The sequence below is a fragment of the Gouania willdenowi genome, unplaced genomic scaffold (genome assembly GCF_900634775.1).
Source record: "Gouania willdenowi unplaced genomic scaffold, fGouWil2.1 scaffold_418_arrow_ctg1, whole genome shotgun sequence".
NCBI classification, from domain to species: domain Eukaryota; kingdom Metazoa; phylum Chordata; class Actinopteri; order Blenniiformes; family Gobiesocidae; genus Gouania; species Gouania willdenowi.
Genome location: NW_021145178.1, coordinates 82390 through 154478, shown reverse-complemented (window position 1 = coordinate 154478; position 72089 = coordinate 82390). Strand labels below are relative to the sequence as shown.

At 38.5% G+C, this 72089-nt stretch overlaps 2 protein-coding genes and 1 long non-coding RNA gene across 3 annotated transcripts in view; 1 reads left to right on the top strand and 2 right to left on the bottom strand.

Annotated features, from left to right (window-relative positions):
* Positions 1-14123: 14123 nt before the first annotated feature.
* LOC114460182 (NACHT, LRR and PYD domains-containing protein 3-like) lies at positions 14124-32452 on the top strand (the record flags this gene model as incomplete). The annotated part of the gene is made up of 7 exons (XM_028442211.1): positions 14124-14394; positions 14594-16388; positions 16463-16636; positions 22790-22963; positions 26100-26252; positions 31649-31695; positions 31820-32452. Coding segments are annotated over 7 exons (3141 nt in total), but the record flags the coding sequence as incomplete, so codon positions are not given.
* Positions 32453-37461: 5009 nt separating this feature from the next.
* On the bottom strand, positions 37462-38634 carry LOC114460183 (uncharacterized). The gene is made up of 2 exons (XR_003673570.1): positions 38604-38634; positions 37462-37941 (listed from the first exon to the last, which is right to left on the bottom strand). It is a non-coding gene; the product is annotated as an uncharacterized LOC114460183 (long non-coding RNA).
* Positions 38635-71325: 32691 nt separating this feature from the next.
* The window catches only part of LOC114460186 (trace amine-associated receptor 3-like), an 11873-nt gene continuing 11109 nt past the window's right edge, over positions 71326-72089 (bottom strand). Inside the window, exon 3 of the mRNA XM_028442214.1 lies at positions 71326-71393. Coding sequence (XP_028298015.1) covers positions 71387-71393 — 7 coding nt within the window. The 3' untranslated portion in view covers positions 71326-71386. The remainder of the gene's footprint in view (positions 71394-72089) is intronic.

Genomic DNA, 72089 nt, shown 5'->3' with positions numbered 1-72089 from the left:
CAGTAGTGTTTTTCAATGTTGTTGCTCAGAGCTAAACACATGCAAATGGCTTTGTTGTTGGTTGTACAAATCAACATAAGTGCCTATTTTCTGTCCCAGCTACAGAAGAACAGACAACGTGCTAGCTACGGTTCGTGGTAGCTTGTACGTGTGTGCTAATCACTTTAAATCAGACTGCTTCAGTAACGAGGGTCAGTACAAAGCTGGCTTTGCCTCGACATTGAACCTCGTGAAAGGATCTGAACCAACTAAGCATGTGGAGATGAATCGATACTAATCAAAGATGCGCAATGCTAGTGTATCGATCCATTCAGTGTGCATCGGTACAATTGACAGGTGAAATTGAGATGCATCAGTCATTGCGTGCCTGCATCAGTAAAATCCATGGTTGCATCCATTTTTTCATCCATCCATTTTCTGACTCACTTGTTCCTGTTTTCAGGGTCACAGGGCATTTATTTATGTTGTATTTCAATCTATCCTGTTTTTCAAAGGCACATTGAATGCACCACAAGTAGTTGTAAAGACCAAAAAGTGAAAGATTATAATTATTATTCATATTATATATGTTAATGCTACTGCATTAGCCTAATACCTGCTGAACAGTTCACATTACTATCTGTGGCAGACAGAAATATGTACTATTATTATAAGTGTGACTTTAAGTCACTCATTGAGAATGTCACTGTTTACTGTTTAAGTTGTGATAGTGTGATAAACTGGTTCTAAACGTGAGGAACCAGTTCCTGTTCCTTATGTTGAATCTGGTTCTAAATCCAAACCCTACTGGTGAAAAGAACTGTTCATATATATGAATTCATGATGTTTTAAGCAATTTCTAACTTTTCAACTTTTTCAACCCATTATCCAATGCTAACGCTTGGATAATGTTTACACTATGTTTTTGCTAATGCTAAGCTAATGTTAGGTTAGTGCTAATGCTAGGCTATTGCTAATTCTAGCCTATTGCTAATGCTAGGCTAATAGTAATGCTAAGTTAACGCTAATGCTAAGCTAATGCAGTGCCAGCACCTGCATCCTCACTTGCATTTTCTTCAAGAAATGCAAATATTCTAGTTTTTATTTTTTAGTTGTGAATAGAGTTGCCACCCATCCCTTAAAATACAGAATCGTACCTTATTTGACCATTAAATGGTGCGTCCCGTACTGAGCCAAAACAGAATGCTGTTTGTTCCGTATTTGCATAAATCACCAGAACACTAAACATGTCCGTCAGACTGTTACACACAAAGTAAAACGCAGGAAATGCCAAGACCAGCCACATTGTGGTGGTGGGATCTACGTAGGACCCCTGCTCTCTGTGGTGTGTCCTGTGTACATGGATGTGTGTGTGTGGTGCTTTCAGGGACTGTTGGAGAGTAGAGAGATGACACACATCAGAGCTGCTCTAACCCTAAAAATGTCCAACTTTAAAGAGTTTTCAGTGTCCCACGGTCAAACAGCTTCAGGAAAACAACACTGTAGATATGAACAATCATCATCATCTCCTGAGGATGATACAGTAAACACATCATGGTTGGACTGATTTAATAAACTACTGGGATTTGATTTTATGTTTAGCATGTGGAGGTCAAAGGTCAAAATTGGAACGATTCCGTGTTTTAAGGGACAAGTGGCAACCCTAGTTAACATCACAGCGTGTAGCATCTAGCATTATCATCACAGCGTGTAGCATTTAGCGTTAGCATCACAGCATGTAGCATTTAGTGTTAGCATCACAGCATGTAGCATTTAGCATTAGCATCACAGCGTGTAGCATCTAGCATTGTCATCACAGCGTGTAGCATTTAGCGTTAGCATCACAGTGTGTAGCACTAACTCTCATCCAGTCAGTGTGCTGTTAAACTTCAGAGCTCCAGATATTTGTTGTGAAACTCAGAGCTTTGACATCTTTTATCTTCTCTAATGTGTGTTTACACTCTTTACCATGATACTCAGGTAGCGCTGTCTGTCTCACACTCATATTTTCAGCTCATCATCTCGTGACGTGGATAAATGGGTCAGTGCTTGGTGACGAAACAACATGAGATCCAGACTGAAGATCAGAGGTGAGACCACGTCAGAGCTCAGCACTCACACCTCTGTACATCAGTGTTACACTGTGTGTGTGTGTGTGTGTGTGTGTGTGTGTGTGTGTGTGTGTGTGTGTGTGTGTGTGTGTGTGTGTGTGTGTGTGTGTGTGTGTGTGTGTGTGTGTGTGTGTGTGTGTGTGTGTGTGTGTGTGTGTGTGTGTGTGTGTGTGTGTGTGTGTGTGTGTGTGTGTGTGTGTGTTCAAGGACCAGGGAGCAGCTCAGACCTGGACCCAGCTGTGTGTCCTTTAGAAGTGACCAGTCCATGGACACACCCATTGGATTCAAAGGAGGTCCATCTACTGACCCACAGTGAGTCCACATAAAGAAGGTTGCTGGTTGTCTTCCTGATGGTCCAGGGGCCTCATTTATTGATCCGTTCATAGAACTGGTTCTAAATACATTCAGACCAATGAAATGTAGAATGTGCACCAGTACAAAAAGAATCAGTATTTATGAAGCGTGTGGACAGAGGTCGTACACACAGCAGTGTTGATTAATCCCACCTGTTTTAAAGCTAGCACATGTTCAGGATCATTTACATTTATTGTTTTTTTTTTTCTCCATATTTCATGACTTTTCCTAATTTGGTATAATATATTAAACATAAGATGATCATGATGATATTTATTCATTGTGATGAACGCATATTACACACATTGGTGTAAAACGTGTGTGTGTGACTTTAGATCTCCACACCTACAGAGTTGATACATGACATTATAAAGTAAAACTGATATTTCATTATTTTTATTTTCAAACATGTGAAACCCCTCACACACAAAAAACAACCACAAAAACATAACAAAACCCATAAAGTAAAAAATAAATAAATAAAACTCTGTTAAAAGAGGAGTGAAACTTTATAGTGAATAACTCCATAGGAATGTGTATGAACTGTGTGTGAATGATGGTGGTGGTCAGAGGGGCCGTAGGCACCAAATGGTAGCCACACTTCTGTCAGTCTGCCCCAGGGCACCTGTGGCTACAATGTAGCTTACCACCACTAGTATGACTGGTGTGAATAAATATTGGTTTCTGTTCATGCTTTGACTCTATTATTATCATTATATAAAGAGATAAAAATAAGTAAATATATATGTCTATGAATGTTCACCAGATCCACTAACTGTAAAAGTGAAAGTTTGTCCTGATGGTGGCGCTAGAGAACAGGTTAATGTTTCATTATCAAGGTTTATTATTTATGGATTCAACAAATAAACAAAGTGTCTGACACTAAGGCCCTATGCTACTAATCTAGATTATTATATCCTGGATTAATCTGTTAGCTTCAACTAACCAAACATTCCCTGTCAGAGAGAAGCTGTCCTACGAAGGTCGATAACAACACGCTAATTATAGCCAAGTGTTTTCAGTCTGGGTACGTGCACATTCACATGAAAGGGGTGGAGCTTGCAGTGTCTGACCAATCACTACAATGGAGAAAACTGGCCGAGTGTCCTTCCAGGAGGAGGAGCTTATGATCTTATACTTACTGTATGAAAGGAGCTTCTTTTTATAAATAACATTTTATTGATTGATTAATAAATAAATATCATGAATTTATATCCATAATGACTGTGAATAGCAACAGTAGTGCAGCGCACCAGGAGGCGGAGCTTTTATACTCCCTCAGATCTGATCCACTTCATAATCTGGTCTGACCAGGTCAGGTGTTACTGAAGTTTAAAATGATGAATAATTAAAATCCATAATTCACACCAAAAACAACACAGTTGTTACAGAAAAGGTAGGAATGAAAGAACCCACACAGGAAGCTGTTGATACTGTTAATGTGTAAAAGTGTGAGATTATTTATGATATTAATCCATTAGATGGAATATCACATTTAATGGATTAATATCATAAATAATCTCATGCTTTTACACATTCACAGTCAGCTGATGAAGCCTGTGTCTAGATCTGTATGTGTGGACGAGTGAGGTCATAAATTAATTAATTCATTAAATTAATATATAGCTTCACCCGCCTGTGCATATGATCTGTCATACTGACTGTAGATCAGTCTATCTGATATAAATCTATATGTTTACTAAATGATGTCATCAGTAAATGAAAGGATTGCATCAATATTCTGACTTTATCACTCACTAAGATCTGAGACAGAGAAAAACCTGGTGCCGAGCAGGCAAGCCGTTCAGCATAAGTTACCATGGTGATTTAGCTCTGTAAGACGTTAGCTTTGTAGTTCAGGACACACTGATTAAATCCTGGAAATTAGCGTTAGATAAGAGGTAATCTAGATTAGTAACATACCCCATAAAACTCAATATCGTCCATCTGCAGCCAAAAATGGGCGTTTCCGTTTATCACGGGAACACCCTCTATCTGAAACAAGAATGCCCACCGCTTCTTCTTCGGCTGCTAGATGTGTAAAGAAAACAAGGTGGTGACACCTCCTGTCACTGTGGATGTTTTTAATTAGATATCAGAGGAAATAAACATATAAAGTTGATGTAAGAACAGTATGTGTCCATTTTAAAGAGACAATAACTTCCCACACAATTTTGAGAGTAATTTGAGTTATAAATGTACTAAATATAAAAGCATTTAAATGTACATAGATATACAGTATGCAGCTTGGAGTCAAAAAGTCATTTACCTACAGGGACACCACAGTGTATTGTGTAGTATCTTGAATGGTTTCCATGATAATAAGGCAGTTGATAATTGACTATAGTCTAAAGTGTGTGTCTGTGTGTCTGTGTGTCTGTGTCTGTGTCTGTGTCTGTGTTATTGTTCTTTAATCCTGACATTTCTTATTGTGTACATTGTGTTAAAGTTTTGGTAGAATTGTAGTTTGTTCATTTCTCTAGTGGTGTTTGCTTTGTCGCTTCTACTAGAGTTTCTAGTAGATAGTTTATTACATTTGCAGTTTTTATTGTTATTATTCCCTCTTGTTTTAACTACTCTTGCATTTTCAACAAGTTTGGTGTCAAACTGTTCAAATAATTTAATTTATGCTGTTTTAAATAATGTCTAACTTTTCAACTTTTTTTAAAAAACTATTTAACTTTTTAACTTCTCATTTTTCATCCACATTTTAAACTTTTAACAGTGAACTTCAGCTGTTCATCCATTCTTCAAACTGATTTCAACCTTTAACATGGTCATCTGTCTGTTCACTTTCAGATAAAACATTCAACACATTTCAGCTTTTATCAACTTTTTCAATGCAAGGCAATTGCTAACACTAGGCTAATGCTAATGCTAAGCTAATACAGTGCCAGCACCTGCATCCTCACTTATATTTTTTTCAGTAAATGTAAATATTCTAGTTTTCATTGTTTAGTAGTGAATGTGTTGTTTTCTTTTCCCTGGGATCCTCCGCATTACCTCCTCTTCTTCATGGTTAGCCTTAGCACTGATCATTTCATACTCATGTTCTTCCCTTTTTGTATGAATGCAGTTTTTAATGGTTTTTGTAGTAAAGTCACTTTTGAAAAGGGACCATGTTAACATACAGGCCTGAGTGCCTTGTGTTATATTTCGTTGGGTGAAAGTCCAAAGGTGGCGTTGTCCTCCATTTTTGTCCACATACTGGTGCCACACTGTATGCACCAATCTGCTTTTTTCACCTCCGATACCGATATCTGGTGTTTCCTATTGGCCGATACCGATCCGATACATATATGAATTACAGTCAGTGCATTTAACAATGTAAAATTAAATAACGAAGAATCTGAAATTGAGAGAAAAAAAAAGCTTAACTTGCTTGGTTGGTAAACATTAAAAATAATGTTTACCAACTGAACCAATTTAAAATGGTTTAGTAGAGCATTTAGCATCACAGTGTGTAGCATTTAGCGTTAGCATCACAGCGTGAAGCATTTAGCGTTAGCATCACAGTGTGTAGCATTTAGCGTTAGCATCACAGTGTGTAGCATTTAGCGTTAGCATCACAGCGTGAAGCATTTAGCGTTAGCATCACAGTGTGTAGCATTTAGCGTTAGCATCACAGTGTGTAGCATTTAGCGTTAGCATCACAGCTTGTAGCATTTAGCGTTAGCATCACAGTGTGTAGCACTATCTCTCATCCAGTCAGTGTGCTGTTAAACTTCAGAGCTCCAGATATCTGTTGTGAAACTCAGAGCTTTGACATCTTTTATCTTCTCTAATGTGTGTTTACACTCTTTACCATGATACTCAGGTAGCGCTGTCTGTCTCACACTCATATTTTCAGCTCATCATCTGATGACGTGGAGGTGGATCAGGACACGGTGAAGGAACAACATGAGATCCAGACTGAAGATCAGAGGTGAGACCACGTCAGAGCTCAGCACTCACACCTCTGTACATCAGTGTTACACTGTGTGTGTGTGTGTGTGTGTGTGTGTGTGTGTGTGTGTGTGTGTGTGTGTGTGTGTGTGTGTGTGTGTGTGTGTGTTATTGTTCTTTAATCCTGACATTTCTCATTGTGTACATTGTGTTAAAGTTTTGGTATATTTGTAGTTTGTTCATTTCTCTAGTGTTGTTTGCTTTGTCGCTTCTACTAGAGTTTCTAGTAGATAGTTTATTACATTTGCAGTTTTTATTGTTATTATTCCCTCTTGCTTTAACTACTCTTGCATTTTCAACAAGTTTGGTGTCAAACTGTTCAAATAATTTAATTTATGCTGTTTTAAATAATGTCTAACTTTTCAACTTTTTTTAAAAAACTATTTAACTTTTTAACTTCTCATTTTTCATCCACATTTTAAACTTTTAACAGTGAACTTCAGCTGTTCATCCATTCTTCAACTGATTTCAACCTTTAACATGGTCATCTGTCTGTTCACTTTCAGATAAAACATTCAACACATTTCAGCTTTTATCAACTTTTTCAATGCAAGGCAATTGCTAACACTAGGCTAATGCTAATGCTAATGCTAAGCTAATACAGTGCCAGCACCTGCATCCTCACTTATATTTTATTCAGTAAATGTAAATATTCTAGTTTTCATTGTTTAGTAGTGAATGTGTTGTTTTCTTTTCCCTGGGATCCTCAGCATTACCTCCTCTTCTTCATGGTTAGCCTTAGCACTGATCATTTTATACTCGGTTCATGTTCTTCCCTTTTTGTATGAATGCAGTTTTTAATGGTTTTTGTAGTAAAGTCACTTTTGAAAAGGGATCATGTTAACATACAGGCCTGAGTGCCTTGTGTTATATTTCGTTGAGTGAAAGTCCAAAGGTGGCGTTGTCCTTCATTTTTGTCCACATACTGGTGCCACACTGTATGCACCAATCTGCTTTTTTCACCTCCGATATCAATATCTGGTGTTTCCTATTGGCCGATACCGATCCGATACATATATGAATTACAGTCAGTGCATTTAACAATGTAAAAAAAAATAACGAAGAATCTGAAATTGAGAGAAAAAAAAAGCTTAACTTGCTTGGTTGGTAAACATTAAAAATAATGTTTACCAACTGAACCAATTTAAAATGGTTTAGTAGAGCATTTAGCATCACAGTGTGTAGCATTTAGCGTTAGCATCACAGTGTGTAGCATTTAGCGTTAGCATCACAGCGTGAAGCATTTAGCGTTAGCATCACAGTGTGTAGCATTTAGCGTTAGCATCACAGCATGTAGCATTTAGCGTTAGCATCACAGTGTGTAGCACTATCTCTCATCCAGTCAGTGTGCTGTTAAACTTCAGAGCTCCAGATATCTGTTGTGAAACTCAGAGCTTTGACATCTTTTATCTTCTCTAATGTGTGTTTACACTCTTTATCATGATACTCAGGTAGCGCTGTCTGTCTCACACTCATATTTTCAGCTCATCATCTGATGACGTGGAGATGGATCAGGACACGGTGAAGGAACAACATGAGATCCAGACTGAAGATCAGAAGTGAGATCACGTCAGAGCTCAGCACTCACACCTCTGTACATCAGTGTTACACTGTGTGTGTGTGTGTGTGTGTGTGTGTGTGTGTGTGTGTGTGTGTGTGTGTGTGTGTGTGTGTGTGTGTGTGTGTGTGTGTGTGTGTGTGTGTGTGTGTGTGTGTGTGTGTGTGTGTGTGTGTGTGTGTGTGTGTGTGTGTGTTCAAGGACCAGGGAGCAGCTCGGACCTGGACCCAGCTGTGTGTCCTTTAGAAGTGACCGGTCCATGGGCAGACTCATGTTCTTCAAAGGAGGTCCATCTACTGACCCACAGTGAGTCCACATAAAGAAGGTTGCTGGTTGTCTTCCTGATGGTCCAGGGGCCTCATTTATTGATCCGTTCATAGAACTGGTTCTAAATACATTCAGACCAATGAAATGTAGAATGTGCACCAGAACAAAAAGAATCAGTATTTATGAAGCGTGTGGACAGAGGTCGTACACACAGCAGTGTTGATTAATCCCACCTGTTCTAAAGCTAGCACATGTTCAGGATCATTTACATTTATTGTTTTTTTTTCTCCATATTTCATGACTTTTCCTAATTTGATATAATATATTAAACATAAGATGATCATGATGATATTTATTCATTGTGATGAACGCATATTACACACATTGGTGTGTGTGTGTGTGTGTGTGTGTGTGTGTGTGTGTGTGTGTGTGTGTGTGTGTGTGTGTGTGTGTGTGTGTGTGTGTGTGTGTGTGTGTGTGTGTGTGTGTGTGTGTGTGTGTGTGTGTGTGTGAGACTTTACATCTCCACACCTACAGAGTTGATACATGACATTATAAAGTAAAACTGATATTTCATTTTTTCATTTTCAAACATGTGAAACCCCTCACACACAAAAAACAACCACAAAAACATAACAAAACCCATAAAGTAAAAAATAAATAAATAAAACTCTGTTAAAAGAGGAGTGAAACTTAATAGTGAATAACTCCATAGGAATGTGTATGAACTGTGTGTGAATGATGGTGGTGGTCAGAGGGGCCGTAGGCACCAAATGGTAGCCACACTTCTGTCAGTCTGCCCCAGGGCACCTGTGGCTACAATGTAGCTTACCACCACTAGTATGACTGGTGTGAATAAATATTGGTTTCTGTTCATGCTTTGACTCTATTATTATCATTATATAAAGAGATAAAAATAAGTAAATATATATGTCTATGAATGTTCACCAGATCCACTAACTGTAAAAGTGAAAGTTTGTCCTGATGGTGGCGCTAGAGAACAGGTTAATGTTTCATTATCAAGGTTTATTATTTATGGATTCAACAAATAAACAAAGTGTCTGACACTAAGGCCCTATGCTACTAATCTAGATTATTATATCCTGGATTAATCTGTTAGCTTCAACTAACCAAACGTTCCCTGTCAGAGAGAAGCTGTCCTACGAAGGTCGATAACAACACGCTAATTATAGCCAAGTGTTTTCAGTCTGGGTACGTGCACATTCACATGAAAGGGGTGGAGCTTGCAGCATCTGACCAATCACTACAATGGAGAAAACTGGCAGAGTGTCTTTACAGGAGGAACATCTTATGATCTTATACTTGCTGTGTGAAAGGAGCTTCTTTTTATAAATAACATTTTATTGATTGATTGATTAAATAAATATCATGAATTTATATCCATTATGACTGTGAATAGCAACAGTAGTGCAGCGCACCAGGAGGCGGAGCTTTTATACTCCCTCAGATCTGATCCACTTCATAATCTGGTCTGACCAGGTCAGGTGTTACTGAAGTTTAAAATGATGAATAATTAAAATCCATAATTCAAACCCAAAACAACACAGTTGTTACAGAAAAGGTAGGAATGAAAGAACCCACACAGGAAGCTGTTGATACTGTTAATTTGTAAAAGTGTGAGATTATTTATGATATTAATCCATTAGATGGAATATCACATTTAATGGATTAATATCATAAATAATCTCATGCTTTTACACATTCACAGTCAGCTGATGAAGCCTGTGTCTAGATCTGTATGTGTGGACGAGTGAGGTCATAAATTAATTCATTCATTGAATTAATATATGACTTCACCCGTCTGTGCATATGATCTGTCATACTGACTGTAGATCAGTCTATCTGATATAAATCTATATCTTTACTAAATGATGTCATCAGTAAATGAAAGGATTGCATCAATATTCTGACTTTATCACTCACTAAGATCCGAGACAGAGAAAAACCTGTTGCTGAGCAGGCAAGCCGTTCAGCATAAGTTACCATGGTGATTTAGCTCTGTAAGACGTTAGCTTTGTAGTTCAGGACACACTGATTAAATCCTGGAAGTTAGCGTTAGATAAGAGGTAATCTAGATTAGTAACATACCCCATAAAACTCAATATCGTCCATCTGCGGCCAAAAATGGGCGTTTCCGTTTATCACGGGAACACCCTCTATCTGAAACAAGAATGCCCACCGCTTCTTCTTCGGCTGCTAGATGTGTAAAGAAAACAAGGTGGTGACACCTCCTGTCACTGTGGATGTTTTTTAATAATATATCAGAGGAAATAAACATATAAAGTTGATGTAAGAACAGTATGTGTCCATTTTAAAGAGACAATAACTTCCTACACAATTTTGAGAGTGATTTGAGTTATAAATGTACTAAATATAAAAGCATTTAAATGTACATAGATATACAGTATGCAGCTTGGAGTCAAAAAGTCATTTACCTACAGGGACACCACAGTGTATTGTGTAGTATCTTGAATGGTTTCCATGATAATAAGGCAGTTGATAATTCACTATTGTGTGTGTGTGTGTGTGTGTGTGTGTGTGCGTGTGTGCGCGTGCGCGCGTTCAAGGACCAGGGAGCAGCTCAGACCTGGACCCAGCTGTGTGTCCTTTAGAAGTGACCAGTCCATGGACACACCCATTGGATTCAAAGGAGGTCCATCTACTGACCCACAGTGAGTCCACATAAAGAAGGTTGCTGGTTGTCTTCCTGATGGTCCAGGGGCCTCATTTATTGATCCGTTCATAGAACTGGTTCTAAATACGTTCAGACCAATGAAATGTAGAATGTGCACCAGTACAAAAAGAATCAGTATTTATGAAGCGTGTGGACAGAGGTCGTACACACAGCAGTGTTGATTAATCCCACCTGTTCTAAAGCTAGCACACGTTCAGGCTCATTTACATTAAGACACGCCTCCAATTGACCATATATGGTAGCAGCAATCCCTTTAACCATCCTATTATTCTTGATGTCAGTTTGACCTCATTCAATGTTTATCACTCAAAAAATAATAGACTTTTTTTTTTTTGCTTTATATTTCATGACTTTTCTTAATTTGATACAATTGATTAAACATAAGATGATCATGATGATATTTATTCATTGTGATGAACACATATTACACACATTGGTGTAAAACGTGTGTGTGTGTGTGTGTGTGTGACTTTACATCTCCACACCTACAGAGTTGATATATGACATTGTAAAGTAAAACTGATAATACATTTTTTTCATTTTCATTGTGTGAGAGTTATAAATGTTCACCACACATTAGAAAAGATTTAGATTAAATATTTTCCAGATCCACTAACTGTAAAAGTGAAAGTTTGACCTGATGGTGGCGCTGCAGTAAAGTTCAAAGGTCATATCATCACCACAACCAATAGGTTCATACTCTAGTGCTCATTAATGTTGTCAGTAAATTTGAGAAGATTTATATGAAAACTATTCCAGATAAATTAATTATAATGTAAAAGTTTGTCCTGATGGTGGTGCTAGAGAACAGGTCAATGTTTATTATCAAGGCCTTATTTATGGATTCAACAAATAAACAAAGTGTCTGACACTAAGGCCCTATGCTACTAATCTAGATTATTATATCCTGGATTAATCTGTTAGCTTCAACTAACCAAACATTCCCTGTCAGAGATATGCTGTCCTACGAAGGTCGATAACAACATGCTAATTATAGCCAAGTGTTTTCAGCCTGGGTACGTGCACGTTCACATGAAAGGGGTGGAGCTAGCAGTGTCTGACCAATCACTACAATGGAGAAAACTGGCCGAGCTTTACAGGAGGAGGAGTTGATCATCTTACACTTGCTGTATGAAAGGAGCTTCTTTTTATAAATAAAATGTGATTGATTGATTGATTGATTGATTGATTGATTGATTAAATAAATATCATGAATTCATATCCATGATGACAGTGAAGAGCAACAATAGTGCAGCGCACCAGGAGGCAGAGCTTTTATACTCCCTCAGATCTGATCCACTTCATAATCTGGTCTGACCAGGTTAAAATGTTGTTTGTTCCTACATGTAACACTATTTTAGTAACAGTTGGTGGCAGCGTGGGTAACATTTGGTTAAGTTTGTCTCAGATAGTGTGAACTGTAGCACCTGGAATACAGTGTGTGATGTCATTAAATAATCCAATGTTCCTAGTTATTGAATCACCAAAATTGAGTGATGAAGAATGTGTGTGAACCTGGTACACTGACCAGGAGCGTCTGATGGTGAGAGGGTCACAGATGCCTGCTAGGGACCCTCCGTCGTTGGGGTCTTTCTGCGTAGAAGCAGCTCTGCAGCAGGTGGAGTAGAGCGGTGTTTGTTGATGGCTGTAGGGCTGTACGTGGAACCAGAGTGTCTCTGTACTGCTGCTCTGAGAAGTTTTAGACAGGCTACGGAGGATTTGGACTGATGGGAATTCAGTCCCAGCAGTGGTGGAGGAGTTTTCCTGGTGGTTGTTTCAGTCGCTCAATTGGACTGAGTTTGTCTTTATTTTAGTATGAGAGGGCTTCAAAACTATTATGGAGAGTAAGCAGAGGAGGGACAATATAAATAAATAATTTCACAGTATTTTCCACCTTTAATGTGACCTATAACCTGTACAATACAATTGAAAAACAAACTGAAACATTTCAGGGAGATGAAGTAAAAATAAATTTAAAAAAAACTGAGAGAATGAGGTTGCCGTGCACACCCTCTTATACAGACCCTTTATAAAAAATTTGGATATCATGGAAAAGTTGTTTAATTTCCATAATTTCATTCAAAAAGTTAAACTTTAATAGATTATAGAATCAGGGTTCACAGTTTAAACAATTTCAAGTATTTATTTGTTTATTTTTATTCCAATGAAGTGCTTAGAGCCCACACATGTCAGCCTAGAGCATCTTGCTTGGCTGCACAGTGACACACATGGTGGTTTGGCCATGTCCTTCACCTACCTCCTGACCATCTGACGAATGCTATTCTACAGTTTGACTCAAGGGCAGCAGGTTGGAGATGGCCAGGAGGAAAGCCCCACCCACAATGGGTCAACATCATAACAGGTGATCTCAGACAACACATACTTGTTGTGGAGGATGCAGATCTGCTGGTACGGGACCACCAGCTTTAGAAGAAATTGGTTCACCTGGACCGCCCTCACCACAGGAGCCTTAGTTAATTAGTTTTATATGTGTATGGTGTTTTCATAATTATTTATTATTTTTGTATATATATTGTGTTTTAAATGTTTGTCCTATTTAGTGTGGTGTGTTAAACAGCCAGAATGAAAATTGGCCCATTGAGAGTGGTAAGCACCCGCAATAAAAAAAATTAAAAAAATTTGATGGACTATGTTTGTTATTTGAAGTGGTGTTGATGTAAATCTCAGCAAACAGTGGAAGGTGAAAGAGAAAAGGCTTTATAGGAATGGTCTCCAGTGTGTAGGTGAGTCTTAGACAGTGTGTGATCTTCAGATTTGTGAAGGATTGAAGACAAATAAAGCATCAGTCCAACAGACTTGTTCTCCTGTTCAGTGGAAACATGCTGAGATGTTCCACACGTGAGCTGAGCTCCAAAGGCTGCTCCACACTCACTACACTGTGGCTCTGCAGGACATCACCCACTGTTACTGATGTTCACATGATGTTAGCAGAGCTTCCTGTGCTTTCCTCCAGCTGCTCCTCAGCATGTCTGAGTGTCAGTGTCTTCTCCACAGCAGCTTGGAGGGTGTGGATGGTTCCTCTGGAGCTGAGCCTGACTCCATCTTTACGGTGTGTACGTCTACAAAGACACTAAACCTGTGTCAGCCTGTGATCACTGTACACACACACACACACACACACACACACACACACACACACACACACACACACACACACACACACACACACACACACACACACACAGATGATTGGAGCAGACCTTCACTCATCACCTTTAATGTGTTTGTGTTCCAGCTGCTGGAGGACAACATCATCAGCTTTGTTAAGGCTGAACTCAAACACATGCAGAAGATTGTGGATGGAGATGATCCAGAGTGCTCAGAGAGTCAGATGGAGGGTGAAGATGAGGAGCAGAGGAGGAGCAGGGAGGCCTTTCTGAACGTCACACTGTATTTCCTGAAGAGGATGAAGCAGGAGGAGCTGGCTGAGCGTCTGCAGAGCAGTAAGAGCATGTGAACATCTTCACTGTGAGGAACATCACATGAAGGACACAAAGCTGGCTTTTCTTTTTGAAAACACAATTCAATCAGTCACATTTAATCTGAGGAACCATCCAGACTGAGAACATCACACACTTTGATCTCCAATATTCAAACCTGCTCTGACTTCTCCACTCTAACATTAAGTTTGTCTTCATTCAGGAACAAAAGCTCCTCGATACAAACGTGAGCTGAAGTCCAAGCTGAAGAAGAAGTTCCAGTGTGTGTCTGAGGGCGTGGCTAAAGCAGGAAGTCCAACCCTCCTGAAGGAGATCTACACAGAGCTCTTCATCACAGAGGGAGGGGGTGGAGAGGTCAACCAGGAACACGAGGTCATACAAATAGAAACAGCATCCAGGAGATCAGACACAGCAGAAAGAGCCATCACACTAGAAGAGCTCTTTAAAGCCCCTCCTGGAAGACCTCGACCAATCAGGACAGTGATGACAAAGGGCGTGGCTGGCATTGGGAAAACACTCTTAACACACAAGTTCACTGTAGACTGGGCTGAAGACAAAGCCCAGCAGGAGGTCCACTTCACATTCCCACTGACCTTCAGGGAGCTGAACGTGCTGAGGGGGAGGAGCTTCAGCTTGGTGGGACTTATTGATCACTTCTTCTCTGGAAGCAAAGAATCAGGAATCTGCAGCTTCCAGGGCTTCCTGGTTTTGTTCATCTTGGATGGTCTGGATGAGTGTCGGCTCCCTCTGGACTTTCTCAGCACTCAGACCCTGACTGATGTCTCAGAGTCCACCTCAGTCGAGGTTCTGCTGATAAACCTCATCAGAGGAGAACTGCTTCCATCAGCTCGCCTCTGGATAACCACACGGCCTGCAGCAGCCAATCAGGTCCTTCCTGAGTGTGTGGACATGGTGACAGAGGTCAGAGGGTTTACGGACCCTCAGAAGGAGGAGTACTTCAGGAGGAGGTGCACAGATAAGGAGCAGGTCAGCAGGATCATGTCCCACATCAGGACGTGTCGTAGCCTCCACATCATGTGCCACATCCCGCTCTTCTGCTGGATAACTGCTACAGTTCTGGAGGACGTGTTGAAGAGCAGGAAGAAGGGAAACCTGCCCAGGACTCTGACTCAGATCTACAGCCATTATGTGATCCTTCAGAACAAAGTCAAGACAGTGAAGTTTGATGGAGGAGCTGCCACAGATCAACACTGGAGTCCACAGAGCAGGGAGATGATGGAGTCTCTGGGAAAACTGGCTTTTGAGCAGCTGCAGAAAGGAAAGCTGATCTTCTATGACAGTGACCTGACAGAGTGTGGCATGGACCTCAGAGCAGCCTCAGTGTGCTCAGGAGTGTTCACACAGGTCTTCAGAGAGGAGAGCAGCCTGTACCAGGACAAGGTGTTCACCTTCATCCACCTGAGCCTTCAGGAGTTTCTGGCTGCTCTTCATGTCCATCAGACCTTCATCAGCTCTAAAGTCAACCTGCTGGAACATAAACCACTGAACCTTCCCCATAGTGGAGGTCAGCCTGACTTTAACCTTCTCCATCAGAGTGCTGTGGACGAGGCCTTACGGAGTCCAAATGGACACTTGGACTTGTTCCTCCGCTTCCTGCTGGGTCTTTCACTGCCGACCAATCAGAGGCTCCTACAAGGCCTGCTGACACAGACAGGAAGTGACTCACAGACCAATCAAAGAACAGTTAAATACATCAAGAAGAAGCTGAGTGAGAGTTTGTCCACAGAGAGAAGCATCAACCTGTTCCACTGTCTGAATGAAGTGAATGATCACTCTCTGCTGGAGGAGATCCAACGGTCCATGAATTCAGGACGTCTCTCCACAGAGGAACTGTCTCCTGCTCAGTGGTCAGCTCTGGTCTTCATCTTACTGTCATCACAAGAACATCTGGATGTCTTTGACCTGAAGAGATTCTCTCCTTCAGAGGAAGCTTTTCTGAAGCTGCTCCCAGTGATCAAAGCCTCCAAGAAAGTTGAGTATGTGACTTTAGAACATGTCTTTAATTCTCTCACAGACAAACATCTGTAAGGTTTCTCTGATTCTTCATAAGGTTGAGTTCCTGTCGTCTCTCAGAGAGAAGCTGTGCAGCTCTGTCCTCAGTCCTCAGCTCTCAGTCCTCCAGTGTGAAACATCTGGACCTGAGTAACAATGATCTGCAGGATTCAGGAGTGAAGCTGCTGTGTGAAGGACTGAAGAGTCCTCACTGTAAACTGGACTATCTCAGGTCAGTGAGATCACATGTTCCATCAACATTGTCCTGTTCCTCGTCTCCTCACTTGTTTCCTGAGTTGTGGATGTTTTTCTGAATCCAGTCTGTCAGGTTGTGTCATCACAGAGGTGGGCGGGGCTTCTCTGGCAGCAGCTTTGAGCTCCAACTCCTCCAGTGTGAGAGAGCTGGACCTGAGCTACAACCATCCAGGAGACTCAGCAGTGGAGCTGCTCTCTCAGAGACTGAACAGTCTGAGGTGAGACACATCACAGCAGCTCATCACATGTTCACATCAATCCCCATCACATGTGTGACATAGAGCTGTATCAGAGGAATGTGATGAAGGTGTGAGAGGTGGGACACTAAAGGAGGAGGACTGGGACAGGTTAGAGGGATGAAGGACAGAGATAAGAAGGTAGTGAGGAGTGAGGAGAGGCTGGTGGAGAACTATGAGGAGCTGATGAAGGAATGAGAGAGAAGATCAGAGGAGGTGGAACCTATCAGTGAGGATTGTGTTCATACAGAAATATAAATATATCTTATGAAATTATATTTTAATATTTTCTCTGACACAAGTTATCAAGTCAAAAAATGAGGAATGAACCAAAATGTGAATTATTGACCGAAAACTGAAATAAATCATTGCATTTCTAGCACTGAATGTTAATAACCACTAAAATTAAAACATTGCAATTGTATAAATTAATACCAATCTATGATAAAACCACAGGCTGTCAAAGGTCAAACTACAAGAAGTGCAATCGTATCTTTTCAAGACAGCAATACATGTTTTGTTATTGCAATTAAATAAATTAATTTATTTTATTGCATAATTATGACCATCACCAGCCCTCCCTAAGGAAGGGTAAGAAATACTTTATTGGGTGAGGGTGTGGGGGGGAGGTGGTGGGGGGAAGGGAGCATGGAGGAGAGTAGTAAATGTAAAGTGTGGGGAAGAGTTGATTATTTTAAAGTGAGAGTGAGATGTGAAGTTGTAGTTGTGTATATTGTGCTTATTGAGCTTAGGTATAATGGTGGTGGCTGTGGACAAAGGGAAGGAGTGAGTGGTAATACAGGTAATTAGGATCAACGTGTCTAAAGTTAAGCCCACTATGAGCTTTATCCCACAGTCTAAGACATGCCAGTGCATCGTAGACCGATGTATGTGCAAAGATGATGGTGAACTTCTACAGCTCCATCATCCAGTCCATCCTCTGCTCCTCCATCACCATTTGGTACGCTGCAGCTACGGCCAAGGACAAGGCCAGACTGCAGCGTATCATCCACTCTGCAGAGAAGGTCATCGGCTGCAATCTGCCCTCCCTCCAGGACCTGTACGCCTCCAGGATTTTGAGGCGTGCAGGAAAGATTGTGGCCGACCCCTCCCACCCCGGTCATAAACTGTTTCAATCTCTCCCTTCTGGTAGGAGGTTTCGGTCCATCAGGACCAGAACCTCCAGACCCAAAAACAGCTTCTTTCCCTCTGCCACCATCCACATGAACACACCCCAAGTCACCCACTGAACCCCCCCCCCCCCCCCCCCCCACCCGATCACCACCTCCACCAGCTTCATATCTGCTGCACTGTATATATATATTTATATTTATCCTATTTATCCTTTATTCTCTATCTATCCTTTATTTATCCCTCATCCTTTATATTTATCATTATTATTATTGTTATTGTTGCTGGGTTGTTCTTTGTTGTTTTGTTTTTATTTCTTTTATTTCTTTTTTGTTGCTTGTTTTGTGCACCAACCACCAAGTCAAATTCCTTGTACTGTCCTTAAAACTGTACATGGCAAATAAAACATTTCTGATTCTGATTCTGATTCTGAAAGAACCACTACTGCAAACCCAAGCGCTGCCCTGGACCCGAAAATGCAGCCAGGCTACCAGAAAGAGTGGGAGCCAGGGAGCCCAGACAACCCCCTCATGGATGAGCAGCCCTCCAGACACCCCTGAGACCCCAAGCCGAGAGGCAGCAACCGCCCCCCACACACACATCCGAGAAAGCACCAAGGAACCGAAGACCCAACGCACCCCGCCACCGACCCCAACCCCCAACCCCAAGGCCCCCCACCAACATCCACCCCACCAAGCCAGCCGGCCAAGCTTGCTGGGCCCTCATTTTGAAACGCCAAGCAACCCGCCCCAACCCCGCTACAGATGCCAGCACCCCCCAGTGCGCCCACTCCCCACACCAGCGAGGCAGGCCGCCCAAGGCCAGCACACACCGAGGATAGCCCCCAAGGCAACCAGGCCACACCCAAAGGGAAGAGGCACCCCCACGCCTTGCTGGGCCGACACTGCTCGAAGAGACCCTCCAAATAGAGCCCCCAGCAACACGCCCCCCAAGACCCACCGCCCCGCCATACCCGATTGCACCATCCTGATGTATTTGTACTCATCCATCAACAGAGGAGCCGGGCCGCCACCCGACAGGCCCAAATATGTGATCCTACCCACCTTCCTGTTATGGTGCCTCTCCATTCCCCAATCGAGAGGAACTTCCCTATCCCCTGTGTGAATGTGTGTGTTTAGTAAATGTATGAGGTGCAATTAAAAGAAAGGGGATGGAGGGGAGCGGTGCTCCCCATCCAACCTTTGTGTATATATGGGTGTGTGGTGCAATAGCTCCGGAGGGTGGATGTGGTGGTCGCACCCTCTGGGGGGTGGTGTGTTGAGGTGTGATTAACATTGGAGGGATTGGTAGGGCAACTTGAGGTGGGAATGTCGCCCCAGTGCCACTACTCAGTCGCCCAGGCGGCGGCCATCTTTGCAGATCATCTGTGACTTTATCCAGCAGCGGATCTCGGTTCAATTGAATTAATTAATTTAAGTTTGGTGATATATTTAAGCCTAGATATTTAATTGTGTTTGTGGGGGAGGGGTATTGTGGGTTTTGGCCAAATGGATTACATGATTTTTTTGTTAAAAGGGAGGATTGACGATTTTGACCAGTTAATGGAATAGTCTGATAGTTTAGAGAAGCTGTTTAAAGTTTAAATACTCCTTCTAATGAGGATGGGGTTCTTCCAAATAGAGTAAAATATCATCTGCATAAAGATTAATTTTGTGTTCTGAGATGGATGAGTGGATTCCTTTAATAACAGTATTCTGACAAACAGCTGCTGCGAGAGGTTCAACGAATATTGCAAAGAGCAAGTGTGAGAGTGGGCAACCTTGTCTGGTTCCCCTCTGCAGTGTCAAGCTTTGGGATGTTATTTTGTTTGTGGTTACTGAGGCCTTAGGTTTAGAGTATAGGGTGGCGATCCATTGTATGAATGATTCTCCAAAGCCAAATATGCCAAGGACAACAAGGAGGAATGACCAGTTGACTCTATCGAATGCTTTTTCTGCGTCAAGTGACAAGATTATTGTTTTCTTTTTAGAGTTCTGTGCCATGTTGATCAAATTAAACAGTCTTCTAACATTGTCTGTGGAGTGTCTATTTTTAATTGACTGTACTACTTTCTCTAACCTGGAAGTGAGTGCTTTGGAAATTATTTTTATGTGTGTTAATAAGCGAGATGGGACGGTAACTTGAGGGTTACATGGGGTTCTTGTCTGGTTTAAGTAATAATTTAATGTTCGCTGTATTCATGTGACCTCCTACATGACCTTTATTTTTGATCTCTGTTACTACTCTGAAAAATAGCGGAGCCAGCATTGACCAGAAATGTTTTAGGAATTCAGCAGGGAACCCATCCCGACCAGGTGCTTTGCCTGTTGACATGCTATCCAAAGCATTTTGTAGTTCTTGTAAGGTTAATGGTGAGTCTAAGGTGGTTTTCTGATCTATGGTGAGCTAAGTTAGATGAGTAAAGATTTTGATAATAATCATGAAAAACCTTATTAATGTCCTGAGGTAAGTTTAAAGTTTGACCTGAATTGTCAGAAATTGCTGCTATAAAGGAATTTTCTTTGTTGTGTTTGAGCTGATTTGCTAAATATTTGTCTGATTTATTAATATAATCAAAGTTTTTGTATAGCAATTGTTGCAAAATAAAAAGTTTTGTATTTTGGATTTTTCTGAACAAAAGTTCTCAGGAATTGTTAACATTAGACTCACTGAATATCTGGAGACACATAACATCCTAGCTGATGAGCAGAATGACTTTAGAAAATGTAGGGCCTGCATTGATCATATTTATGTTTTATCATCTGTGCTGAGGGCCAGGCTGCAAGAGGGAAAACCAACATTTGTCTTTTTGTTGATTTCCAGAATGTTTTTGACTGGATCAACCGGGGTCTTTAATGTATAAATTACTGGATTATGGCATTACTGGTACATTCTATGATGATGTCAAATCACTCTATAAAGCCCCAGTTGCATGTGTGCAGATCAATGGTTTAAAAACTGGTTGGTTCTCCACCACTTTTGGTGTAAAACAAGGAGATGTGTTTTCCCTTTATATAAATAATGTGGTAAATGAAATTATGGAAGCTAATCTGGGTATTTGTATAAATAACTGTAATTTAAGTCTTTTATTGTATGCTGATGATATTATTTTTCTGGCAAATTTACATAATATGTTAAATATTTTAAATACATGGTGTAAAAAATGGAGACTGACTCTAAATAAAGATAAGACACAGATCATGTATTTTAGGAAAAATCATGACTTGAGAAGTAATTATAATTTTTTATATGGTCTGTCTTAGTTTATACAAGTTCCTAGGATTGATCTTTAATGACTTTATGAGTTTTCAAGAGGGAACAAAGTTTTTGGCTGAGTCAGCAGGAAGAGCTTTGGGCTGTGTGAGAACAATGACTATAAAATACAGTTGTCATGTTGACAGTTGTTACTGTTTTATTTTGAGGTTTTTGGTCGACTCTCAATACAGTATCTACTGACAGTTCTTTTGGTTTTATGTGATATGTTTTTATTTGGTTTCACTGTTTGTTTTGTGTGTGTGTGCGTGTTTATGTTGCTTTTTTATGTAGTATTGTAAATATTTGTATTTAATATTGTCATTTATTATTGTAATGAAAATGAAGGAGACCCCAGTCAAAATAGTTCCTGCAATAAGTCAGGAGCTAATGGAGCTCAATAAAATCAATTGAAATGAAATTAAATAATTTTTATTATTATAAATTTTTAACAGAAAATACACATTTTAAAATCCCCATATATTTAATGTTTTTATTTGTAAATTTATCACACTCTCTCACGTACCCCCTGCAGTACCGTTGTGTACCCCTAGGGGTACGCGTACCCCCATTTGATTATTACTGTAATAAATAAGATTTTAGTTGACTAAATCTGTTACAGATATAATCGACTAAAACATAAAGCATTAGAGTTTATTTATTTTTGAAATATTCAGTTACTGTTGATCAACCTGATTTATGATGGTATTAATGTTTGTAAACACAGACAGATTAGATGTGATCAATACGTTTGATCACATGATCACATGAGTTCTGATTGGATTTCAGCCGAGGTGACCAAATAGTGTAAATATACATATATATATATAATAGTGTATAGTTTAGTTTTTATTAGTCAGTGAAGATATAAATATAAGTTGATATAGTTTTTGTTAACATGTATTTTTATTAAATTATTCATTGTTTAGTTATTGTCACTTTAAAAACTTTAATCAACAAAAACTATGATAAAATGTTTAGTCGCCTAAATGAACAGTATAAAGTGCAAACCTCCATCAAGCTCTGTACCTCCTCTTCACAGATATGATCAGTTATCAATGATCAATGATCCTGATCATGGTACCATGATCATTAACACTATAAAGGCTTGGAACCACATTTATATCTCATTAATAAACATCCAGTAGGTTACAATGTATGGACACTCACTTTAAAAAAAAAGAAAATAAATCAATGAAATGCATAATCTGGATCTGATCAGGATGAAACTCAGTGGGATCATTGATTAACCACCCAATATAACTGAGTCACATTTTATACAGATCCATCAATTACAAACCCAGATATGAATTATTATGATGATGAGAGAAAGACATTTTTTATCTTTGAAACTGATCAGAATCAGTTCATTGATCAGGAGTCCCTCTGGAGCAGAAATCTTTCCTCCTTGGTGGAGGTAAGAAAGCAGATGAAGTGTACGGCAGAGGTTTGAATCCTGTCAATAATGTGATGATTATTATTATTAATAAATGAATGTCTTTCTCCCACAGACTGAGTTCCTGTGGTCTCTCAGAGAGAAGCTGTGCAGCTCTGTCCTCAGTCCTCAGCTCTCAGTCCTCCAGTGTGAAACATCTGGACCTGAGTAACAATGATCTGCAGGATTCAGGAGTGAAGCTGCTGTGTGAAGGACTGAAGAGTCCTCACTGTAAACTGGACTCTCTCAGGTCAGTGGATCACATGTTCCATCAACATTGTCCTCACTGCATGAAAACTGAGATTATCCACCCTGTGAATGCCTGATAATTCCTGTAAATGCAGTTATCAGCAGTTCACTGAGAAGTCCCCCCACCCCCACTGTGAATGTTTTTCTATAATTAGCATTTCAATGTCTAGCCTGCCTGACTGAAACTAACCAACCATTGGAAGAAACCACAGACAGTTCAGAAGTAAAATCACCTGTGATTGGACAGAAAGTCCCTCACTCATTGGTCACCGTTGGGATGCATGGCAATATGCCCCTCCCATTTTTATTATAATACAAATAATAATAATTATAATATTAATGATACTAATAATTATTATTGCTAATATTATTTAGTGAGAACATCACAATAACAGTTTATTGAGAATAAGAGACACAGGAGGAACATAATGAAAGTAGAGCTTTATTTATTAAAAATAAAACAAACTTTACACTGTGTCCCTTTGTCTGGGTCACACACTAAAACTTGAACTCTTGGCAGCTTCAGGGTCATAAAAAGATGGAGCAGGTCTTTTGGGGGGTGGTCCATAATGCAGTCTTTTGTGGTGGGTTGCTTGATAATTGGGCTCATTTTCCAGTTTGTTCTGTAATGTTGAACACAGAGCATAAAGCTCCAGGCTTCTGAAGGATGGAGACCATAATATATATAATAATAATAATCTGTAATCATGGGTAGCCTCAATGTGTCATTTGTGGCAATGCATGGAGGCTTCTGACTGCTGGTCCATTTATATTCTAGTTTACAAATGACAATTTGCGTACCCCTAGGGGTACCGTACCCCACTTTGGGAACCAAGGTTCTATGTTGTTAACACAACAAAATATGTGTGTGTGTGTGTGTGTCAGCCGTTTTGTTTTTCCCTCCAAAATGTCACATAATAAACCACAATGTACAAAAATACTAGGAATAGATGAAGCTTTGCTCTGTGCACATTCTCTGTGTAACATCTGTTCTGTTGTCTTTATAAATCTGACCCTCTTCCTCCTCTGTCTGCTGTGAGCTGAACCTTTAATGGCTTCTGTTTGTGTCCAAAGGTCTGGATGACTAAATGTGAAGTTCTTCCAGACTGTCTCATAGTATGTCTTACATGATACTGGGAAAAAGAAAGGCAACAGGCATAAATATGTAAAATAATAACACCACAAACAACAAAACAGATTATTTTCCAGATTAAAGTTACTTACATATAAAGACTACAGTGTCCACTTTACACATGTCTGGACTTGTAATGAGAGTTTACATCAAAGTCACAGGTGAATTATGGGACGAGTTCAGTCTGTCACAACAAATAAATAGTGTCAAATACATTTATTTATACTATTTTATATTAAAATCTTACCCTAGTATGTGTTCATAACACTTTTTGTTTCCCTCTGAGTTGTGTAAAAAAACAATATTTAACTGCAATAAATCATTTTCTCACTCTTTTCTTTCAAGCATCAAATATGTATGTCTTAAAGTTGTATTGAGCTAATCTAAAGCTAATTAAAGTGTATAAATCAAACTACATAGAACAGTAAAACATATTTTAAACACATGCTCATATGAAACAGAAGCTAACAACAGAACACGCTACACATGGCACAGTCTGCTAACTTACTACTGTTCATAAAACTTAACTCTTATCAAACTCAAATATCAAAACTACAATGTCATGAAACTCTTTATTTTGTTAGTAACCTATTTCTGACATATAAGCTGTGTTTCTGACTATAAACATACCTGAAAAGAGGAGAAATGATCACAAATGTGATTTAGTCTGTTTCCTCCATCAGGAGCGTTAGTAGAATGAGGAAAACAGCACGTGTGGGGGCGGAGACAAAACCAATCGATCCCAGATAGTCTAACTCAGAACACTCAGTGGATCACAGATAAACAACAATAACAATAAAGAGACAAGCAAATCATGTGTATTTAACACTCTTTTAACACTTTTAACTGTCTTTTAGCATTTAACTGGTATTTAAATATTTAAACTCATGAAAAATTACAACAAAATAAACGCAAAAATAAAAAACAACACAAATACACAATAACTCCAGAAATCATACATTTTATAGGAAAAATACACAAAAGAACAACAGAAATGCACAAAATGTCTCATAACATAAGACAACAAATATACACAGAATGATAGAAAAACATACACATTTACTATAAAAACTCTTTGTTGTTTCCACATGCATTCCTCGGTCTATTTTTATGAGGCCCCCAAAGTAAACGTACAAAATGGCAGAAAAACAAAAGCAAGAATACAGTATTAAAAAAAAGAATTCCACATTACAGGAAAATACAGTAAAAGACAAGAAAAACATAGAAAATACTTCAAAAGCTGTACAAAACTACTACAAAAATGAACCAAACGACAACAGTAATACACAAAATGACTCACAATAAAAACAACAACAAAAAAACACAAAAAGACAAGAAAAACACAAAAAAATGAGTATTAACATATATAGTATTAACAAACAAGCAAAATCACAACAGAAATACACAAAAGTGACTTTAAAAAACACAAATTGGCAACACAAGTACATATTATGACTCCAAAAAAACATACATTTTACAGTAAAAAAACACAAAAGGACAAAATAAATGCACAGAATGTCTTTCCTGTGTTAACGCTCAAATTGGTCATTATTCTAAATTCGGACTGGAAGTCACATTTACCTAATTCAGATTTAAATTTAATTCAGAATAAAATGTATTAGGAATTAAGTGTTTACAAGGTCAGTTTGAAGAGGAATGACCTTTTATTCTGCTTTAAAGAGGAATTAAAGCTCCATACAAACATGTTGGCTCTCAGAGACTTGTGTGTCTTTACAGTGATTTACATTTATATAGATCACAGTATGGTCATTTACATGTGAAAACCTTACCCAGTCCTAGAAGCTGGGGGGAGACTTTCTCATCTTGTGCTGTGAGTTTACGACAATTCCTGGCAGTTCTCTGGAGCTGACTGGAACTTCCTGTTTACTCAGAGTTAACGGTAATTTACAGTAACGGAAAATGACGGAAATCCCACTTTTCATGCAGTGCCTGTTCCTGGTCTCCTCACTTGTTTCCTGAGTTGTGGATGTTTTTCTTAATCCAGTCTGTCAGGTTGTGTCATCACAGAGGTGGGCGGGGCTTCTCTGGCAGCAGCTTTGAGCTCCAACTCCTCCAGTGTGAGAGAGCTGGACCTGAGCTACAACCATCCAGGAGACTCAGCAGTGAAGCTGCTCTCTCAGAGACTGAACACTCTGAGGTGAGACACATCACAGCAGCTCATCACATGTTCACATCAATCCCCATCACATGTGTGACAGAGAGCTGTATCAGAGGAATGTGATGAAGGTGTGAGAGGTGGGACACTAAAGGAGGAGGACTGGGACAGGTTAGAGGGATGAAGGACAGAGATAAGAAGGTAGTGAGGAGTGAGTAGAGGATGATGGAGAACTATGAGGAGCTGATGAAGGAATGAGAGAGAAGATCAGAGGAGGTGGAACCAATCAGTGAGGATTGTGTTCATACAAAAATATAAATATATCTTATGAAATTACATTTTAATCTTTTCTCTGACACAAGTTATCAAGTCAAAAAATTAGGGATGAACCGAAATGTAAATTATTGACTGAAAACTAAAATACATTTCCAGCTCTGAATGTTACTAACCACTAAAATTAAAACTATGCAATTGTATTAATCAAAACAATGCTTCAAATAATCAATCAATAAAAGGTAGGGTAGGGGATTTTTTCCAGATACACTTTTTAAGTTTTTGGTTGAAATTTTCCTAATGTTCTGACAGAAATGAAGATCTTATGAGCTCTGAAAAAGGAACAAAGAAAATCCATCATGTGTAGCAGCTGTAAACCTGTACAAATGTTGACCAATGAAAAAAGATGGTTCGTTTTTTATTAACCAAAACGCATCATTGGTGACGAACTTAAAACAGAGTTTTTAGTCACATTTTTTAACATACAGTTTAGAATGATAAAGTTTAGTGTTTACTTACTGCTGAATGAGACGACATAGTTTCTACACAATACAAACAATGAGCTTAGATCCACTTCTGCAGCAGCAGTGCTAATGCATGTGAGTGAGACAGAGCACAGAGGGGAGGGGAGGGGGGTAAGCTACATTCAAAATCATGCTAGCTTTAAAAAAAAAAAACACCTACCCTGCCTTTAAAATATGAAAATATTTATTTACCACAGACATTCCAACAATGCATAAAATAAAATAAAATGTTTAACTTGACCCACTCATACAATTATTAAAACAGAAATATGTATGTTTTTAAAACGTTTTAAATCTATGTGGCGGGGTTCGATTTTCGTTCAAAAGGAAGAACCATGACCATCCATATGGCAAGTCGACTTTCATTTATTTTTCCAAAAATGGTGCCGGTGCTCAATATTTACAGTGGAACACAAATATTTACATCAAGAGAAAAAAAAAAAAAAACCCAACCTGGTCCCAGCTCTACTTCCAGCTGAGAGGCTTTCAGAAATGTCCAGGTACATTGCTCCCACATGCACCTCCAGAGAAAGACTGCTCTCTATGCAGCTTCCTACACTGCTTTTAGCAGGTTAGCCCCTCCCATGGGTGTGGTTTAAATTAAACCAAAAACAATTATTAAGGAATACAAACAAAAACAATATTCACATCCTTTTCAAATGATAACTGGTTTTCTAATAAACAAATGCATTTTTCAAATCACATCCTAAATTAATCCCCATATAAATGCAAAAACAATTAAGACAAAATAACCCCTGATCACATGATCTCCCACCCTGTGCTACTGCCTTACATAATCCCTTAGTTAACTCCGCCCCGTTTTGTCCGTCAGCTGCTCAGAGATGTCATGTCACCGGTAAGAGTTTCCGTGTGTGTGTGTGTGTGTGAGAATGTGTGAATGTTTGTGCAGCAGGTGAAGCCTAGAACAGTCAAGTGTTCACCCCTGGCTGACTCTAGCAACAGTTGGGGAAGAAGGAGATTAGTTAAATGCATGATGTGAGGAGAAATACGGAGGGGAGAAAGAGAGAGTGTGTGTGTGTGTGTGTGTGTGTGTGTTGTTTCCATAATATCTTATTTACAGTTTTTCTCAATTGCTAAGACACATTTCTTGAAACCTGCTCTCCTTTTCTCTAAACTGTGAAGACAAAACATAATTTCCAAGCTACATTCACAAAACGTCAGACTCTTCTTGCAAAACCAAACTTTCACCTCAAAACAGTTCAATCTGTGCTCAAAACTGAACTGTGTTGTCAAATCATGCCCCAAGTCAATCAGAATTAAAAACACTACTGAACAGTCAATAAACACGACGTAGAAAAATAGAAAACACAATGCTCAGGACATGAAACTGGAGAAATAAATGTTTATTCACTGTAGGCTAAATGCATGTTGCAAAACAAAGAACCTGTGCATAGCACTTGTACAAAAAGAGAAAACAGAAATCTTATGCATTTACACGGATCTTATGCGTTTGCCACTTGTGTACAGTAAGCCCATGTAAAAAAGTACAAAAATATACAAATACAGTGCATTACTCAGCCACAGCATCATGTCTCCGTACTGGGTCAGGCCACAGGACTTCATCCACATCACAGGCCACATTTTGTCTGGCCAGGCAACGGGGGAAAAAACCCCTGGCATGCCGTATCCAGGCTTGCCAGATTGACGTTTTTCAATCTAGAGGTCCAGTGGGGTTTTACGGATGGGCGGGACTTACCAGCTCTATAGTATGTCATACAGTAATTGCTGTCAACATTTACATACTGTACTATAATGTCAAAAAAAAAGGTAATTACCTGTTCTCGTCTCTAAATCTTCGGATTATGGTGGACACAGTGAATCTACTGATGTTTGGTTGTACCCTTTGTCCAGCCTCCCTCATGCTCATACCATGGACAAGAACATGGTCAATCACAGTAGCTCTGATTTCATCAGATACTGTATTACTGTTCTTTGTCTTCGCCGACCACCTCGCCCTCCTCTCACACGAACTCTTCCTCTCAGATTTCTATCCATTGTAGGGCCTCACAAACCACTGCTCTTCCCTTACATCATTAGCCACAAGTGTGATCAGTTTTGAGTTGTTGTGTTCAAGTGGTGACACCTGTGCTTTAATTGTGTTTGACTTTTGTCACCTGTGCTCACCATTATGCAGCACGGGTGCATCACAATGAAAATGTGTTGGCAAGTTGTGTCTATACAGGTGAAAAGTGTTTATGGTTTTGCCAAAAGAGTGATTGTTTCAATCAGTGGGTTCAGGCAACTGAGCATTTGGTTCAGACAATAGGGTTTAGTGTTTTAGCAATTGAGAAAAACTGTAATCAATGTTTATGTGTTGTAATTATTCTGTTGTGTAAGTGTTTATTTTCTAGGTCAAACAATGTTATTTTTATATTCTTTCTGTATCAGTTGTGAACAAGTTGTGTTGTGTGTTATCTAATGTTCTTTCTACCAGTTCACTGCAGTTCACACAAGATATAGTTTCATAATCATTCATTTCATTCATGTCAAAAAGAGGAGAAATTCATTTCTGGTTTATCTATTAAAGCTGTTTTAATTTAATATATGTTGATTTGGACATTTCTGATTTAAGATCAGAAAAACATTTGTTTGATGTGTGTTTTGTTTCTATGTTTATTATTATTAAATAATGTAATAATGTGAAAGTTGTGACTTTTTAGGACATTAGTGATTTTAAATGAAATATTCAAAATCAAACTAAAACATAAATATTGTTGTGGTTCATATTTTTTTCTTAGTCTTTATATATTTTAGGTTTAAAAATAAAATAATTACTGGTCTATGGAGGAGATGTTTTTATGTGAAACATTTCAAATCTAACTTTGAAACAAAGGCTGAACTTTTATTAAAAAGTTTCTCAACCAAAATGTATTGTAGTTTATTTTCCTAATTTGATATTACAATTTAAGTTTTTTAGTTTGTTCAATAATTAGTATTTTATCTTATTTCATTAATGTTTTCGTTTTTTAATTAAACATGAGACAAATTACAGAATTATTAGCGTTATCTATAAAACCTTATGGGATTGAACATATAGTTTTGATTCAATGATTTCTAAACTGATGTGTTTCATGTTAACATACACCAACATATTTTAGCAGCATCAGCATTATTGTTTTCAGTGACGTGTCCTTCAGTCTTTACTTGTTTTATCAGGAGGGAATGATTAGAACACTTTAGTTTAGTCTTTTCCCAGCAGCAGAGTTTTTTCAGAGTGTTTCCTTTTGAGGGAGAGTTCATTCTGTATTTGTCCATAGTATCCATAGCAACGGTCATCTACCAATCACTAACAGCCACTGGTAGATGACATGTCCAGATCAGTCAGATCAGATTATTTATTATTATTATTATTATTATTATTATTATTATTATTATTATTATTATTATTATTATTATTATTATTATTATTATTTCGATGTCATGTTTTTGTAGGAAACAGTTTGTTCTTTCTTCTGAGTTTAACATAATCAAAACTATCTGGATGGAGCCATTTTGAGTCTATAAGTTTTTATAATGTGTGTTTGGTTATTTTCAAAAAACAAAGTTGTCCTGATTTTTTATTTTATTTTATTATTACCCAAGAGGTTTTTGGTAAATTGTCATTATAACAAAAGTCTTTTGTGTTGTCATATTTGGAGCCTTTGGAGATCAACTTATTTATTTATTTATTGACTTATTTAAGTATTTGTTTACTTATTTCTTTATTTAATTCATTCATTTTTATATTTATTTTTGTCTCAGTCTTCATTCATTCATTTAATTCATTTTTAGCCTATTCTAGTTGTAAAAGTTAAAGTAGTAAAATATATTTAAACCAAAGTATTTTATAATTATTATTTCTAGTGTTTATTATTTGTGTAAAGTTGTTCAGCTAATGTTCAAATCTATGTTTCTTTTTATTTTATTTTTTTTCATGTGTGTGTTTATGTGTAGATATATATGTATGGGTGTATATGTATTTTATCAATCTCTATTTATCATTTATATATGAGTGTGTAATTATATGTGTTAGTGTATATATATGTACATTTATGTGTATGTTGTGAATGTTGAAGTTTTAGATACAAAGTCATAAATATATTTTATCAAGATTATTGTTATTATTTATTAAAGAGAAGTGTTGAGAGGTTAGTAAATTATACTCCTGTGAATATGTATTGATGTCTTATGTTTAATTTTCCTTTTTATTATGTTTTTGAAATAATCACTATATACAGTCAATCAATAGGTTTGTTTATTCATTTATTTATCATTGTAATGTATTAGAATTCATAAGACAAATGTATTTCTAAAGGGAGAATTATGATTTAGTGTGTGATATTATCCACATTCAAAAACTAAAAAGAATAAAAATATGTACGACTACCAAACTTATTTAAACTGCAAAGGACCAAATAGTGTATATATACATATATATAATAGTGTATAGTTAAGATCAGAGGAGGTGGAACCAATCAGTGAGGATGAAGAGAGGAACACTTTGAAGGAGATGAAGAAGGTGAAGCTGTTGAAGACAAACCAGTAGAAACATGGAGAGCTTGATGGAGATGGCATCAGGTTTCTGAGCAGCACTTTGGACTCTTTAGGTGTGTAAATCACTGCCTGTGTTTGCTCCTGCAGGGCGGACCATGGAGGAGAGCAGAGGATCAAAGCTGGTGTGAGGAAGTGTAAGTGTGTGTGTGTGTGTTCATTCAAAGTGTCCTCATGAAGCTCTGAGTGAATGAACATGTCAGTGATACAGAGACAATGAAGCATCACATGATCAACTGTTGTTTCTTTGTGTCTCATCAGATTTCTGTCACATTCACCTCGACACAAACTCCATCAACAGAAAACTCAGACTGTCTGACAACAACAGGATGGTGACATGTGTGGAGGAGGAGGAGCTTTATCCTGATCATCAGGACAGATTTGATATCTATCAGGTTCTGTGTAGTACTGGTCTGACTGGTCGCTGTTACTGGGAGGTGGAGAGGAATGAAAATGTTTCTATAGCAGTGAGTTACAGAGGAATCAGAAGAAAAGGATACAGTAATGATTGTAGGTTTGGATTTAATAATCAGTCCTGGAGTCTGAGATGTTCCAAAGGTTTTTACTCCTTCATTCACAATAACATAATCACACGTACCTCCTGTCCCTGTGGTTCCTCTGGTAGAGTAGGAGTGTATGTGGACTGTCCTGATGGACGTCTGTCCTTCTATGAAGTCTCCTCTGACTCTATGACACTCATCCACACCGTCTGTACCTCCTTCACTGACACTCTGTATCCTGGGTTTGGGATTTGGTTTGGTTCCTCAGTGTCTCTGAGTCCTCTGTGAGACAGACAGACAGACAGACAGACAAACACACAGCTACACAGACAGACAGACACACAGACAGACAGACACTTAGACAGACACACAGAGAGACAGACACATAGACTGACAGACAGACAGACACGCAGACAGACAGACAGGCAGACAAACACACACACACAGACACACATAGACAGACAGACAGACAAGCTACACAGACAGACAGACACACCGACAGACAAACAGACACGCAGACAGACAGACACATAGACTGACAGACAGACAGACACGCAGACAGACAGACAGACAGGCAGACAAACACACACACACACATAGACAGACAGACAGACACAGCTACACAGACACACACGCACAGACAGGCATACAGAAACATAGACAGACAGACACATAGACTGACAGACAGACAGACAGACAGACACGTAGACAGACAGACAGACAGACAGACAGACAGACACACACTAACACACACATAGACAGACAGACAGACACAAACAGACAGACACAGCTACACAGACAGACAGACACACACAGACAGACAGACAGACAGACAGACACACCGACAGACACACACAGCTACACAGACAGACAGACACACCAACAGACAGATACACACACACACAGACAGACAGACAGACACACAGACAGAGAGATAGACAGAAGTGTCTCTGAGTCCTCTGTGAGACAGACAGACAAAATGACTGACTTCCTGTTTGGTTTTGGGCGGGATTATAATGTATCTTTTTGCTCATCTTGTGGTCAATAATACATATAAATTTGATGTGAATAAATTGAAAAAAAGCCAAGTTACAGCATTTAGAATGTGACGGCGAAGGATTTTACAGTGACATTATAGGCCCCTCCCACTGATCACAGCCTGTTTTTTCTATCAGGACCTGTTCCCATCTTATAAGATTCATCCAACACTATTTTGAAGTCAACACGATCTTCTTTCCGGACGCCTAAAAGTGGAGCCATCTGAGAACGCAAAGCATGAGGTCACATCTGTCTCATGTTCTTCTTCTCCACAAAAGTGAAACTGTTCCTAATTCACTAGTTTTATTATGAATGATGATAAATGTGTACAGAATAAAGCAGATGATGTTAGTCCATCACCTGAGGATTATAGAGGGGATACATTTTCTATCAGGCACAGTGAGACAGGCTGAAATCATTTGTATCTCCTGATAACATGTTCTGGTCCACAGTCCTGTATCACCATGTGTCTGTGTTGAGAATGTCTGAATAAATGCTATGAAGTTATGATGATCAACAGAGGCTGAATAAAAAAAAACACCAATATCTAAAGATCAGATCTCCTGTGTAAAGGAAAGTGAGTTACATCAACAACTACTGTTGGCAGTGCTGCAGTAAGTTCATCAGAACATCATTGAGTGAAAAAGGTGGATCTGAGTCTGACAGTGTGTTCAAATGTTCACAGTGGTGTTGATTTTACTGTATCACAAGTTGGACACATTGATCTAAAGACTGAATTACAGCGTGTTTGAGTCTAGAACCCAGAGAGTATTTAGCTAACGTTTAGTTAGCAGGCTGGTCGCCTAGCAACATTACACTATCATAGAAAAAGGAGAATATATGACATTGTCAAGCAGATCTATGAATACTATTAACTTTGACAACACGTATGTACAGAATATTATTATTATTATTATTATTATTATTATTATTATTATTATTATTATTATTATTATTGTTATTTTTATTATTATTATTATTATTATTATTATTATTATATATCATTTAAGGCTCTATTGTGTCTGCTTTATTTGATTTATAAGGTATATATGAGTTGTTTAATGTGTATTAGGTTTAATATTTAAAATATAATTATTTTTTTTGTTAACAATTTATATTTTGTGTATTTTGCTCAAACTGTCTTTTTAATGTTAATCTTACTGTCTGGATTATATCAGTTTTGTCTCTGTTTACGTACATGGTTTTGTTGTTAGATTTAGATTAAATTAAAATTAGATGTTCTGAAAATAACGTTTAATTATCATATGTTAAAAAGAAACCATAAATAATTATCCATCTTTAACAATCAAAGCATGATCGTAACAATCCACATTTAGTTTTAATAATAAGCTAAACTGATATCTAAACATAGAATTGTAGCTCCGCCCTTCATGCGCACTGCCGCAGCAGGGGATACAGATTCTGTTGGGGGTCACTACTTTGGTACGACAAAGTCCAAAATGCTTGACCATCACATGATTCATGTAAACTCAGTTTGTTCCAGAAGTTAGTGGCGGGCAATTTGAATCCATTGACATATCTGGGATTTTTGGTAATTTGTCGTCAATAACTGCATTGATTGACAATATTTATACAGTACACCATCATATGTATGTGTATATACAATATATGTTTATGTAGTTCCATAAATAGTTTTTACCTAACTTAAATTTGTATTAATGAAAACATTGTTTAAAAATGTGTTAATATGTATTGTATACAGTATGTATTGCTTTGAATTTTCTTTAATTTTCTTTAAAAAGAGGTCATTAAAAACAGGCAGGACACATTGAACACATTGAAAACATATCTATTATGTTCATAAATATATAAAAATAGACATTATTACAATGCACTGATGCACACAGCCAGCATCACTACTCTGCAACCTAACAAAACATCATTTATCCAGCCATCCTGACCTGCAGTATCATTGGTCCTCACCATGCAGCATCACAGGTCCTCACCATGCAGCATCATTGGTCCTCACCGTGCAGCATCACTGGTCCTCACCATGCAGCATCACAGGTCCTCACCATGCAGCATCATTGGTCCTCACCATGCAGCATCATTGGTCCTCACCATGCAGCATCATTGGTCCTCACCATGCAGCATCATTGGTCCTCACCATGCAGCATCACAGGTCCTCACCATGCAGCAGCATTGGTCCTCACCATGCAGCATCATTGGTCCTCACCGTGCAGCATCATTTGTCCTCACCATGCAGCATCATTGGTCCTCACCATGCAGCATCACAGCAGTAGTAGTGTGAAATTATTACATAGAATAGGTGTGATTACTAATATAATTCATATAAAATGTTCAGTATGATATCTAATACACATTTGAAACACACCTTGTCATGTTTTCATGACTCATCATGGTCTGTTGATGCTCCATCATATGAAACCAGTCCTGTGACATCACTGTTCCCTGTGCTCCTACAGTAGGTCACTTACACTCTAACAATATTACATGATTAGCATAATAACTTGTATAATACAGTAATAGCCTATAATACTTATAGTATTACGTATAGTTCCTCGTTTAGTCTAGTATAATTTATTTTCATCATTGTTGGTCTATTTTAAACTTATGTGTTTTCAATCTCACTGATGGTTTTTAACTTACCTTTCCCATTTACAGAGTAACACAAAGCTTAAAACACTCAATCCATAAGTTATCTTTATGTTTAAGATTGCTGTTTAGAAATCTCTAATATACACTTTAAATTCATAACAATATCACAAAAATAGTTTTCTACATTGTTGTTTTTGTTACGTTAACTTTATCATGCTAGCTCGTACTCCAGAATCCATTCCTCATTTTTCTGCTGATACTCATCACTGTACAATCAGATGTCCTAAAGTTATAGTTCATTCATTAATTTAATTTACTACAACAAAATAAATCAAGTTTTATTGATTTTTATTTATTTTATTAGTATTAATTTATTTTATTTAGTATTTTCTTTTATTCCACATCTTTGGATAAAATCTAATTAATAAAATTAAACCTTATGGTTAAGGCTGTGATGCTAACTTTATCCAGTAACATTAGCATATCTTAGTCTCATCTATTATCTGCTAATGATGCCTCAATCTAGTTTAGCAGAGGATAATCCACCAACAGTCTTTAATGCACACGTTATTAATAATAATAATAATAATAATAATAATAATAATAATAATAATAATAATAATAATCATAATAATCATAATCATAATCATAATAATAATCATAATAATAATAATAATAATAATAATAATAATAATAATAATAATAATAATAATAATAATATCCAATATGATTATTTAAACATTTTACCGTTCAAAAGTTCATCACAGACTGTCTAATCTACTGTAGCTTCAATGTGCTCATGAACACACCCCAAGTGGGTGACTTGGGGTGTGTTCATGAGCCGCCATCGCTGTAAATAAAATTAACCATTAGAGTGAACGGAGTTGTTGCTACTCTCTCTGGTTGTATCCTAATGTTCCCTCCTATCTCCTTTCCTATCCACTGTTCCTTAACCCTCTGAAGTGTTTAAGTGGTGGCCATGATAAAGAGTGTCCAAGTTCTCTTCAAGCTAAGGTAAAGAGGATCAATGCTTCCTTTATAACCTCCTTTAGCCTAGGAAACATTTAACAAACGTTAACGGTTTGATCCTTTTTGGTGTTTAGTTTGGTTTCCAGATTGATTGATTAATGGAACCTATTGTTGAATTAGATTCTAATAAAGCTACTGATTGGTTTCCTTCAGGTGGGGGAAAGCTACGAGGACACAGAGTGTGAACCATGAAGGTGGGACGGCTGCGTTCATCTACTGTACAGCAGTTAGTGACTGAACTGATCAGCAGAATGGAGATCAATAACACCAATACACATGTCTGCACTGCAAAAATTCCACTTAAAAAAATAAGAAAAAAAATATAATAAAATAAGAAAAATAACACTTAAAATAAGCAAAATTATCTGCCAACAGAACAAGAAAATTTTACTTGGTAAGATTTTCAAAAATAAGAAAATAATACTAGCCCCATATGACCCACAGCAATCTTGAAATTAGTAGTTTTAGACTCAAAACAAGCAATATTGTCTTTTTTTCAAGCTGTAACGTTTAGAACAATTTTCTTAAAATCAGAAATATTCACTTATTTTTGGCCTATTTAGACCTGATTATTGTAAATAAGAAAAAATAGCTTAGTAAATAAAACTTGAAATAGGAACAGCTATTCCAAAAACAAGCACATTTCACTAAAATATGATAATGTTTACAAGAAAATAATGCTTAAAATCAGAATTTAATGAAAGACAATTTACCTTAAAATTAGAGTTAAAAAACAAAACAAACATTTGAGACATATCTTTCTACACTTTTATTGTGCAAAAATCACAATGTCAAGACCACAAACCAGAGCAATAACCAATAGCCCCACACGACTGTAGTTTAACATCATTGAACAGGAGCCACATTTTAAAAGGAGGGACTTAATGCTGCTGAACTACTTAAAATAAAACTGATGTTTAAACTGTCTTAATCATGAAACTTTCTCCATTCAGCCATAGATTTTTTGTAGGTAGTAGTCATGTCCTTCTCATGGATGGCATCTAACAAAACCTCTGTCTGTAGAACAGACAGGAGGGTAGCAATGCACTTGGGATATGTGAGGTGAAAGGTGTAATAACAGCCAAGAACATACATCACGCTTTCACTGAGGTCTTCTTTGGGGAAAGTCAGCAGAGGAACTGTTCCAATGACCAGGATGCAGTTTGTCTCACAGACAATCACCACAGGGCTGACCAAGGGTCTTGATTGAAGGTAAGTGTTGGGGTCCTCTGCTGACTAAAACAAACAATTCATTAAATCTTCACCCAAATATATAAGTTTGAACAAAGTACATGATAATAGAAACACTCCTTAACAACAGTGACACACACAAAGACGGAACTGCATCGCTCTCGTCCGACAGAGCAGTGATCGAATCCGAACCGAGCCCGATAGGCATTAAGATATTTCTAGATAAGTTCTAAATATTTGTCCGAGCCCGACCGAATCCGTTGGGTTCCGACAGGTCCCGTCGGACTTCGGTCGGGTTGCAGCACTCTAATATATACACAGGTGCTCGTCCTATAATTAGAATATCATGAAAAAGTCACTTCTGTTATTCAACTTAAACTGTGAAACTAATATATGATAGACTCATTACATGCAAAGTGAGATATGTATAGCCTTTATTTGTTATAATTTTGATTATTATGGCTCAGCTTGTAAAAACCCCAAATTAAAAATCTCATAAAATTTGAATATTTTGAAAATGGACTGTAAGCCATAATCATCCAAATTATAAAAAAATAAAGGCTTGACATTATGTCACTTTGCATGTTGAGTCTATATCACATATTAGTTCCACATTTTAAGTTGAATTACAGAAATAAATGAACTTTTTCATGATATTCTAATTATATGTGTGTGTGTGTGTGTGTATATATGTATATTAACCTTACCTTCAAAATGTGAATCAAAGCATCACTTGGGTGTCCCAACCTCTTCAGCAGAGCTACATGCGAAGGGAACATCTGAGGCAGTACTTTCAGGACAGCAAGTGCATTCTTTACTGTTTAAACAATAATAATAAATCATAATAATTTTAGGTCTTTGTGTATGTGGGTAACAGCAAATAAATCATCCTTACCTTGGTCCTGCAGTGGTGGTCCTATGATTTTTTTGAACACCCCATAAAACTGTGCCTGGTTAAAAAATCTCAGCCAACGTTTCTTCAGCTCCATTGTGAAGAAGGGGTTTCCTTTATCAAGGATTCGCTGGAGTTCATCGATGATCTAACAGTAGAGATTTAAATTAAGAGGCCTTTGTTCAAGTGAAATATACAAGTTAAGTGAGAAAAAAATACTTCCATGGCCAAGTTCTTTAAAACATGGATAAGCCTGCAGTATCTTCATAGGCCTGTCCTGTTCCTTCATCACATCAGAGTCAATGAAAGCTCGTCTAGATTGGAACTCCAATTCCAGCAGCTGGGATACATCTTCCTTGTTGGGTTTGTTCTTAGTTTTGTACAAATCCTGCAGAGTTTTATAGTGTCTCGCTTGGCTCTGTGGGCTCTCTGGGAACACAAACAAAAATGATATCAAAAGAAAAGCAATACACCAACTATTTATAACACTGTGTTGACGTGATATACAAATGAAAATATGACTTAAGCATTTAGTAAATGTAAAAGGAAAGTCAAATTCTAACCTATAGCACTATAGAGATCCACCTCTTGGGAAGTACTTGTAGAAGGAGTTGACTTCTCTAGGATCACAGTGGAGGAAGACGACGAGGCGACTGATGAAGCAGCTGAAGAGACTGAAGCAGGGGAGGAGAAAGGTTCATCACTCTCTTCAGTGCACGTCGCCTGGCTGCTCTGGAATTTTAGGCTTCTAGGTCCTTTTCTTGATGGGGTTGGACCTTGCTTCTTTTTTGGAGTTGTCACATTCTGAACCCTTTTCAACAACTGCTTCTTCACCATTTCCTAAAATAACAAAACAATAAAAACAAACTATTATTACCATTGGTAACAGATTAAAAAAAAAATTCCTCAACACAATGAGAGACTTAACCATTCAGGTGTATTGGACGTAGACTTGTCTCACAGCATTGGGTAGTATTCTACTAGACGCTTAGCCATGGCAGTCAGTTCACGGGAGCCTGGGTACTTAAAATCATCCTCGGACGCTCTTTTCATAGCAATCATGCCTGTTACTGTATTCCTAATGAGTCTACAGAGCAAGTCTTTTGGCATGGTGTAGTCTTTGTCTTGTCCAGCACGCTGCTTTTCAAAGTAAGCACTTCTTGCTAGTTCTAGTTCTGTGTCAGTGTATATGACATACTCTGGACTAATTAGCCGAAGCTTTTTAGTGGCGCCAGAACAATCTTTGTGTTTAGGTTTTGGAGAATTGAAGGGTGTTGGAGAGCTGATGTTGCTGTCAGAGGAGGAGGAAAACAAAGGTGTAGATGGGCTGTCTATAACAGAAGTGTCAAGAGCGGGGTGATCCAATTTCTGACTCTGCAACATAAACACAACAGACATTTGGCCTCACTTCTAACAGTTAGGGGCAAAACTCTTATACAAACAATAAATACAGCTCACCTCCATATCCACATGAACAAGTTGCCAAATGTGTCTTCTTCTTAAAAAGTTTTCTGACCCAGGAAACAGGTCTCGCAAATCCTCCTTACTGAGGCTGGGCAACATGGCCATCTTCACACCAGCAGCTAATAAAAAACAAATATTTGAATAAATATGGCAGTTATTAAAGTTTAAACTAAATATTCCAATCAGCTGTATAAATGTGCATTAACTCTGTTGATTGAAAAAGCAAAAATCTGTATACCTGTAGCACACTGACTGAATTAATATTACTGACAAAACCGTAAAAAAGAAAGAAATACCAGTGCCACAAATAAAATGAGTGACAAGTAACAAATTTCAAGGTTAAACACAAATCAATCAAAAGTTGAAATAGTCTCTCAACACATGCGAAGCGTTAGCTAGTTAGCATTTAGCATGTTGCTATAAAAGATAATACACAAATTTTACCTTTTAATACTGAAGCTGATAAACTGTCCATCTCTGGATATGTTTCGCTCGCCCCATCTTCATCCATGTTGGATCTTCAAGATGTCCAGCAACCACCACACTAGAAAGATATAGTATTTTCTTTTTTTTGTTTGAATATTAACGACTGCCTTCTCAGATTCACCGCCAAAAAATGGGCGCTACGCAATTTGCGGCCAACGTCGACGGTCCTGCGTTGCATTGGAAGATACCAATTCACTGAGGGGGGGGGGAGCATAAAGTCAATGTCATGTCGCCATATAATCACTACTTTGTTAAATTTTGGTCAAGAACACTTTTTCCTTTACATAAAAAATGTTTGGATAATAATATGTGGCATACAGTTGCATTAACAGCCTATCATACTTCAAACATGTGTCAATATTATACCCCCCCATTAGCTAAGAATGTACTTAACTACCTTTGGGAAACACGCGTTTGAGTGGGACTTATTCCTCAACTAAATTTATCAAGACATGAGCTCAAGAAAACGATGTTTTACGATTTTCATACAATAGATGAGTATGGTCTGGCGGTGCTCTATTTGTGCAGTTTTTACCACTTTTTCACTGAAGCTCTTACTGAGCCATATCAACAAACTGCACAGCCGCAGTCCGGACTTTTGGCTGCTATGCGGTATCGACGGGTGCACAGAGGATTACATGGTTTATAATTCATACTATCATCACATTAAAAGAAGACACCCGCTATACTTACATGATGATATCCAGCCGACTGATGAAGAAACGAGAGTTCAGACGCAGGTGGAGGGGCGAGACGCAGGTGCACAATTATCGGAGGAGAACAGATCCAGCTTGCCACTGCTGCAAGTAAGTTGTTCCTTCGAAAGCTAGCGTTAGCTTGTTTTGTTGTGGTAATGAAAAGTGGCGTGGTGCACATTTTGTTTACGAATGTGATTCCACTGTAGCTGTGGTGTCTTCGGCACACATTTTCTTCATTCCTCTACCTAATTTGTCGTCTGTCCTTAACCTGACTTAAAATAATTCTCAAAATCCAAACACATTGTTCCAATAAATGTTTTTTTTTTTTTTTATTTGTTTTTTAAAAAAACAGTATAAAAAATAAAAATAATAAAAAATAAAAAAAACAGCGAGTGAGGTACGTACGTACGTACGGGAGTAACCTTTTTTTTTTGATTTTTGATTTTATTTTTTATTATTATTATTTTATTTTACTTTATTTATTTTTTTTAGTCTTGATTTTTTTTTTTTTTTTGCGGGGAAGCCTGCAAGCTCTTCCCACAGAAAACACAGGTGGAGACAGGCATCGTGTTTCTGAGTGGCTGGAGGAGGAAAAAGAGTGAAAATGACCGAATGTACATTCCTCTGGAAACCCTCGCTCACGCAGAAAATCTGAAAATTCGGTCATTTTCACTTTTTTTTCTCTCCAGCCATTGCAGTCAGCACAACTTTAACATGAGTGACTGACAGGTAAAGATGATACTTTAGTTCTAGAGGACACAGTCGTCATAAAGCATAGCTTAGAGTCCTGGTTGAATTCATTAGATAAATAAATAAAATCTAATGCATTAATATTATTATTATCCACCGGTATCTGTGAAGTTACCGTAGTATTGTAGTTGTTGTTAATGAACATTCAGAACCCAGATTTGAAAAAAAATATTAATGCGGAAAATGGATTAAAAAAAAAAACAAATTGAATTCGAAAACATATTTCAATAAAATAATAATTCGGAAACCGGATTTAAGAAAAAATTTAAAAAATTCGAAAACCGGATTTAAAAAATAAATTCATTCAGAAAACTGATGTTTGTTTGCCCTGATTTACTTTATTTGACTAAATTTGAAACATAATTACCTTCATGTTTGTGTTCGATGTGTTAAATTATCCTCTGCTGCTCGATTTATCCTCGTCAAAATAAAAGCACAAGATTATTTTATCCATTTTTGTTGTTTGTTTTGTCCAGGCAAATGTTTTCGAGTTAAAAACCAGAAATCCAGCTTTATTGTGACATAAATAAATGGACGTTTAACTCTTATTGTTCCAGCTGTTGACGACAGACAACTGGAACTTAAAGTGTTCACACAGAGCATCACAGAGCAACAGACGGCAGCATAGAGCGCCAGCGTCTGTCTGTAGCTGCCGTCCGGGGGTCTGTAGAGTTTGGGGAAGGTGAGGAGTTGACGGCGCTGAAGGTGAACTTCCTGTTTCTAATGTTATTCTGCACGTTCTCCATCCTACAAGCGTCCCTGCAGAAAGACAGTCACACACTCACTGCTTTCTTTTCAATGAATGGAAGCAAAGAAAAGACAGAGAAAGAGTAACAGAGACTCTCAGCTGTGCTTTAGAGGTCAGAGGTCACAAACCACAAGTCACTCATTAGCTCACAGTGATTTTTAATATTTCTGCTCAACAGCCTTAAATCCAACAAATTACAACTTAATTGAAGATTTTTATTTTCCATCACGTGAGTTTGGTTAAATTAAGTTTGGTTTAAACTTTAAGGATAAAGATAAAGATTTTGTTTCAACCCTATTTTAAATATTGCATTATTAATTATTCATAATTTCAGATATTTAAAAACAAAGCCATGTTTGTCACAATTTTTAATGAGTTAAAAATATTCATAAATATTAGGTTTGTGTGTTCTAAACCTGCTGCCAACTTGTCCAATTATGGAAATGTGTGTTTTGAGTGATCTCTGATTTATTTTGATTTTTACTTTATTTTCTGTTGGTTTTATATTGTCAATGTTGTGTTTTAATCAGTTTTTGGATATATTTAATGTGAATATTATTATTATTATTTTATAAAAACAACCTAATCAGTCTTATTAAGTAAAACACTTTACATTTAGGGCAGAAATAAACCTACTTTATTTACATTATAAACATTAATTCCCAGTACTGTCCATTTTAACATTAATCTGTTGTGTTTTTCTGCAGATATAGATTTAAGTGAAGTGTCTGGTTGGATCTAATCAGAGAAGCTGTTGAATCTGAGAAAAATAAAGAATAAAACATTTTAAATTAGCCTGACTGAGTGTGTAAATATATAAATGTAATAAAAGTAAATGTAAGTTATTATATTATTTTAGTATCTATAAGTATTTTATTAACATGTCATTTTGTAGCTACTGGTACATGGATGAATCCATCTTGACAAGCATGTTACATGTGAACATCTAAATCAGGGGTTTTCAACCACTGGTCTGAGGGCCACTTGTGGTTTAGAGAGTGAGGCTGTGTCTGGTTGGTAACCTTGGTAACATGTATTCACCGGTTGTGCTGATCATACTCTGTTACTCTACAACAAAGCACTCGTCACTTTTTGTCTTGTTTTTTGCAATTAACAATTAAACACTCCAAAACAGTTAAATATTTACATATATACTATAAGAATATTTTTAAATGTCTTACGGTCATTTACATTTTAAATATCACAGCAGAATCTTATTAGTTTTTTCTGTATTTATCAGTGTAGGAAGTGACGTAGTCTCCGTATGTGTTGAACCGATGGTGTTTGCTCCTCCTTTGTTCTGTTGTTCCTCCATCTTTTACTGTGTGACTGAACACAGAGACATCCTCCATCTTTAGACATAAATAACCTGAGCATCAACTGATGAACATGATAAACAAACAACATTTAAAGAAAGAAATACTAAAGCTCATCCACATATAGGCTCAGTAATATAAACAATAATAATAAAATAAATACATTTATTCTACTGATAAAGGCAGCTGCTAAAAAGGTAATGCAATCCCTGCATTCATTACTGTTGTCAATATATATATGTATATATGGCAAAATGGATAACTCCAATAGTAGGACAACACTAAGGGAAAGACAAGACCTCCCAGGATCCTGGTTAAACAACCCTTATAGATGCTAACACAGGTTCAGAACACCACCAGCAGAACAATGGTTTCTTTAAATAGTTGGACAATTTGATTTAAACACACAATAGAAGTTTCACTGACAGTCACGTGGTCCACTCTGTAAAAAAAGAAAAGAAGGCAGGGAAGGGCTCACTGAGTCAGGAGGAACCTATGTGGGAGGTCTACGTCACCTGTGAAGATGCACACACATCTGAGAGGGGGGGGGGGGGGGGGGGTCTCCACCACTAAGCCCACCAAGGTGATCTCACAACACCTGCAAACATTAAACTAAAGACAAAGATCAAAAAGTTGACCAGGACCAACACTTAAAGTGGACCAGACACACACCACAATAATTATAAAGAGCTATTAGAGGCAAACATTGTCCTCAGTATTAATAACAGAATAAACTCATATTTGATGTATGGTCAGGTAAAAGTAAGAACAGACAATGAACAACATTAACAAAGAGTCAACTTTAAAAAGTACTGTAGAGATAGTGAATCCTGAGATGTAGTGTAGGGAGAGCGTCCAGCCCTAGCACACAGTATTGTTTAATCCATCTACACTGTCAGCAGATGATAGAGCAGCAGTCTAGGAACTACAAGTCACTGAAATATTAATAAACACAATAAGGCCAAAACAGCAGTAACAAGCAGTTAGTCTGTACCAGTGAGACATTTTATATCAGATTATTATTGTTTTTACACAGCGTAGCTTCACTGTTTTTATATCTTTTTAACCAACCTACATCTTTTTATTAAAAATAAATAAATCCAAGGCTCATCACTGATTGGAAATGTAAATAAAAACATTAACAACAAAGTCATGTTAGTGCGCTTAACAAAATATAAAGTCCATAGAAAGAAAGAAAAAACCCAACAAGAAGAAACTTTGAAGCCTATATTTACAATATACAGTTATTTTTAGCAAAGTGTCTTTAATAGGAATCAAATAAACACAAAGAACAAATATTTTATGATCTTTAATATTTCATCTTTCAAATAAAAAGTGTAATTAACAATCTACAGTTATTCTTATAAATGTTTTAAATAGAAATCAAATTAACAATAACAACAAAATCTGTGATTTTTCACATTTATTTTTTCAAATAAAAAGTACAATGAACAATAGCAGTAATTATTATCATTTCTTCCATATTTTATATTTTGCATACTTGATAGACGTCATAGGAGGGATAAAAGCAAGTTTAAAAAATATTGAATATGATTAAAACTACAATTAAACTTATTTCTGTTAAATATTGTTTTATTTACATTACATAACATTTATATAATATATGCATCACCTTTGTAAATCTGTTTCAGCATTTGTAAAAGTGTTTTTCTGTACATTATTATTTTTTTAGATAATTATGCACATTTGTAAAGTTGTTGTAGCATTGCATTGTATGAAATGTGTGTGTTTATTGATGGATGATGGACAGAATGCTGGATCACTACCTACTGCTGTTTTCAGGAGGTCTTGGTAGCTTTTCTTCTCCTGCAGCTCAGCTTGTGATGTCCATGCTGAACTAGCAACAAGTTCAGGCTGCTGCCACGCAGCAAACTCATTCTGATCACTTTTAATAAGAGGGCTGTTCCTCTGATACCACACATTTACAGCTTTTTAATCACATACTATGATACATTCTGAAGCCAAACTGGTGATAGCTCAACAACTTGTGTTTTTAATCAACTTATCAAGTCTCCCCGTGACCCTGAAAAAGGAAGAAGTGGGTCAGAAAATGGATGGATTATCAAGTCTATGAACAAAGCCTTTTTCTCTAATGTTTGAAAGCTGATGAAGCAATGATACTGGTCTGTAGTTAGAGCTGCTTATATTAACACTCTAATACAGGGGTCTTCAACGTTTTCCAGGCCAAGGACCCCCAAACTGATGGAGAGATGGAGCGGGGACCCCCTACTTATATATATTGTATAAAATTGTGTTTTATATTAAACTGGTCCTATAGTGCCATGTATAAATGTACTATTGTGCATTCAATACTAAGATATTCAAATAACACACAGGTTTATATATTCTTGTTTTTAGTTTAAACATGTGCAAGGTACAGTGAGTAGGGTGGCCATGCCACTGCCATTCATAAACATAACATAACATAATAAACTGATACCTGCCAAGATCAACAATGTCTGTCAAATTGCATGTAACAACATTTTGCATAAAAGCTGTTCAAATGGACATTTTTGTTCAACATAAATGTTTAAACGAAAATTATTGATGCTTGTTAGTGCCACTGGCATGCATAAACATACCTGTTATCTTGCATACAATACTGAACTATTAACATAATTGACAGATTCATGTTTTAATTTTAAACATACATGTAGTATGGGCAGTGAATCTTCAAACCAGCTATGGATGGCATACATTTATTTATTTATTTATTTATTCAGTTTATTTCCGACATGGTTACATTCACTTTTTTTTTTTTTTTTTACATTTTTTTGTACATGCCGAAAAAGGAGACGAGAGAAGCAGTTTGCTTATCCGGGTCCCGTCCCCTGTTTTACCATCGCAGATTTACATGGGTTTACATGTCTCTCTGGTCAAAACATTCTTGATTTCTTCTGAACGTCCTTTTTTGTGTATTCTCATCTGTAGTCAGTGTTGTCCTCTATCTTTGTTTGTGTTGGCCTTGTTCCATGCCAGACGTTGTTTGCATTCCTCCAGTTCAAGAATAGTTCCTCTTTCGAAGGTGTTTGGAAGGTTCTTCCCTTTTCATCCACAATGTCACCTTGTTTTGTCTCTGTTGTTAGTTCTATCAGTGTTGTATTTTCCACTGTCTGATGATGGGATCCGATCCAACTTGTATAAACACATCACCACATCCCAGTTCACAAGCAAAGTAGTATTTTAATGTAATATATCTTAGTTCATAAGCGTGTTTCTAACTGCTGTTGTTAGTTTTATTGGCAGTGTTGTATTTTCCACTGTTAGATTTAACTTGTATAAACACATTATTATATCTTAGTTCATAAGCAAGGTAGTAATTTCATTGTATATAAAAAAAATCGTGTTTCTAACTGCACATATGACAATAAACACTTTGAATTTAAATTTAATGTAATCCTTAATCACCCCACCACCTAGCAATTAAAATGAATAAATGACAGACCTTTTTTACTCTTGGTTTCCACATTTAATTCGGTCTCCGTAAAATAATCACAGTCTGAGTTTTGTTTCCAGTGTTTATATAGATCTGGGTCCATATCCATGATTACCATCAGTAATGTTGTTGTTTAGGTGGATCCTTCGTATTTTCCCAAATTGTCCATCGTTTTGATGAGAACTGGTTTTCCGTCTTCTTCTTCCAGGATATAAATCCTGCAGTTTTTTGACCACGTCTTCATAATCTTTCCTTCTTTTTTTATTTGGCGTGCTTTCCATGCAATGCTTGCATTTTGTTTCGTCAGGTTTTCATTGATGTACACCTTCGTTTCCTTGAGTTTGTTTCCTTGCTTGATTATTTCTCCTTTGAATTTTATATTCGTGAAGGTTATTTTTACAGCTCTGTTATCATTTTTCTTTGGCAGGAGATGGCAGGAGTTGATGTTGTCAGGGTTCAGGACAATGTCCTTCGACTTCAGGTAGTCAATGACCTGTTGTTCAATCGATTTTGTTTCTTCGTCTCTCCTGGGTTTTATCTTTAGGCCTGTGATGATGACATCTTTCTCTCTTTCCTTTTGTTCCAGCTGTTCAACCCTCACGTTCAACAATTTTATCTCTTCAGCATTTCTTTCATTCTTTTCTTTCAGTACCTTTGTTTCGCTTTGTAGTCTTTCCAGTGAGTTTTCCAGCGTCTTTTCCAACGACTTTATCTCGGCAGATAGGTTTTGTAGACCCTCGCGTATCATCTCCTTGACCTCTTCCAAACCCGAATTGGGTTCTGAAGGGCCTCCCTGCGGTTTTTTCACCATTCTCCTTCAGTCTTGGGCCCAGTTTTTCAGGCTGTTCAGGCTGTTCAGCTGTAGCCAGCTGTAGCCAAGGTCGTGTTATCGGAGCAAAAGAAGACACGTCTGCTCTCTCCAAAGACCAGAGAAATCTGAGATTAGTCACTAATGTATGATGGGACAGGTGAATGAACCAGTGCCCAGCTTGAAAGAGCTCCTGTGTGTCGCTGAACGTGTGCATTGCTGACTGAAAGACATCTTCTGCCTCCATTTATCTGTTCACTACAGTGTGTTGGATTCATGTTAATGTGTATTTAAAGACATTTCAATTTATTGAAAAAATTGCGGGGGGGAATATAAAAAAATGTCTAATCAACCAAAACTTTCGCGACCCCCCTGCAGTACCTCCGCGGACCCCCTAGGGGTCGCGAACCCCCTGTTGAAGACTCTGTTCTAAATGTTAAAATAGGTTCTATTGTTTTCAATGGTTTGTTGTGTCACAGAATTGCATTGTTTTGTCTTGATATTTAAAATAAATACATGTAAACCATGACATTAATTCTAATTAAATTCAGTACATCTACACGTCTGCTATATGTTGTCACCACTAAAATGTAGTATTTTTTTTTCTAGATCATCATCAACTTAGGTTGATCCAGGCTAATTAAAACCATCCCATCTGAGCTGAGACATGAACTGATCTATTTATTCACACATTAGTTCTTCTATTGTCTTTAAACACTTTTATTGATACACACAGACCTGGTCAGAGCAGGTTACACTCCCAGTTAGGATCATGGAAAATAACATTTGCTCTGTCTCAGTATCTAGTTTAGACTTTTTTTAGACCTGTGTCCTGGGTATGATGGGTTCACGAGGTGAACAGTACTCAGCCATGTTGGGAAGTCCAGAAATCACACAGCAACTCACCCAATCATGGTGGTCTATGCCAGAAAATACTACAGACCAAGTATTTGTAGTGTAGTCATAGCACTCAACAATTCTGTTTCCTGTGCTACAAGAGACAACAAAGATCTGCTTGTTCATCACTGCAATGTCAAAGTATCTGTGTCTGTGGACCATTTCAGGGACATCGTACCAGGTGTTGGTCACTGGGTCGTAAGCCTCAGCAGACCTCAGATATCTGGACCCATCGCTTCCTCCAACTGCAAAAATGTGGCCCATATATGCAACGACCCCAAGTCTATAACGAGGTGTTCCCATAGGAGTGATCAGTGTCCACTGGTTGGTGTCTGGGTTGTAATACTCAGCAGTATTCAGTACTCTATAGTTACTCCATCCTCCACATATGTAAATCTTGTTGTTCAGTGTGGTGCAGCTGGCGCTGATCCTCCCTTCATTCATTGATGCAGTGAACGTCCACTGGTTGATGTTGGGCTGGTAGCGTTCAGCAGTTCTGTGTGAGGTTCCATCATCATTCCTGTAGCCTCCCATAGCGTAGATGTATCCCTTTAGCACAGCAACACTCACAGAGCGCCGTGACTCCTGCATTGGTGACATCTCCTGCCAAGTGTGTGTGACTAGGTTAAACCTCCACATTATGTTATGGGGGTCAGTAATTCTTAAACCACCACCCACAATGTAGAAGCATCTACCAAGGAAGACAGTGCTGTAGAAGAATAAGTGAGTCATGGAATCCTTCAGACTAGGATGAGTCTGAACTGTGATCCAGCTGTTACTTCTGTAGTCAAAGGCCTCTATGTTCTTAGAAAATATTCTAAACATCAGTAAGACGGTGTTTGGCAAGCGACGGCAAAACAAGGTGTTGTTGATCCCAGACTCAGAGCAGAGTAACGAAGGTTGAGACATGACTTTAAGAGTATCAGAGACCAAGAGGTGGGACTCAGGGTTTGTTTTTACCACATCATTGTTAAGCACATTGTCTCTGATGTACCTTTTGTCCATCAGCCCCAGTCGTACCTTTGGTAACAGAGTAGAAATGGCTCCCTGTCGTTCCTCAGGCATGTGGTTTATCCATCTTAAAACACTTTGATAAACTGTGCTCTCCTGGGTCACAGTAAGGTCATCCTGACCCAGGATATCAGCCAGCTCCTGCACCTCAAGCTGCAAAAACTCTTCACAGAGTGAAACTTCCTCAAAATTCTCACAGATAAAGTGAAAGGCCTCATATTTCAGTTGAAACAAAATAGGAATATACCAGACTTTAGTAAACTGCCACAGCCCGATGCATTTTTTTGGGCAGAGACGATCCTTCAGAGCTTCAAAGCATGTTTGTTCCAGACTCTTTACATTGAACTGATGCACTTCCATCATTAGATCAAAATTATAACTGTTGTCAGAGTGACAGAGATTAAGTAAATTCACTGAGTCTAAGGAGTTTGTGGGTTATTGTGTCTCTCTCACTAGGGTTTCCCTCATGAAAGAATACTCAATATGCTGCTGAGTCCTTTGATGTGTGACCAGCTCCTGATGATGTCATCAGCAGAGTGTGTGATGATGTCACAGTGAAATTCACACTGACATTCCTTCTGCTGGCTCCTGATTGGTGGATGGCATGACAGGTTCTGCGTTCTTTGATATCTGTGTGTGTGGGTGGGGGGGGGGGGGGGGGGTGTCTCAGCTATCATATCTATCTTTTATTTGTATAGCGCCAAATCATAACCAATGGTATTTCAAGACACTTTACAATAGAGCAGTCTTAAGGACGGACTCTTCATTTTATGGATACACACATATGCATATATACGTATATACACATACATATGTATCCCACACCCAACATGAATTCATCATGGCGACAAGGAAAACCTTCTGTTAAGCAGCAGGAACCTTGTGTGGATCCCATTCCTATGATGAACAGCCATCCACGTTATGCTGTGTTGGGTGTGTGCAGAGGAAAGGGTGGAGACAGAGTTGTTGAGACTCTGTAACTCCACACTGAGGATCCCACGGACCTGCAAGACAAAAGCCAGAAGGAGTACAGGAGCAAACACACAAGGGAAGAAGCAGACATAGAGGGAGTGTTTGAGAGAGGAATCGGACCCTCTCCGGTCCCTCTCTAACCTAAATGACCTCTCTCTTAATGCCCTCTCCAACCTCTCTCCAACCGAGCATGCCAGACCCCCCCACCGGCAGTCTATGCCTATTGCATCTTAACTATGAGCTATGAGCTGGTTCCTAACTAAAAGCTTTACCAAAGAGGAATGTTTTGAGCCTAACCTTAAAGGTAGAGAGGGTGTCTGCCCCCCGAACCGTGGTAGGTAGATGGTTCCAGAGAAGTGGGGCCTGATAACTGAAAGCTCTTCCTCCTATACTACTTTTAGAGACAAATGGAACAACGAGTAGTCCAGCATTTTGAGAGCGTAGTGTTCTGGGGGGATTGTATGGCACTACAAGCTCCTTGAGATAGACTGGTGCCTGTCCATTTAGGGCTTTATAAGTGAGACGAAGAATCTTGAATTCTATTCTATATTTTATGGGAAGCTAATGCAGAGAGGCTAATACAGGAGTAATGTGATCTTTAACCTAAATTGTTCTGGGATTATTCATCAATAAATTGGTATTTGTCCTACTTGCTGATTTATTAAGATGTCAAAAAGAAGCTTCTTTATTGACAGTCATTCTAGATTTTTGGCTATTTGTGAATTTTCTTCCAGGTTTAGGAATGGTGACCTTGGCGTTATTAGCACCACGCTCTGACCAGCTGAGCTAACTGGCCTATGAAGCTGCAAAAATGTGTAAAAATATGGTTGAGTTAAAACGATCACGGTTCTAAACACCCAGAAAGTTGGCAGTAGAAAATTCAGCAGTACTCATCCCTTCGCTTAAAGCTGCAGTATGTTTTTTTTTTTTTATGTTATTTGGTCAAAAGTCCATAATCATCTTTGAGCATATTGTAATATTGTAAAGTGTTCTGAGTAGACAGTGAATCTCTTCTCCTTCTCCAGGCTCTGAAAATGAAGTTTATCAATACAGGATGGATGTCAGCCAATCAGAGGTCTTTCTCCCAACACAGCAATCTTATGAGCTGTTTTAAGCATTACTATTGGCTGCTGGAGCTGCTCGTCAAAAGTCAATGTGTTCTTGATCTGAGAGTAGAGAAAGTGTTATGACTTTATATTCCAGCAGAAATCTCTAACGTGACTTTTGTCAAATCAAGAGGAAAAATAAAGACTGAGGTGGAGAAGCAACAGAATAAAGGCACAAACATGTTCATGAGGAACAGAGTCACAGAGGTTCCTCTGACTCTGTGTGTGTGGTGGACTGCACTTGATCTGCTTTCAGTCCGTGCACAGTCTGCCCTGAGTCAGAGAGAGAGTGATAACAAACGAGATAAATAGCTTGTAAAACTAAGAGAAACATTATCTAAGGTGGAGAGAGAGAACATACACATTTCATCTGCAGTGTGGAATGTGTCTGCTCTGATCAGCTGCTTGTGTGAGGATCACACACACACACACACACACACACAATTCTCACTGAGGCCTTCACTCACTATTACCTACAGGGGGTGTGGCTAATGGTTTTGTTGACACCCTTTAACTGCTCTAGGATTGGTTTGAATGGAAAGCGTTCCTGGTTTATGAAGTCTACAGAGGACCAGGGAAGTGAGCTGAAGCGTCTCCATGGTAACTCCCAACTGTGACAGCAGGGGGCGTGGTCTCCTTCAGTCACTGCTGCACATATCTGTGTGTATATTTAACATTTAGCTATAGATTTAACATTTAAATTTAACATTTAACATTTAGATATAAGATTAAGCATTTAGATTTAACATTTATATATAAGATTTAACATTTAGATATAACATGTAACATTTAGATTTAGATTTAGCATTTAGCTATAACATATACCATTTAGATTTAGATTTCAATATTTAGATTTAATGCTTTTTTATCTCTATATATGTGGTTACATGTTGTGTTAAATGTAGGAAAATGTGCTAAATATGAGAAAAGTGAGCTAAATAATGAAAATGTGTTAGCTACAACTTTTATACTAAATTTTTACACTTGGCACCCCATAGATGTGGTTAGTTGTGTTTATATTTGGTTACATTCACCAGATCACCATAGTTACAGTCCAGGAACAGTTCAGTTTAATGACCATGTTTTCTGTTATTATCAGTATGTGTATGTGTTACAAAATGATAAACATGTTTTAAACATTAAATGTTTGACCCCAAAAAACCTCCTAAAGTGATTATATGAAGTAAAGTTTTGGTACAGTATGGAGTCCATTCATTTAGAATCACACTTGGGAAAATTTTTGATCTTAAAAAAGAAATGATAACAATATATTATGTTTTCTAATAACATGTGCACAACTCAATAAGGAGCCATTATAATCCATCAAATCAGTCACAAAAATAATTTCATTAAAATCAATAACCAATAAAAACTGATTTCCTGTCAATAGTCAATATTCTTATTATTGTTCCAGAAAGTTGAATTATGAGGAGAAGAATTGTGGGAAAAATATTTTGGGAAAAAGAAAAGCCTGTTGATGTAAATCAGAAAAGTTTATTCAGAGAAGAAGAAAGTAGACACACAACTCCCTCAGATTGTTGCCATGACGACAGTTTCTCTGAGTAATGTTTGTCCTCCTTTACACATAATCAATATTATTGATTTAATCTAATTCTATATAATTAATAAATAAATAAATTGGCCTAAATCAAACAATAAATAAACTACACATATAACACAGGACAAGTCAACAACAGCTGTGTTGCCAGGTTGGGTTTAGAGTTTTTGAAGGAGACGATGTAGATACATTTATGACAGTTTATGGTAGAATTAGAATATAATAACAGCTCTATCTGGATGGCTCTGTGACAGCTACACATTGTTGAGAGGAAAAAATAAATAAACAGGAGACAGAAGGGTTTCATTCATAGACTTATTAAAAAGTTTATTTAGTCACTTTAAAGTATTTAAAAAGCTAAATGAGCCTCTGTTTAGATAGTTTTAGTAGCACAGGCTACATACCTGAGCTAACGTCAGTAAACTCTACTAAACTTACATTATTAGTTTCATGCTTAAAGATGTTAATTTACAGGTTCTCTGTCTGAAAACAGCTGCTGGTTTAAGAGTAAATTAGTGCAGAAAACAACCTTTTGGTTTGTGAAACCATTAAATATTGAGAATCAATCATTTCAGTAAAGCAGATGATATTATCAGTTAAACATCTTGTAATAAGTGCAGGTAAATGTAGTATCTATATAGAGCCAGGAGGTGGTGGTAGAGCTACAGTATAGATGTGCTGTTCCACAGGTTGGACCATGTGAATAGCTTCTAAACTTTCCATGTGACCAGCAGTGATTAGAACTCAGTGAAGGAGAACCAGCAGAACAACAAGGATGCTTTAAAAGCACAGAGTCAGTTCAACTCAGACACAGAGTAGCTCATCTGGAGGACTGGGACCATTCCTGGAGGACTGGGACCATTCCTGGTGGACTGGGATCATTCCTGGAGGACTGGGACCATTCCTGGGGGGCTGGTCTGATGTCAGCTGGAAAGTGATGGAGTGTGTGAGGCTGTGAGGGCTTGAAGCACTAGAAATAAAAGTGTTATTTGTGTGTCCAGTAAATACATTTTGTTAGTTTTGTTTTGTTCTCAAAGGAAAAAACTTCAGGGTTCACTGTTCAGTTACTGTTTATTTTATGCATTAAACAGTGTCATGAATGTATTTACCTCCCTATAGGCTACATGATGGAGCCAGTGCACTACTGATACTATTGGAATCATTTACAATCTCATTCTTATTTTTTTTTCCCAAACTACATTTTAGTCGAGTCGTAAAATTTTACTCAGAGATAATAAACAAATTTACACAAATAAAAAAAGAAGCAAACTACAAAGCAAAGCCACTCACTGTCACATTAGCATGTGAAGCACAATACAACAACTTAGACTATACACAATGTATCTATAATGACATATCTACAATTACACAAATATAAACATATACACATAGATTTACACACACATTAAACCTGTACTTTCTTTGTTTATTTTAAAACACTAAAAACTTAGACATATCTCAATATAAACTGTCAATATAATCTCCTGTATAACATAGGAGCAACAAAGACACAAAAAGTGATTTTACCTTTAACTGTAACAACAGAATTATATGGTATTTGTCCAAATGTTTCACTATGCTACAATGTTTGTGTTACTTATTCACTCGTTTCACGTGGCTTTTAAAACGCCTCGAGCTGGTTTACCAGGAGATTTTTGACATACATCACAATGCAATGAACTCTGGGTAATTCCCTTACAATACGTCTGTGGAGATGAAAACTTACTGAAAAGGAACAAGAAGGGCTGAAAAAGTCAGTGGAAGTTCCCTCACACACTTGATGATGTTCTAATAGGAACAGCCCATCAGCCTTGAATCTCTACTTAATTATGCTTTCAAAAATATATAGAATGTGAATTAAAACTAAATTTGTCTGAATTTTTAATAATTAATATTGAATAATTAATGCAGTTGATATGATTTGCCACCTTGTTTTTAATAAATGAAGCAGGTGATTAACTATAGCTGAAGTGTCGTGGTTTTTATTTTCTTCACTTTAAAGATCTTGGGTTCATCCGTTCTAGTTTTCTTATAAGTGATGTTAACAACTACCTAATAAATCAAAGATGGTCTCTTTGTCTGTCTGTGTGTGTGTGTGTGTGTGTGTGTGTGTGTGCGTGTGTGTGTGTGTGTGTGTGTGTGTGTGTGTGTGTGTGTGTGTGTGTGTGTGGCCCAAACATCTCCCAGAGAGGGGCTTCTGTTCAACCTGAAACTTTATTTATTATTTTTTTTTTTTTTTCCTTGTCTGTACATGCTGTCAAAGGTCAACACCACAGGAAGTGCAATCATTATGAGACAGCAATGCATATTTTGTTATTGCCATAAAATACATTGATTTATTTTATTGCCTAATTGTGACCATCACCAGCCCTCCCTAAGGAAGGGAAAGAAATCTTTTATGATAGGGAGGATATAAAAAGGGAGAGCAGTGTTACACCTAAGTGGAGGGGGAGGGGTAAGGGGAGGGGAAAGGGAGCAGGGAGGAGAGACTCAAGGCAGGAAATAGAAAAGGTGGGGAAGAATAGACTGTTTTACAGTGAGGGTGAGATGTGAGGTTGTAGAATAAATTGTGCTTATTATGTTGTGTAATCCAGCCAGTATGGTGACAAGTGTGAAGCGTAGCTATAAAGGTGGTGGCTGTGAACAGGGGGAATGAGTGAATGGTAGTACCTAAAGCAGGTATTTGGGATTAACGTGTCTAAGGTTTAGCCCAGTATGAGTTTTATCCTACATCCCAAGGCGTTCCAGTGCATCGTATACCAGTATATGTGCAAAAAAAACCGCTACTGCAAGCCCAGGAACTGCCCTGGGCCCGCAGATGCAGCCAGGCCAGCAGAAAGAACGGGGGCCAGGGAGCCCCAGGCAACCCCCCGCGGCCGAGCAACCCCCCAGATGCTCCCAAGATCCCAGGCCGAGAGGCAGCCACCGCCCCAAGCAGCCGAGCACCCAGCGCATCCCCCCACCGACCCCAACCCCCAACCCCAAGGCCCCCCGCCAGCATCCAGCCCCCCCCACCCACCCACACCCAAGCACCCAACCCCCCGAGGGAAGGGCCCAGATAGCCCCCCGCCCGAGACCCCAGCAGAGGAGCCAATGCCCCCGCCCAGCAGACGGCCAGAGCCGCGTGGAACGGGCAGCCGGCGGGCGCCCGCCGGTGGACCCAGAGCCAGCAGGGTCCGGACCCCAGCCCAGAAGGGACGACAACCACGCCCATAGTCGCCGAGGGCACCAAGGGGATGCTGCAAGCCGCCCCGCCGGCCCCCAGGCGCACCGACCAGGCACCCCAGAGCACGCCAGATCGCCTTTCCTTGATGCCAGCCCCAGACAGCCCCCCCACCAAAGGGCCCAGCCACACCGCAGGGCGCCGCCCAAGCCGGGGCCACCCGGGGCCGCACTTGCAGGTATGGCAGGGCGCGGCCCAGACGCCGCACGGCACGCCCCCAAGGCAACCAGGAGACGAGACAAGCGCCAAGCCCCACCCGCAGGGAAGGGGCACCCCCACGCCCCACCAGGCCGACAGCGCCCGGAGAGACCCTGCAAAGGGAGCCCCCAGCAACACTCCTCCACACCCCCCCCTGAGACCCACCGCCCCGCCATGCCCTACCGCACCCCCCGATCCCCACACGGTAGCCCAGCCATCAACAGAGGGGCCGGGCCCCCACCCGACAGGCCCAGATGTGTGAATTTACCCACCACCCTGTTATGGTGCCTCTTCATTCCCCAATGGAGAGGCACTTCCCTATCCCCTGAGTGAATGTATGTGTTTAGTGAATGTATGAAGTGCTATTAAAAAAGGGTGGATGGAGCGGAGCGGTGCTCCCCATCCAGCCTATGTGTATATATGTGTATGTGGTGCAATAGCTCCGGAGGGTGGAAGTGGTGGTGTGTTGAGGTGTAATAAAAATTGGAGGGATTAGTAGGGCAACCAGAGGTGGGAGTGCCGCCCCTGCGCCACTATTTAGCGCAGGCGGCGGCCCCTTCCACCCCCAGCCCCCCAAGGGTTGGGTATGTGAGTGTGGTGCAACAAGTGGTTGAGCCAGACCAGCTGGGAGTGAGTGATGTGAAGTGTCCATGTAGGAGGCCTGTCTGGTAAGAGCCCGGCCCGTCCGCACGGCGGGCCACCGGAGAGGGCAGACGGAGCAGACGGGCAACCTGAAACTTTATCAAAGCTTGTACACACGCTAAGTGTGTTCATCCATAATTTTGGAGTAATTTGATGTTGCAAAACGTTTGTTTAAATTTTTCCTCTTGGTATTGAGCGCGGTATGGCGCGTGCTACTTCCTGTTCCGGGTTCATGACGTCACTGCAGTTTGTCTCTGGTGTGAGAGTGTAGGTGTCACAGTCTGTGTTTTCTGATGTGTGTGTGCGTGTGTGAGACTGCTCCCACTGAGGAGTGATAATAAGAATACAACAGTTTATTAATGTAAAGTTACATTAGGTTAACTGTTATTTATTGTAATGTATATTATAATGTTTTTTTGGAAAATAATTTATCTCTTTTCATATTGACTTCTATTATAATCATGTTTTTGGATAATAAACTATATTTATATTGACATTACTGCATCAGACACTATTACTTACTCAAGTTGTTGACTGAGATTGTCTCTCAGATTGTCATACTGAACTTGTCATGGGAAATTAGTGAAAGGAAGAATAAATTCTTAAAAGGATTTTCCCCAAGAAAAGGAGCCATTCATCATTAGCTTTGACACACACACACACACACACACGCACACACACACACATACACACACACACACACACAATAATCACCCCTGCTCTAACAAATGCTAAATAAATATTATTATTCCTATGAATTTATGTCTTTAATCAGATTCTACCTAAACCACCACTTTGGTACAAACTATTTATTAATTCATCATGTACATGTCCTATGGGATTAAACCAGTGAAATCACACACGCTATTTTACTTTGCACCCACAAATATTCCCCTTCATAACACTACAGATTATCAACACATTTTTTGTAAATCCAACCTTCAAACACATATTCTCATTTGGCCATAATTGACAACTCTACTTAAACTCCCACATGAATACATACTTCTGACAGACACTGTACTCGTCAAAACAATTCAATGAATCATAAACAATGAGCACTTTATTAATAGAAAGCTGTATTACTGATATGAAATATCAGATTACAAATTGTAAATTGTTTCAATGAGGTTTGAAGAATATTACAATTTTTTTGTTTGTGTTTTTTATTTTTTTTTTCAAGAAAGGTTACACTTTTTTTTTTTACATTTTTTCGCTATGAGGGGACCTGGGAGTTTTTAATTTTTCACGTTTGGAACCACTTCATTCAATGATACACTGGATTGGGAGAGTTACTTTAAAAAATAAAATCAGTATAATTACAAGTTATCTGTTAAAAAATGGAATCAATAACTTACTTTATCACTATATTATGTGATAGAGTAAGTGATTACTTTTGGATGACTTCAATACCAAACATGCAAATAATGACACAAAAGGATTCTTATTATTTGATTATTACTATTCTCCTTAAGCACTTTTTTAGGCGTATGCAGTTATGCACGTGTTCTCCGGTCCAGGTTCCTGACACGCCCACCGTACGTGAATCAACCAAAAGTACGTAATCTGTGAATGAAAGAGGTCTGAAGCCAAGGAGGCGGGGCCATGATGTCATTATTTTTGGGGACATCTAGAAATCACTGAACATGGAGTTTTCCCAACGCTTGTAAATGTCATTGAAATCAGTGAAAATGATGAAGTGTACTTTTAATTTGAAAGGCCTTCATTGTTAAACAATGTAACAGGTTGATTTGATCAGATTGTTGATCAGATTATTACAGGGTGAGGATTGGACACATTTTTCTGTCTGAGCCACAGTTAAAATCTCTCTTTTTCCCCTCATATTAACGCCAGATTAACGTTTGCTTGTGTGGAAAGCCTGATTTTATTTACTTCTTACATTCATCCATTCTATTTCCATTTTGATTTTGGGCCGTCGGTCCCTGTCAGGGGCTTGTCCCCCCCAGGGTCCCACACCATGCAGCTCCTCTGGTGCCTCTCCATGTTGGTAACCAACAATTCCCTCTGGCACCCCGGGCACATGGAAGTCCTCCCTCTCGCTCTCATTCCACCAACGCTTTGGCCTCTACACCCCCATCCTCCCCTTCACCCACCTCCACTCCACCCCCCACTCAATTTCCGCCATTTACTCTGCATCTTCTTCTATGTCTCGCATAGTTTCCATAAATGATCCACACTGTCTCCTCCCATCCACCACCCTCTCACCCCCCGTACATGTCCGTTCATGAATCACTCTCTCACCATCTGTTTCCACACTCATTCCACACATCCTACACTCATATCTCACTCTCTCCTCAGCCACTTAATGCATATTCTTCTGATGATTGGTCAGGCCTGCCTTACTCCAGCAGACCTTCCCACACCCCTCATACCTACACACTAAGTCAATCACTCTCCTTTCATTCTAAGTTCACTGTCACCCACACATACCCAGGTCCTTTCTGACACTCCCATTTGTACAAATGCTCCATTCTCTCCCTCACCATACCTTCCATTTCTTCCTGTCACCACACAACCTCTCCACATCAGTCCAGTCAAACCTCGCCTCATTCATCATTCTCTTCATATACAGCATCGTTTTCTTCTTCTTCTCACATCCTACCAACTTATTATTCCACCCTAACACCATTGCTTTCATCAGTCCATCATTTCCCATTTGCATCACATGACCTGCTCGTTCCAGCACTTGTTTCTCAATCTTCCACCTTATAGCAGCCTTTTAGAATAGATTTGTGGAAATGTTCAAGTTTTCCTAATTTTAGAAGTGAATATTTTTATGCATTGTTTGTAAATACAAATCTATCTCAGCTCTAGGTTTCCCTCTGTCACCAGCCAATAATAATTTACATTTACATCATAAGCCCATAAGTAAGGAAAATATTATAAATGGTTGGGATTATTTTACTTCTAAATGTTTCAAATGTTTGATATTATTTCCTGGCCATTGATTCGTTTTCAGACTCTTAGTGATTAATGGTTTGGTTGATTCATTTGCACTGTTTATTTTCAAAAGGAGAAGGTTCTGCACTTTAAAGTTCATTTCTCCTCACATTCCTGATTAAATTAGGTTTTCATTTTGTCTCATCTATATTTACATTGCAGTTCTCTGCAGAAAACCATCTTACTGAGTGGAGATGAAATTGTTGCAAATGTACAGTCACTGTTTTTTTTTTTTTTTGCTGTTGTGCTTGAGGATAACATAGATGTGGAGTTCCCCACACTGGCTGAAGGGTATGTCGTGCTTTTCTGACTAATTTATGCACTGCACCTGAGTTACCATAAAGACTTGACCAATACTTGTGACTTCATCCAAAAGTCTTGATGGTCCTGGAAGATGGAAAGTTAAGACCTAGAGTGTTGAGCCTCAAAAATGATGTTTTGTCAATTGAGTAACTGTGATTTCACTTTAAATCATGAAAGGTTAACACACTTGGTTGTACCACACTGAAAGACTGTTTCTTTACATAAGTGTTTAACATGTTGTTCAACTTGAAGTTTAAATTGTTCCTATTTTAAACATGTTTGTGGAGTTTACACATTGAAAGAATGGCCAACCTTTTGCTACTTATACAGAAGTTGCTTCATATTTTATATTTAAGGTGTTCATGTGTCATTTGGACTGTTGATGACCAGAATTCAGTTTCTTGTCACTGAACTATTTTTGAATTTTTCATGTATTTCCCTGAAATCACTGAACTTTTGTTTGGTTGTTTAAAGGGATCCTCCACTGTTTTTACAAATGTGGCCTAAAACCTTTGAAATGTCCTTTTTAGGAGATCTACGTCTAACAAAACGCATTATTTTGCACCATATTTGTTTCATTAACTTTTTTTAAGTTTACCATTTTTGAGTCTGTACGGTGCCATGTTGAAATGATGTCATTAATGACGCAAATCACTAACTGTGGACTGTCTGACATCAAACAGCTTCAGGAGAACAACACTGTAGATATGAACAATCATCTGTCACAGATTTATTTTTATTTTTTTTTTTACATGCGCATAGACTTTTTTCTCATCCATCAATAATAATTTGAGGTACAACTCTTTAAAATACACCAAAAGGTGAAATAAAAATTTAAAAACAAGCAAAACTTCAGAAATAAATGAATAAAAAGGCCTAAATTCAATGTTAATGTTAGACGAGACACAGGAAAGAGTTTAGACAAGCCTGCAGACACTAACAATGCATAACAATGTTAAATATATGAAAGTACAGCTGTAGTACTTTCATATATTGGTGGTGACGTGCTGACGTGGTGACGTATCGTGGTGACGTATTGTGGTGACGTATCGATCATTTCCTGTTTACGCTCTACCGCTGCTTGCAGCGCTCTACTACTGTGTTCTGCTAACTCTAATCAAACTTGTTGTCATTGATATTTTAGCCTTGAAAACACTTGTTTTAATTTTTTACCGTACAGTTAAACGTACGAAGGTTAAGTAAAAAGCAATCTCGCCTCTTATAGGCAGTACAATCTCCTTTAAACTTCCTTTTGTCCTTAGCTTAGCTTAGCTTAAATTTAGCACCTATGGCTTCTCTCTCCTCCCCTCCGCTCTCCTGCCCGGTGTGTCAGATGTTTAGTTACTCCTCGTCCTCCTTTAGGGACAATGGTAGTTGCATAAAGTGTAGCGTACTGTTAGATATGGAGGCGAGGATCAACAATCTGGAGAAGCGGTTCCGCACCCCTGATACCAAAACAGAAGCTAGCAAGCAGGACCTAGCCGGTGCGGACCGTGCTAGCTCTAGCTTAGCCTCCCCCCCGGCCAGCAATGAGTGGGTTACTGTCCGTGGTAAGCATAGTCGAAGGTCAAAAAGCCGCTCGGGACACCACCATGTTCACGTCTCAAACAGGTTCTCCCCCCTCTGTGAGGACAACACACTCACCGGGGAACAAACTCTGATAATTGGCGACTCCATAGTGAGAAACGTGAAGCTAGCGAAGTCAGCGGGCATTGTGAGGTGCATCCCAGGGGCCAGAGCGGGCGACATAGAATCAAATCTAAAGTTGCTGGCAAAGAGTAATCGTAAGTTTGATAGGATAGTCCTCCATGTCGGCACTAATGACTCCCGACGTCGCCAGTCGGAAGCAACCAAAGTGAACATTGAATCAGTTTGTGCTTATGCTAAAACAATGTCGGACTCCGTAATTTTCTCTGGTCCTTTACCAAATCTGACCAGTGATGACATGTATAGCCGCATGTCATCATTTAACCGCTGGCTATCGAGGTGGTGTCCAGAAAACGAGGTGGGCTTCATTGATAATTGGAGATCCTTCTGGGGAAAACCGAACCTGATAGGAAGAGATGGAATCCATCCTACTTTGGAGGGAGCATCTCTACTATCAGAAAACATGGCACATTTATGACATCTCATGAATGAGACCATGTTACAGAGGGGGAGTCCTCCACGCCCCTCTGCGCTTGCCTTAGGACAGTTTCCCTCCCATTGCTATTATGATAGCTGTGTTCATCGCTATGACAACTGTTGTGATGGTGATGAATATTATTTTATAAAGACGGTGTCTGTTCCCCGACCCAAATTTCACAATGATTTTAACATAAAATCAAATAAAAGAGCTATCAATTATAAAAATCTGAAAAAAATTAAAATCTCAAATCTAGAAACACCAAAACATAAAACCATTAGATGTGCTCTATTAAATATTAGATCACTGAGATCCAAATCTCTACTAGTAAATGACCTTATCTCAGAAAATAACTTTGATTTATTCTGTTTAACTGAAACATGGCTGTATCAAGATGAATATGTTAGTTTAAATGAAGCCACTCCTCCCAGTCATTTAAATACTCATATGCCACGAGACATAGGCCGTGGAGGTGGTGTAGCAGCTATTTATCATTCCTCTCTCCTAATCTATCCTAAACCAAAGGCCAATTACACTTCCTTTGAAAGCCTGGTTCTAAATTTATCTCATATCGAATCAAAAACCTGCCAGCCAGTCTTATTTGCGATAATTTACCGTCCTCCAGGCCCTTATTCTGAATTTCTATCAGAATTCTCTGAGTTTATATCAAACTTAGTCCTCAGTTCAGATAAAATACTGATAGTAGGAGATTTTAATATCCATGTGGACAAAGATAGTGATAGCCTGAGCTCAGCCTTTATGTCCCTAATAGACTCAGTTGGCTTTTTTCAAACTATTAATGAAGCTACTCATCGTTTAAATCATACTCTTGATCTTGTTCTAACATATGGCCTTGATATTAATGAACTAAAAGTCTACCCTGAAAATCCTCTGCTATCAGATCACTTTTTAATATCTTTTAACATTATCCTAGAGGATCTCGCACTGTGCAATAAAATAGTTACAAGTAGAAATCTATCCAATAGTGCTGTGGCTAAATTTAAAGAGGCCATTCCTGCTGCCTTAAACTCAGTGCACCATCCAATAAATAACTATGATATTAATTATAACCCCTCTCAACTGGATCTGTTTGTCGATAGCTCTGCTAGTCTACTAAAATCCACCTTGGACTCAATTGCCCCATTGAGGGAAAAAACTATTAAACGTCAGAGGAAAGCTCCGTGGTTTAGCTCTGAAACTCACACACTCAAACGAACAACCCGTAAATTAGAGAGAATGTGGCGCTCCAATAAAACAGAGGAGTCACGAATACTTTGGCAAGAAAGCCATAGTAAATACATGACAGCCTTACGACATAGTCGATCTACATACTACTCCTCACTAATTGAAGAAAATAAAAATAATCCGAGGTACCTTTTCAGCACTGTAGCCAGGCTAACACAAAGTCAGAGCTCTATTGAGCCCATGATTCCTCTAGCCCTCAGCTGTGAGGACTTTATGACATTTTTTAACGATAAAATTCACAAGATTAGAGATAAAATTAGCCACTCCCTGCCTTCACCTGGGCCTGCTGTACCATTAAATGTAAATAGGCCTAACCTAAACTGTTTCACACATATAGGACTTCAGGAACTTAACTCTATTATTTCATCCTCCAAACCATCGACCTGCCTTTCAGATCCGATCCCAACTAAGCTGTTTAAAGAAGTTGTTCCCCTGGTCTGCCCATCTTTGTTGGAGACAATAAATATATCCCTATCAATAGGCTACGTGCCACAGTCCTTTAAAGTAGCTGTAATCAAACCCCTTCTCAAAAAACCTACTCTTGATTCCAGCACTTTAGCAAACTACAGGCCTATATCTAATCTTCCTTTTATTTCAAAGATTCTTGAGAAAGTTGTGGCAGCTCAGCTCTGTGAATTTCTTCAAAACAACAGCCTGTTCGAGGACTTCCAGTCAGGCTTTAGAGCTCAACACAGCACAGAGACTGCTTTAGTTAAAGTAACTAATGATCTACTCTGGGCTTCAGATGAAGGACGACTCTCAGTGCTGGTTTTATTAGATCTTAGTGCAGCTTTTGACACTATAGATCACTATATTCTACTAGAGAGATTAGAGGAATTACTTGGAATCACAGGGACTGCCCTAAACTGGTTTAAGTCCTACCTATCTGATAGGTACCAGTTTGTACACGTGAATAATAAGTCTTCTGTGTACACTAAAGTAAGCTACGGGGTTCCTCAGGGCTCTGTGCTAGGTCCAATCCTCTTCTGTATCTATATGATCCCCCTTGGTAATGTTATGAGAAAATACTCTGTTAACTTCCACTGCTATGCTGATGATACCCAACTGTATGTATCAATGAAGCCAGGTGAGACAAATCAGCTATCTAAACTTGAGGCCTGTCTAAAGGACATTAGGGCCTGGATGGACCAAAATTTTCTTCTTCTCAACTCAGACAAGACTGAGGTCATTGTACTGGGCCCGCGACACCTTAGAGAAACCTATGCTAGCCTAACTGCCCTAGATGGCATTACTCTGGCACAAAGCACAACTGTTAGAAACCTTGGGGTTCTATTTGATCAGGATTTATCCTTCAACTCTCACATAAAACAAACTTCAAGAACTGCCTTCTTTCATCTCCGTAACATTGCTAAAATCAGATCTATCCTGTCTCAGGGCGACGCCGAAAAACTAGTCCATGCTTTTGTTACCTCTAGACTGGATTATTGTAATTCTCTTTTAGCAGGCTGCCCGAGCAAGTCGCTTAAGACACTTCAGCTGGTTCAAAATGCTGCAGCACGTGTACTGACTAAAACTAGGAGAAGAGATCACATTACTCCTGTATTAGCCTCTCTGCATTGGCTTCCCATAAAATATAGAATAGAATTCAAGATTCTTCTTCTCACTTATAAAGCCCTAAATGGACAGGCACCAGTCTATCTCAAGGAGCTTGTAGTGCCATACAATCCCCCCAGAACACTACGCTCTCAAAATGCTGGACTACTCGTTGTTCCATTCGTCTCTAAAAGTAGTATAGGAGGAAGAGCTTTCAGTTATCAGGCCCCACTTCTCTGGAACCATCTACCAACCACGGTTCGGGGGGCAGACACCCTCTCTACCTTTAAGGTTAGGCTCAAAACATTCCTCTTTGATAAAGCTTTTAGTTAGGAACCAGCTCATAGCTCATAATTAAGATGCAATAGGCATAGACTGCCGGGGGGGGGGGGGGTCTGGCATGCTCGGTTGGAGAGAGGTTGGAGAGGGCATTAAGAGAGAGGTCATTTAGGTTAGAGAGGGACCGGAGAGGGTCCCATTCCTCTTTCAAACACTCCCTCTATGTCTGCTGCTTCCCTTGTGTGTTTGCTCCTGTACTCCTTCTGGCTTTTGTCTTGCAGGTCCGTGGGATCCTCAGTGTGGAGTTACAGAGACTCAGCGGCTCTGTCTCCACCCTTTCCTCTGCACACACCCAACACAGCATAACGTGGATGGCTGTTCATCATAGGAATGGGATCCACACAAGGTTCCTGCTGCTTAACAGAAGGTTTTCCTTGCCGCCATGATGAATTCATGTTGGGTGTGGGATACATATGTATGTGTATATACGTATATATGCATATGTGTGTATCCATAAAATGAAGAGTCCGTCCTTAAGACTGCTCTACTGTAAAGTGCCTTGAGATACCATTGGTTATGATTTGGCGCTATACAAATAAAAGATTGATTGATTGATTGATTGATAGTAGGTGAAGTGAGGTTGAGTACATAGTGGCATAGTTTATCACACTAGTGGATGCAGTAATAAAAATCACCACTAGATTTCTCAGCCTGTAAAATGCCTTTTTTTGTACATAGTTTGCAAATAGTTGTGGTTATTAAAATTTTATGTAAATTTTTGTACCTATAATATATTATTGCTATTATTATGCATTCACTGGATTATTTATTTGTGGTAAAGATATTGATGTTATATTTGATTTTTATTATTTCTCATTTTTAAGCATCTATATTTTGTAACATGTTGAGTTATACATTAAAGACAATGATAAAAACAGATCTATTAATTTTTTTGGTTAGGTATATCTCATTTGGGGGAGAGGAGGGAGAGGGGGGCGCCAAAGAAAATCTTGCCTTGGGCTCCACATTGGGTAGAGCCGACTCTGCACATACTACTATTTAAACTGGACTTCTAACTGGTTAACATTTTTTTCCTGTTCTACTGCATTTATCATTGCAATAGTGAGGCTAATGCAAAGTTATTGCTACATTAATGTGTTTGCTAGGTTAATGCTAATGCTACATCTATCTATAAATACAATGAATCCTGCGTTTCAGGGACAGACAGAGCTGAGACTTTCAACATGGCTGCTGCTTGGTTCAAGGATGTGCAACATCAGATTTGTTTGGACTGCAATGACACAGTTCATAAATTATTTCTAAAATACAGCTTTTCAGATTAACTCAATGTTAAGAAAATTGTAGATGATGTCACAGGTTCTCTCAAATAAAGCAAGTTCCTTTGCTGATGATGACGTCATAGCTTCTCTCAGAGTCCCAAGCCCGGATAAAGGAGGAGGGTAGGACCTTTTAGCTAGCAATTCCACCTCACATAAGAAACTTTTAATTAAATCTGATATTTTAACATTTAACAATACATGACTAAATGTATTTATGTAATGTGGGTCTAAATCATCAAAGTCATGAAATAATTAGATAACAAACAGTGAGGTCTTTGACCTGCGTTTTGTGCGATAACACGTGTTATAAATTGGTGCTATACAAATAAAGATTGATTGATTAGTGAAGTTATTTTGAGATTTAATGGCTTCTTTCAATGGCAAAATGAAGAAAATAAAAATCAAGAATCAACAGGAGAAAGTTCATTTTTAGTTCTAACTTTGTCTCTCTCTCTCTCTCTGCAGATGTATGCTAGCCTATATTACAGTGCTAAATATATACATACATCTTATGGCCACTGCACTTGTTAATGTTAATGATAGGTTCATGCTAATGGTAAGTTATTGTTAGCTAATGTTAATGCTAGGTAAATGCTATTGATAGGTTAAAGCTAATGCTAGGTTGATGCTATTGTTAGGCTAATGTTAATGCTAGGCTAATGCTAATGTTAGCCCAATGTTAGGCTAATTCTAATGCTATGGTCCTTGAGCCTTGGCTCCTTGGGGCTTTGTCGGTGTGTGTGTGTGGGGATAGTGGCTGCTTCTGGACCTAAGATCTCTCGGGCGTCAGGAGGAGCTGCTCACTCATGAGGGGGGTGGCCTGGAGCTTGGCTCCCATTGTTGCTGCTGGCCTGGCTGCACCTATGAGCCCGGGGCGGAGCCTGGGTTCGCAGAAGCAGTTCTTCCAAAAACATTGGTCATGGATGCACTGGCCTAGGGCAGTGGGATAAACTCGTACTGGGCTTAATCTTAGACACATTGGTCCCAAATACCTGTTTTAGGTAAAAGCCTGAAAAGCGCTACTTCCGGTTCCGGGTTTATAACGTCACTGTGTCGCAATTTGTTTGGGTTCAAAGAAGAAAAAAAAAGTTCAATATTAACAACGTTTTTCTACCGCTAAAAGTCATTTAAGTTAATATTTCGTAGTTATTTAATATTATTCCTGTGATTCCAAACTTCCTTTAAATCGTCACTAAGACGTCACTTCCTCTTCCGTCTCCATGACTGTGGGCAATGGCTTTGCTGACGGCCATTAGCCAATCATATCACAAACATTCTGCTTCTTCAGACAGAGGAATGTAAAGTTTTTGTGAGCGGAAGGGTCCACAACACGGCTCCACTATGATTATTGTTTGTTCTGTGCAAGGGTGAGTGTTTCTTCTTTTATCCTTTTAACACATTTATCATGTTCATGTCCCATAGAATTAAACCAGGTAAATCTCACTCACACTATTTTACTTTGCACCTGCAAATAAACCCCTTTATAACACTACAGAGTACAGAGTATGTACACCTCTTTGTACATTCAACCTTCAAAACACATACTCATTTGTCCATAATTGACAACTCTACTTAAGCTCCTCCCACTATGTGAATGCATACTTGCGACGGGCACTGCACTAGTTCATTTATTTGCGATTTAAAAAAAAGACCATTGACAGCATGTGCAGACAAGGCAAAAAAAGAGCAACTGTTCCATGAATGTCTGGCCCACAAACCATAGCCTTCCAACATTATGGCCCACAGCAAGATGTAGTTGAATAGCCCTGCACTCCATACTACACACCAGTGTGCTGTCTACTGACACACTCAATAAGGCTAACTCAGTTCATACGTATTTAATTATGAATTATTATTTTTTATTTCAAAGCATTGTTTTCCTTTCTTTCTATCTCTTCTTATTGTCAGTGACACTTTACACTTTTTCACCTTTTTGCACAACATCATATTTCTAACTGCACACAGGTGTCTTTTTTTTTCATTGTCAATGATAATTAATGTTCCTCATTGTGGGATTAATTATTTTATAGCTTATAGTCTGTACTGTACAGACTTTATTGAGTTTAAAGCCCTCTTCCACCAAAAAAACTAATGTTTTTACTGGTGGTTTATACTGAGATAAATAAAACTGTTGTGAAATGTTTATTCATATTGTATTATTCTGTTCATCTGTACATTTCACTGCAAGTCAATACATGAATGAACAGTTGTGTGATGTGGTGTTTTCATACAAATTAGGTCACAAGTCACTTTTATTTCATAGTTATAGTTTTTATTTCATAAATCTATAAAAGTAACTCTGTAAACAACAGATGTAAAGTGTGATCTGATCATATTTGATATTCTGCTGATTTATTTCATTGTTCCTAATAAACTATTGCCTAACTTTAACTTACTTTACGCTTTGTTTAAACAAACTGTAATAGATGAGGTGTTTTATTCACATATGAAACATGTTTGTTTTATCATTTCTATCATTTGTTGAACTCTACAGAAATCAACCTGCTGTGCATGTGATTGGTGCACATTTATCTCTACATCAGCAACTTCTGATTGTTCTTCAGATCAGTTTTACATAAAAATATAAAAACATGTCAGGTCTGTGAAACAACAACAGATTGATCACTTAAAAGTAATTTTTTTCAATATAGTTCACTCCACCAGCTTTCACAGTCATGTCAAATCTCCAAACATAAACAAAATAAGCAAATTGTTATAAGATTTACAGTATGTTGGTCTCACTGGAGTCAGACTTCAGGATCTGAAGAGAAAAAACACATTTCACACATTTCCTGAACCAGGGATACAGAAACACATAGATCACAGGGTTAAGCAGAGAGTTGAAGAAAAACAGACAAATAACAAAAATGTAAGATGATAGACTTTTCTCTTCAAACCCTGTTTTAAGTGAAACAAAGTAAAATATAGTTAAACACATTAGAAACACAACAACCACTACACCCAGAGCTCTAGCAGCTTTCAGCTCTGACCTGTTAACATTCAGTGAACTCTGAAGTGTCACCACTGTAACATGAGAGCGCATGGCCTGGGCCTGAGACACAGCCACCATAAACACTCTCACATACAGGACCAATATGATGCTGACTGGAATTATGAAAGTGAAAATTAGATCAATAACTCCAGCATGAATGTTTGTGTGATTAATGCACATTAGTTTCATCTGAAACAATAACATTCCACTGTAAAACATCCCCAAGTTGGTTTTAACTTTAATAATGATAAACAGTTTTGACTTCATAATATCAAATACAATGTGTGAAATCATTTTCTAGAAACATCAGCAGGTGTTTTCTTTTCATTCATGGCTAAAGTAAACAGAACTCTAAAAACATTCATCACACATCATCACAGTTTTACAGTGACTGTATTAAATCCAGCAGCACATTGTCCCTGACTTTTCCTCTTTACAGTATGTTGGCCTCACTGGAGCCAGACTTCAGGATCTGAAGAGAAAAAACACATTTCACACATTTCCTGAACCAGGGATACATAAACACATAGATCACAGGGTTAAGCAGAGAGTTGAACAAAACCAGACCTGTAACAAAACTGTAAGATGATGCACTTTTCAGTCCAAACGTTGTTGTAAGTACAGCAAGGTAAAGTGGAGTTAAACACATTAGAAACACAACAACCACTACACCCAGAGCTCTAGCAGCTTTCAGCTCTGACCTGTTAACCTTCAGTGAACTCTGAAGTGTCACCACTGTAACATGAGAGCGCATGGCCTGGGCCTGAGACACAGCCACTATAAACACTCTCACATACAGGACCACTATGATGCTGACTGGAATGAAGAAACTGAGAACAACATTCATAATTTTAGCAACAGGATGGACATAAATCATACATTCTCCAGCACAGGAATCAAACTGACCTGGATTTTCTATGTTACACTGCAAAAAAGGGGGGTCTAAAAACAAGATAAAAACACTAAATCTGAGGGAAAATGTACTCAAAACAAGTGAAATTATCTGTCCATGCAGCAAGATAATTTCACTTGACAAGATTTCTTAAATTAAGATTGTTAAATCTAGAAATAAGCATGTCTACAGAGGTGTTTGGAAGGCTTAAAATAAGCCAAACATGCTGGTTTTAAGATGAGATTACTTAAAAAGTAACTTTTTACAGCCTCTAAA